A 72,089-nucleotide genomic window follows, 5' to 3' on the forward strand; every position below is an offset into this window, starting at 1 on the left:
CTTCCTCAAGGTTTATGATTTGAGGAGGAGGATGAGAGGTCTGCCCTTCTTCTCTTTGTTTTAAGGCTGCCTGTAGTGCTGTTTTTGCAGCCTCCGATTCTCCCAGTTTTTCCTGAGTTTGGATTAGCTGCTTATACAGAGATATCAACAAGGTTGTGGCCTGCTGATCATGTCTTTGCTGGGCAACATCATCTGTTTGAGGGTGAATTGTGGCTGGGAGTTTGATCTTTCTCCTCAAGGCTGCCATGTCTGCATCCCTCAATTTTAATATCTCTTGAATGCCCTTGATATCTTTGGGATCGTGCCCCATATCTATGATGATGTCCTCTAAGGACCTTATTCTGTTGTCCTTTGCCTGGGATGATGCTCTCTCCAACTCTAGCTGAGAGGCTGTATTGTTAAGGCTATTTTGTAGCCTGTAGTTGTCCAATGTTTGGTCTGCCAAGGAAGCATAGACCATCTCACCTGTTTGCTTATGCAGTTCTATCTTATCCATTGGGTGGATATCCTTGGCAAGGACTTCCAGGTTAGTCCTCAAGTAGTCAGAGGCAGATTGGGGCTGCACTGCTGTTGGCATAAAATGACTCATGATCATTTTGCCTTCCTGCACATCATATGCAGACATGAGTCTTTGTTGATTGGTGGGAGCCATGTTCAACAGATGGTTATATAGTTGTATCTTGATGGGCTCATTTCTCCTCTTAATGTCGATGAACTGCTGCTTAATGCTGGGTCCACCTTCCCTTTGTTGATTTGAGGAACTCACCTCTCCCCCCATTGCTCTATCCTGCTCTTGTTGAAAGGAGCTTGCTGATGCTTCCCTGCTGGGTGGGACCATACCAAAAGACTGTCCTATTGGCATTTCTTCCTCTGAGAAGGGATTAATTCTCTGTCTTTTCTCCCCATGAGATGCTGATGTTGTAATGGGAGTCTCTCTGTCCCTTTTCCTGCTTGTATCCTCCTTTTGTGGAGTTTGGAGGATTGATGCCTCAGCTGAAGTTTCTTGCCTTGGAGGCACAGTTTGTTCAGTGGATTTAGGGGCTTCCACTGTTTGCTCTTGCTGGACAGGCTGTTCCTGCCTTTGTTCTTCCCGTTGTTGCTGTTCTGCTTGCTGCTGCTCTTCTCCCTGCTGCTCCATCTCTTCTTGTTGCTGCACTAGTGTTTCCATTTGTTCTTCGGTCATAGGAGGTGGCTGTTCCACCTGCTTTTCTTTGCCTTTGCTGGTTGTCTGTGGAGTATTCATGGCAGTTTTCTGATGTGTTGTTGAAGCTGAGGAAGCTGCTCCAAGTTGTCTTTTGTATGAGAGGGGGACCTGTCCACAAGTTTCTAAGTCAGTTTCCTTTTGAATATTTCTGGCCTCTCTTTCTAGCAGCTCTTCACTAGTGATTTCCTCTTCTAGGGTGCCCTCTTCCCAGCTTAATGCATTGGCATACTGCTCAATCTCAGGTTGCCTTATATGTGAATAGGTACCCAATTTGTATCTTATCCTCCTGAGGGAAACAAAATGATTGGGGTCATAGGGTATCCACTCAAAGCTAGTTTGCAGTTTGAGGGCCTCTAGGATACTATTTGCCTCTTTCCATCCTTCCTCTTTTTTTATATAGGAAAGGGCCCAGCTGGCTCCTTACCTTCAACTGTGCCTTCTTGTTCTTACTTTGGAAGTGGAGGTAGTCGGCATTCCCAAATTGCCTGAAATATTCGAGGGCAAAAAGCCTCATGGGGACATACCGTGGCAGCCTAAAAGGCTTCAACTCACAGCCATATACTCTGATGACTGTGTGGTTTTGGTAAAGGTACCAATTACCAATGCTGTAGGTTTTTTTCAGATGGAGAATTCTCCTCATGTCATCAGTTAATCTTGGAGGAGGAACACCATACAATAATGTCATAGCTGGATGTATGAATAAGTCTATGAACTCACAGTATGTGTATGGTGACACGGAGGTGCAATGAAAAACAGAGGTCCAAAACACAACTGACCTTGGATTCCCCTGGGCATTAACTTGTTTCAGGGGAATGAGGAATCTGCCTGGTTGATTAAACAAGAATAGATGGTAAATGAAGGAAGTATATCTGAACAGTCTTTCCCTTTGCAGATTCATCAGCTGGTCATGGATCCTATCTGCAATATATGTGGCATAGTCATAATGTACAGCTGGAGGCTTTCCAGGAGAGAATATAGACAGCATTGCCATTATGATTTCATCCACATCTTCCATTCCTTTGAACCATAGGACATAGCTGATCAAATCCACTAACATTCTGCCCAATTCATTTAAGTATACATATCCAATATGAGGAGTTCTGATGGTTTCAGAGCCTGGTTGTACAAACAGCTGGTTGATTTTGATGATCTGGTCATTTGACAACTTATTCCCCTTCTTTATCAAGTTCTGCATGTAGAGGGGGGTCAATGGTTTTGCATTGTGGAAATGTAGCATCTCATTTATGCTCTCTGGGGTGGTATGGAACAGAATTGAGCCTGTAGGGCTGAGGACAGCTCTTTCGCATGGATTATAGCACTCCTGGCATCTGTGGATCAACTCTGGCATAGGATTTACCTGGGGGAGGTTGTAGATGGGCAAGTTTGAGTCCCAAATCCCTAGGATATCTGCTCCACTAAGGTGCTAGGCTTTCAACTCATTTAGCATCTGAATATTGTATTTGGACCCTAATGGAAACCAGTCTAACATTTGATAATCCATATCTTCCAGGGCTTTCCATTCTAACTCCCTGTGAGGGGCATTGAGAGGCTTGATGTTAAGTGCAATTGGAGTTTCCATGGTCTATTAAGCTTCTGTCTTGCAGGTGAACTAGTTGGAGTAGGCAGAACAACACAGAAGTAATTACTTGCAAAAAGTGTGAATTTCAGGGACCAGAGGGTGAAGAGGGCACATAGCAATTGAAATACTGTCTGAATTATGAATAAGACCAATGTCTGGTCTCACTTTGTCTTCTGTGGCAGGTTTTTTAATGGATTGGCCAACTATCTCACGATTGCGCGAGCAGTTTACAGTTTTTTATAAGAACTCGAGAAATCAAGGCTCAGCTGGTGGTTTTCGAGCTTGCAGTGGTAAATGGGGGCTAGGCATCAAGATTCACCGGTGAATTTTGAGAGTTTTACGTCGCTTAAGCTCTTTCGAGGGAAATCACAAACAGAGTAGGTATATGAAGGTTTTTAATGGAGAATACCTGGTAAAGAGCGAGCAATGGTCACGGATGACTGTGGAAATGGTGCGCTGGACGTCTCCAAGTTGGCTTCAACAAAGGTGGTGTAACTTGGACGTAACAATCATGCAGAGAAAACAACAGTTCTGGTAGCAAAAGTACGAAAAAACGCAAAAATTGGCCTAAATATGGACTTTTGGCATTTTGGCGCGTTTTCTCGGATCACGTCAGCGTGACGTCATAGGGTGGGGTCAAGCTCAGATGACGTCAGCATGACGTCATTGGGTGAGGTGGCGAGCTACTATTGGTCCATGGGGATGATGCGGTGGCAGACACGCTGGCACAGGGGCGGACAGGAGTATTGATGCGATGGCAGAGTGGCGATGACGTGGGTCTGACGCGGGACCAGCGAACCGGGCGGTGAGTGACACAGCGATTACGGTTAAGTGCCATAGCGGTTACGGTCTCCCGGAGCGGTTACGATACGGCCCTGGTTTTGTTAGAGGCCGCTCCGAGAGACCTGAGAGGGTGACGCGTGGCCGAGCCATGACGTATCCCTTCGTCATTTTCTCGGGCGCTAATTATCTGTCATGGGGGCCGCTCCGATATCAATGAGGGCCGTCAGATCCCATGGGTCCGATCCGACGATGGACGGGAGGACGATGTGATCGGTGGATACGGATGCGGGCGGGTATAATTTAATATTTGTTTTTGAAAGCAGCGCTCGGCGGAAAACCTTAGGGTATGGGTTTTTTGTAAGGTTTTCGAAGTATTTGGAAAATCACATATATGCGCCAACTTTGGTTAAGCGGTGAAAGTGGGTTTTTTGGGTTTTTTCATAATTCCAAAGGGTTTTAGGGGTAGGAAGGGGTTTTTACAGGGTTTTTCTTTGCAAATAGTGGTTTGATGAGTGGAATGACTTGAAACAAGGGGGTGAGAGGAGGTATAAGTTCATCAAAGTGACCAGATGTCATTTTGATTCCTTTTTTAGAGAACATATGGCTATAATGCCAAGGGGAGGGATATTTATACAAAACTTGGGGTTTATACACCATGGTGTTACTACTAGTAGGGGAAAGGTGATATAGGGGATTTACATAGTAAAGTTAGAGTTAATATGGATGAAAGAAGTGGATTAGGGGAGACAAAGCTAAGTTTATTTGAGAAACACTTAGCTTAGGGAGTAGATCAAAATGAAAAGATTTTTACACAAGAAATGTGGCTTTTGAAGGAACAAGAACCACCATGAAACCATAATCTTCTTCCATGAATCTCAGCTGATGAGGGAGTGTTAGTAATGAAATGGAAAGGGGAAGAAGGGAGGTTAGACATGCTTCCTGCTTGCTGCAACTTGATGAAGAAGAACACCTTCTCAATTGATTGACTGTGCTTTGGTAAACAAAGTTAACACACCTGCAATGGTAAAGATATCCTTTATGCAACCCTAATTACTTACCCAGCTACTTGCCTAGCATTTTTTATTTCTTCTTGGAGGGTGCACTTGGACTTGCAGACCCTTACCTGCCTTTTCTTTTCTTTGGCTTTTTCTCTTGTTTTTTCTATCTACTTCTACCCTTATTTCTTCCAAGGTCCCAGATTAAGCTGTTGGGAGCCTTTTCTTCTCTACCTGAACTACTTGTCTGCCAAGATTAAACAGTTTGGACAGACTCCTTTCTCTATTCTACAACTGAAAAATTTAAAATATGACATGATCCAGATTAGACTGTTGGACCATCCATCAAAATTTAAGTCCTTACCAAGCTATAAGCACATCTTGGGTTCTTTCGGAAATATGTGATCTTTGAATCATCAAAGCAGAGCATATTTGGACCTTTTCACAGCCAATCATGAAATATGAAACCTATTGGTATAGGTAGCTAACAGCATCAATAATATTTTCTAATGAAAGAATCAAATCATCTTGCAATACATGACCTGCCACATTCGCTTCATGATTGTTTTCTTATTATTCATCTCCTTCTTTTCCTTTTCGAGACTTAGAATCTTTCTTTAGGTGTCCTTTCTTCCGACATTTCTAGCACACTATCCCCTGTCTAGACTTGGATATTCCTTTCCTTGACTTACTCCAATATCCTAGGCTCTTTCCTCTTTGATTTTTTCTTCCCCTAGTCTCTGTAGTCAAAGAATTACCTGATGTCTCACAGGAACTTTTCCATCGCATTTCGTCGCTAAGGATTACACCGACAACGTCATCAAACTTTAAAGTACTAGATCTAGAGACAAAGTTACTAATGGACATAACTAAACCATTCCAACTTTTTGGCAATAAGCATAGAAATAACATAGCCCTAACTTCATCATCAAAATTTACCCTTACATAACTCAACTGAGTGGTAACTGTATTAAATAAATACTTCATAAGAAATACCTTGTTTGAGGTCGAGGGTTTTTCATATAGTTTGGCCAAGTGCCTTTCTGTCGATAATCTCCCATTCTATATCTATCATACTCGTCGGTTTCTTTGATTTTCTGCTTAATGGTAGGTACAGATCTTTCTGATACAAATCACCTTCCATCTGTATCTTCCACAACGGGTAGTTTTTGCTATTAACTTTCTTGACCCTAAACCTACCATCTTCCAAAATTTATCCCACTCAAACTAGGAACCCTTCTCTCTTGCAATTTTAACAATCAAATAAACCTTCAACTCTAATACTATTTGTTAGAAACGTATATATTAAATAGAAATGGAATAAATAAAATATTGTAGAAACACAAATAAAAAATGCATAAAATAAGAGACATTGAAATAAGTGGTTCACCGAATTTTGACTACAGGCACGAAGAAATAGCTAGTCCTTCTTTTATATTATCCAACAAATGAAGAGATACAACCTACAACAGATCCGCTATAATTTTCCCTTCACTCTCACACAGTCTCCACTCTCTTTCTCACTAGAATACACATATGCATAGCTGCAATGCAATTCCCTTATATATAGCAAGGGGTTGCCTTCTAGGGAAAAAAACCATAAATTAAACATAACTTCTATTGGCATATCACCCGCCTAATAAATGGCACATATTAACTACAAAGTTACAATATTTTACGAGGCGATTTTACATCTACTTTTAGCTTCAGGGGCACTACCCTAGAACCCTTGCCCGGGGGGGGGCTCATAAAATCATCATTGCCTCCCTCTGGACCCCCCTGATGGTGATAGAACGGGCACCATGGTCGTGCCATTATGAAACGGGGTCCAACACAGTGATACCTTTGAATAAAGAATATAATCAGGCTCTACAGTGAACAATCTCCCACTTGGAGACTGATTATGGAAACTCCACTGCTATTTAATTTGTTGGATAATGCATCCATGTTGGACCTGGTTGTTTCTCATCTTCATCATCATACTTTAAGACCAATTGAAATCAAGAAGAATCTTAGTTTCCCAATGGTTACAACTTTTGTTAACATATCTGCAGGATTTTGGCTAGTGTGTATCTTTTCTAGCTTCAACTATCCATCTTCCAACACTGACCATATGAAATGGTACTTGAGATGTATATGTTTAATCTTGGAATGAAATGTTAAGTTCTTTACAAGATGAATGGCACTCTAGTTGTCACTGTATTACCTTCCCATCTCTTGCTTCTTACCCAATTCACCGATAAACCTTTGCAACCAAATCATTTCTTTACTAGCCTCTATAGCAACAACATACTCTTATTTCCTCGTTGAAAGTGCAATAACACTTTCCATTTTTGAAATCCAACTGACTTTGTTCCACCCACAGTAAACACATACCATGTGGTTCTCCTCTCGTTATCTCTATCACCTGCCATATTTGCATCAACATATTTTGTTTTCTGAAAAGTCTTCGAAACATATAATGTCCTAAATAAAATATTCCAAGGGAGTATTGGGGTTCATAAAGATTTTGAAAGTTTTTAAAAAGGATTTCTCAAACTATAATGTCTCGATGCTCTAAAATGAGACCTTGGACAAATCAAACAGCATATTGATAGTCCATGGGACTTATGTATATCAGGTTTTTGCGTTTCAGAGAGTAAGATTTTAGAGAATTTTAAAACTAATGTTACGAAATATGTATGTTCCGAAATGGAGAGAGGTGTTGAGGCATGAATTAAGGCCCATGTAGAATGGTACCCTCACATGAAAATACAAACACTTTATTATTATAAGTCCTGAACTTATGAAAATTATAGCCACTTTATAATTTCAAGATTTTGGGGATGCATAAACTTTGGAATTTTAATTTGTTTCTTAAAGTCAGAAAACATATAATGTTAATTGTTTCACAATATCGGTTCTGGTGGTTTTGTAGGACTGTTAGTAAAAATCAATTAATTAGCAAAAATCAATTAAAAATTAATAAAAATCAATATTTATAATTAATAACTAATTTACTTACAAAGATTAAAATAATAAACATTTTGTACATTTTAGCCTAGGCGGTAAAAATCATTGAACTTGAGATCACCATTTCCAAATCTAAAATGAGTACCAATGGAAAGCTAGTGAAAAATCAAACGCAATGAAGCAATCAAAATAGAAATCCGAAGAAAACAAAAATCTTGCCAAATTATCATACACTTAACCAAAATAAAATACTAAAAGGTGATTTAGCCAAAATTTATGAAAAGGGTCCCCATTATTATTATGAAATAATAAGTTAAGAATATGGGTGTTTTGATTTCACCACAACAATGGTGAATCACGGGGAAAATCTAGTTATCTCTGGTTAAAAGATGATGAACTTCAGTTACCCAAAGGTTAAAAATTAGGAATTTATTAAGTTGTCAAATAGTAAAACATTTCTCATGGTTCCAACATTAATAAATTAACTAATATAAGCTCAAAATAATAATAACTCAAAGCAAACTGATCATAAAATTATGAATCCAAATTTTGGGAAGGATTTAATATTTAATATTATCTCATATGAGAAATAGAAGAAGGCATAAATATGAATTTTTTGATAAAGCATCTATCCATCGATATGAATGGCCTCTGTCATTGCTTTGCTACCATACAAGCATGGACCCACTTCCAGTGAGCACCCAAAGTCTCAACAAGTTTACTTGTATTTCCCATGCTTCCCCTTTTGATCACCCTTTTAATAAGCACATCTGCGAGCTTAGTTTATGATGTACCTGAGTGAAAGAGGTGGGATGGTAAAAGAGACTTATCCTAATGGATATAATACTTCCATAATGTTGAATCCATATATTTCCCCACAACTAACATTCAAAGGATTTTTAATATGCAATGGAGGGATAGGAGGGATCCATTGAGTTAAACTCAAGTTCAGTTCTTTCTTTGAAAGGATGGATTATATCACTTAGAAAATAAACATGTTCCTCCATGAAAAATATTTAAAGTAAGTAGGCTTTTGAAATTCCATAATGATAAACCTTTAAGGTAAATGAAACACATTAAAATGGACAGAGTAAAGATTTCCATGTCTTCCAATCAATGTTGGATGAGAAAAAATTATTCTACATCAATCTTGGCAAAATCACCCAAATCAAACAATAACCAATGACAAAAAGGAGAAAGAAATCCAAACTAAAGTGAAAGAAGTACTCATCACATCCCAAAAAATGTTAAAATGAGGAAAGAAAAAGCTAAAATAAAAGCCCAAATTTAAAAGACAAACCCCAAAAAGACTAACTATAAAGTGTTTCAACAAAAGAGTAAATAATAAAAGCATGGGTTTTTGTCTTATGTTGAGATTTTAGTAAATTCTATCTTGTAGAGTTATAAGAAAATAGGCTTCAAAAATGAAATAGCATTCATGAAGTAAAATGAAACCAAAAGAGAAGTTTTTTCTTCCACAAATCTTCTTGCTGTGAACACTAAACCTGCATGATAACATTTTGAAATTTTTTCTGATAAAACAATGCCTGTAAAAGGTTCAGGGACTCCCCAATTTATCTGATTTTATGAGCATCATTACTGCTCTTTCCGTAACTCAAAAGTAAACAATAGAAGAATGAGTTCCCAATTTGATCTAATGGGTGTGAAACAATTATTGGAGTCCTGCAAAACATAGATTAAGATCAGCAAGAACTAAAAGCAAAATTGAAACAAGAATGTAGAGAAATGGAAACGGATGAAAGTGGGCATATGAAACCTACCATTGAAGAATTTCGTTAAAATTTTACCTGAGAGATATCGAGTTTCTTCAACAAAAGATAACCTCTTATTTTAACTGGAATTAAAAAAAGGAAGAAGTTGTACTCTTTGAATTTTTCATTGGCCCAAAATCATAATATATTAAATGTAAATTAAAGCAAGCAGTAAAAATGATGTCTCATGTTCAAGGAATCAAAATTAAACCAAATCCATGAGAAATGAGAATGAAGATGCACTCTTTTATTAATTGAGGAAGTAATTATTATCTTTGTCTTTTCAGATTTCATATCAACTCCAACAATTCCATAAATTTCAAAAATCAAGACCAAGTCCCAATCTATGTGACACATATGTGTAGATAGAGAGGACTTGAATTTTTTGCATGATAAGTATGGAGCGATATATCAAAAATAAGAGGAACACGAGAATTTGAAATTTACCAAACTAGAAACATGAAGAAGTTGTACTCTTTGAATTTTTCATTGGTCCAAAATCATAATTTATTAAATGTAAATTAAAGCAAGCAGTAAAAATGATGTCTCATGTTCAAGGAATCAAAATTAAACCAAATCCATGAGCAATGAGAATGAAGATGTGCTCTTTTATTAATTGTGGCAGTAATTATTCTCTTTGTCCTTTCAGATTTCATATCAACTCCAACATTTCCATAAATTTCCAAAATCAAGACCAAGTCCCAATCTATGTGACGAATATGTGTAGATAGAGAGGACTTGAATTTTTTGCATGATAAGTATGGAGCGATATATCAAAAATAAGAGGAACACAAGAGAATTTGAAATTTACCACGATCCATTACCTTTGCATGTTCTAAATTTACTTACTTGTTGGTTGCATTGCCCTAGTGACTCCTCAAGAGTGTCATCCTCTTTGCCTTGTCACATTTCATCATTATTTGATATGCATGTGACCCAAACCTCCCTTAAATCACTTTAAGTGAAAATATGTCAAACCACATGAGACTTTCCACATTGGATTTCAAAGTAGAAATAACGGGAATGGATTTGAAATAAAGCTACGATATTCCAATGCCCCAACATAGAGAAGACCGATATAGATACTACGAGTTACAAAATCTCTGATATAAATATTTTATTATATAAGAGATTTTTCAGAAGCTCATTTCTCATATGTTTTTAAAAAAAAATAATTTTACGATAGACTAGACCCTCGATATAGTATGTTCTGATAGAAATATTTAAATATAAATATAAAATAAAAATATCTATCTAGAAACAAAATTTATGCATGGTAACTTCTCGTAACAATTGTAAAATAGATCATGATATGGAAGGCACCGATAAATGATGTGCTAAAGTTAAGAGCTTTGGTAAACAAGGTTTCCAAAATTCCTTTATGGAAAAAACTCCAATAAACAAAGCATTTTCATCATAAACATTTTCGACACAATTCCTTTCTAAAATTTTAATTGAATTTTACTTCTAATATGAGAAATCTTGATATATAGAAGTCTTGAATATTAAAGTAAAGTATCGGGAAGCAAGATTTTAGAACAAAAGAATTTCATATTATTCAAAAATAAAACTTATGATATTAAATATGCCCCATAGTATGTTTTTTAATGTATGACATGGGAATATTGTCTTTTAAATACATTAGACATTCAAATACTAGAGGTAAACAATTTCGTAAGAGTTTTATAAAATAACTCCGATAACTTTCGTTTTGATAAGAAAATAACTTAAAGTTTTGTGAAATTGATTTCAAGAGCACTTACATTTGTTTGTAAAAATAAGCTTCTGAGAAAAGGAGTCTAAGATGGAAAGAGGTGAAAAGAAAATATCGGGAAGAAAATTACATTGATTTATAATAACAACTCGATATGGAAAATATTTATCATAAATTCTTTAAATGAGAAAAAGGAAACCTGATCTTACTATTGGACAAAAACATGGTATCATAATCTCATATACAAAAACAAATTAATATGACTTTATCAGATTCGAAGACCAAGGAATTCAGGCAATGGAAAGTTAAATGAAAGAGAAGTTGAACAACCATTAGTGCTATGTACATAAGACAAACTACTAACGATCTTATATGAAAATAAAGCTTCCAAATAACTTTGAAATGGACCAGTGAAGTGTGGATGGAGGCTTAGTGCATATGTCAAAAGATCATCAATTGGGTTAGAGAGTTGGTCATATTGGATCAATGAACTCACAAGCATTGATTCATGTTGAAGATGCACTCTAGAAGGAAAATTAACCTGATAAGATATGACCATCAAATGGAACTAAAAGATCAAAAGGTATTGATGGTCATGATATAAATTTTGTGATTTACATTCTAGTAATGCACATTGTAGATTTTCAACATTTAATTATTAGATATGATAGCAAATGACATGTAAAAATTGAAAAAGGAAAATAGAAAACAAATATGAAATCAATCAAAATGAATGAAGCAAAAACAATGAAATCAACTCATAATTCACACTACTATTACAATTAATGTTATAACACAATTGGGACTTATTTGAAACAATTTCCTTCTCACAAGAATTAGCCAAAATAGTACTATTAGAATTATCATCAAAATCAATTTGTGAAAGAGGAAAAGTTTCAAGACTATGAATGGGAGTGAGAGATTGATCATCACAAGATTCATAAATTAGGATGGATTCTTGAATTCTTAAATCACGAAAATGATTAATTGTTTTAAAATGAGAATTAATTGGAATAATTTATGAATTAGAGTTCTCTTCATTCTCAACTATGATTTGACTTTGATCATGAGGATTTAATGAAGAGTAAGATAAATCAATATCTTCGATGTCAAAGTAATCATCATAAATGACTTCACGACATTCATTAGGATTCTCTTCATACCCATGCGATGCATCAAAACAAGAAGGAATATTAAGCACATTTTCACCAATGTCAGAAGAATGATCGTTGAATGATTCTATATCTTGATAAAAACTAACAGGGAATTCATTTATATCAGCCATTCTATTTTCTAAAACATCATTAACGCAAAGAGGAGATGAATTACTATCAACAAAAATATCAAGATAAAGAGATAAATGAGAGTTAGAGACAATGAACCCGGAAATATATCTATTTGGAGAATCTGGTGCACTTTCTTCATTACAAATTTCAAATTTCTGATCACTCATTTGTCTACTTATGCTTTCTTGAAGAATGTTGATTGGATGCCTTGAATTTTTTATTTGATCATCATGAAAACGTTTAGAAATTCATGCAATTGATTGTACATTATTGTAATCTTCAATTTTTTCTTATACTTGCTAGTTTTCTGATTTTATTTCAGGGTGATTTTTAGATTTTAAGGCAGTTGGTTTTTTAATTTCGTTGCTGGTATCTTCTTGTAGTTGATTACAAAAATTTTCCAAGCTTTGAAATTTTGATTCTTTAACATGTGGGAGTTCATCAAAGCGATTATCAATTTTGTGTGAAGTGTGCACTAAATGAAGGAATTTATCATACATGGCAGAAGCAACTTCATCGTGATTGTCATGCACCTCCATATTGGAATTTTCGATCATGTTAATAGAAGTTGAAGAAGATTCGTCAAAGCTTTCAATTGTTTCACATGGATTAGCAATGCAAGGAAGAGAGCAAACATATTCAAACCATTCCATAAATTCAATATTTGAAGGTTTATCCTCAAATTTGAATCTTTAGCAATGTAATCGAAATCTAACGGTAAAATCTATGAAGATTCATTTTAAAACCTTCATAAATCTTCAAGTTCATCACATACATGTTCATAATCATAACTGTCAAATTCATAAAAGAACTTTGTGATAAATTGATCCCAACTATGAATAGAGGCGACTGGAAGAGATTGACCCCATCTTCTAGATTTTCCCGAGAATGTAAGAGTAAAGTCATGCATAAAATACCTTCATCAATATTGTGAAAAGTAGAATTTGCAAAGTTTTGAATAAACTGTATGACATGATCAAATGCAGAAACATTATTCTTACCATTAAATTTTACCTTTGATAAGTGTCTTACTATTTTTGGTGGAGTATTGGCAGATGCATGTCCAGAGATACAACTCCAAATGGGAAGTTTGAGAGGAACCATTTTGATCAAATAAAAATTTTAAAATACAAAAACTTCAAAAGGCAACAAGTCATCAATCCCTCCTATTGCCAAAAATGTTGATGGTAAAAAATTCTCTTCATTAACATGTAAGGGAGGCCACCCGGTCATAGCCGCAATTAAGTTCTTATCCATTTGGTGTAGTGGTTATGACAGGTTCAATTGGGTCCATTACCCCTCTCTCTCTCTCTCTCTTGGCTTATAGTATGTTTATTACTTTCCAATAGAAAGAAAGGCATCCGATCTTCCCTCTTGCGGAGCTCTTGCAAGAAAGTGATCCTTAAGCTAAATTAATGGCTTAGCCAAGCAACTCTAAAGTCTGCGCCTATGTAATAGGACTCCTACAATGCAATAATTAAAACTAAATACAAGTCTACTCTCATATGAAAGTAACATAAAATAAATCCTAAATCTATCTCGATTGAAAGTAGGATTTGTCCCCTTCTCAACCAAGAGCAAGGTAAAAGGAGATTTGGACCAACATCGAATTTGGAATAAAAATTAAGTCATTAAGCTAAGGAAATAGTTTCAAGACTTATTACTAGTTCAAGCAAGTATATGTATTCAAATGTCTGATGAATAGTTATCAAATCAATGGTGCACATACATCTAAATTCACATAAAATGAATTCAAACTAGAAATATATGATTGCATTAAGAAAATAGTTCTCATAAAACAATCATTATTAAAACCATGATAAACTTGACATCAATTTGCTAAATAAATAACAAGTGTATCATGTTTATCTATTTGAATTCATTATTTAACTTGATAGCAACTATATCAATCATTAAAAGACAATTTTCAAATGCTTTAAACAAGCATTTAATAAAATGAATTTACAATAGTGCAAAACTTCAAAAAACTTATACTTATCTTGATCAAGAATTACATCAAATTTTATTAAATGCAGGCCATTAATGAGCCTCTATTTCTACCAACAATGTACAAGAATTAAATATCTGATCAAAGCCTTTGAGTTCATGAAATTATCAGAAAATCTCATGATAGCATGAAATTTTTAGAGATGAAATACATCTCTTTTAATCTCCATAAATTTGGTTCAAACTAGCTCATTCTCTACAAAAAAAATTCTTCTTGAAGTGGTGCAAAAAGACCTCTCTTTGCAGAGAATTTCCCTCCCAAGTTTCGTATCTGGAAACCCCCATTCTCATTCTCAGAACTGTTATTTAATTACAAAAATAAAAACTAAAAATGGAGAATTGTTGAAGTTGTTGCTACCAATCCTACATCTTATTCCTTGTTGTTCCATTTTCATTGCTCCAAATCTTATTTTGTTCATCTCTTCAACTGCTCTTCTTCTGCCAAAAACCAATAAAAATAAATTAAATTGCAAATCAAAATCAGAGTTACAAAATGGGAAAATAAACTTTTCTAATCAAAATTTAATTAAATGAATAAATAAAAATAAATCATAGCTTCCCATTAGTCCTTGTAAATATATTTTTGGTCAAAGTAGATAGAATCAAATGGATCTACAATCAACAAAATCTTGGGCAATTGCAAATGCATAAAACTAAACTCGGGAAATTAATTTGGATTGCAAATTCGGACCTTAATTTTTTGATAATTTTTAGGCTCGGTTATTAAACAAATCTGGTCATACTACCACTTATAAATATTCTTCGTGATTTTATATTTCTAACAAGTCGTACTGGTCCTCATTTGGCCAAGTAAAGCCTCCAAATTTGAAGTGTAAAAATTGCCAGAATTCCGAAAAAATATTTACCTAAACCAAAATTAAGAAATTTTAATTAAAAAATATAATCTAAATTAAATTAAACAATTATAATTAACGGTTAGTTAATTACCATTATTAAGCTAATTAAATATATCCCATTAATTAAAATTATTAATTTACAAATCATACAATATTAATTTATGGATTAATTAAAATTATTTACAAGTATATATAAATTTTTTTTAATATAATTTAATTATTTATTTATTTTTTATTTTATCTATTTATTTATTTTTTAACACTATATTATACTCCTTATTTTTTTTATTAATATTTTTATTTTCATTTTTTTCAACTAACTTAACCTCTCATTTATATATATATAATTTATAGTTTTAATTAGTTAGTTATTTCTTTATATATTTTTAGTTATACTATTTTTCCTAATATGTATAATTTCCTTTTATCTATAAAATAGTTAATACTTTTAACTATTTATTAATTCATCCATTAATTTTATTAAAATTAATTTATACTTATTAATTATATTTAGGTAAAGGTATGGTCCCTAGAGGCTCTGCTCATACTATTTAATAGGCAAAAATGGATCTGATTATTCAACTTGCCCGGACGATGAACCACACTCGTTGGTTCGAAACGCGTGGACAAATAATATATCTTGTAATTTATGTCAGAAAAATTTCTCTTAAACTATATTAAAATTAATTTATTAAACAATAATATAAAATACATTAATTATATTAAAATAATATTATATTTAATGCAATAAAATACAACTACTAAACGAATTTATGATGATGATGATGATGATGGTTAAAGTCCGTTGAGACCAAATAATGATCTATCAGACCTAAAAAGACAAATTATTTATTTTGATTTAAGATTTTATTCCTATGCTCAAAAAGCTTGGAGAGAAGCCTCCCGAGTTCACTATAATTTTGGCATTGTAAAAGGCTAGGAAGGTCAGTATTGTAACAAAGGTTGTGAAATTGAGATCTAATGTGGTTGTATGCAGGGCACTCTAAGAGGAAGTGGTTTTCATCCTCGATGCTCCTATTCTCACAAATATGGCAGATCCTTTCCATCCATGGCGTTTTAGGAACTGCCCAACGGCCAGTTTCACTATGGAGCTCATGAGAATTCGTTCTAATCTTTGCTATATTAATTTTCTTCTTTGAGCTAGTTAAAATAGAGAGATACTTTTGATCTTCAAGGGTGGGATTGATGACCTTCTTATAATAACTTAATTTTCTTTTAGATGCTAAATCTTTCTCACACCACAATTTTTCTTTGAACTTAGAAGTAACAATATCTTTAATGTTATTTATGTTTTGCAAAGCATCATTCTCATTGATCTCCCAATAGTTTAACCAGGCCCTTGTGTCCTTATTCCATCCTCGGTTAAGCCTTAGGTGGTTTTGGCTGGAATTTAAAGCTAGCTTAGGATGTCTATGATTGTCTATGTTATTGAGCTTGTGCTTGTACAACAGAAACCTGAGCATAGCCAGGCTCTCAATAGGAGAAAGACCTGCTTCTATAAGGAGAATAGGATAGGGTGTATTACTTTTAATTTTCAGGTTATAAGTTATAAAACGCTTCTGGATTTTCTCAATCTTTCTCCATGATTCTCTGGAGATGCTGCAGCCCCAAACTTCACAGCCATATAAGATAACAGGAGTGACTAAAGTTTCAAAGAGGAACTTCTTTTTATCCCACATTACGAGGTTTGCTGTTTTACAATTATTTTCAAGACCAAAATAAGCTTTCCATCCCCCATTGATCCCTTTCTCAATACTATGGTTCCAGTTGAGCTTGTGATGGATATCAATTCCTAGGTATTTGTAAGAGTACACTTCCTCCAAGTTATTATTGTCATACATAAAATTAGCGCAAGTGTCCTCCTTGGATTTGATAATCATAACTTTTGTTTTGTCAGTGTTAACAATCATACCCATGGTAGAGCAGAAATCCTTAAGAAGCTTGAGTTGCTTATCAAGATCAGAAGGGCAACTTGCCAAAAGAACAATATCGTCAGCATGGAGAAGAAGGATAATGACTATCCCAGCTAAGATTGTGCCACCACATCCTGCTTCTTCTAAATAACCTTCGAGCTTATCGATGTAAATGCCAAAACAAGCCTTATATGAAACCTACGTTTCACCAAACCGTTTATATGACCCAAACCTTATATGATAAGGTTTAAGTGAAACATTACATTTGACCGGCCATCGGAGTTGAATACCATCGGAGTTTCGAATTTCAGAGGTCTTTTTAAATAGACTCTAAAATATGAAATGCGTTGAAATGTCCAGACTTAACATATGGCATCCAAATTTTAAACATTGGGTTAATGACTCATCGGGGATGTGGAGTTTCGGAGGTTTTTTTAAAAAGGCCCCGAAACATATAATATTTGAGTCGTGGAATTATTTGAAAATTTTTGTAGAGATAGTGTTTGAATCATGTTTTTATGGTGAAATTAGATTTAGGACCATCAAAAACGTTTTAACAATTATAATTTAGATTTACAAAAATCTTTGTCAAATTTTCTCTAATCTGAACAATTCTTTATTTCAGATAATTAGACTAGATTAAAACTATAATATCTGATCTAAAATATGTCGAGGGAATAAAGATTTCAGAAGATTTAAAAAAAGGGTTTTGAAACTATTTATGTATATCGGATATTTGGATTTCAGAGAGTTATTTCAGAGCATTTTAAAATTTACGTAACGCATGTTTCGAAATGATGAGAGGCGCTGAGGTGTGAAATAAAGTCCACGTAGAGTGGGACCTTCCCATAAAATTACAGGCACTTTATTATTATAAGTCTTCACCTTATGAAAAGTACAACTACTTTATAATTTCAGGATTTTGAGGATTCATAAATTTTGGAATTTTGATTCGCTTTAAAATTCCAAAAACAAAAACATGTAAGGTTAATTTGTTTAGAATTTTTGGTGGTTTTATACGACGGTTAGTAAAAATGAATTAATTAATAAAAGCCAATAAAAAATAAATAAAAATGAATATGTGTAATTAATAACTAATTAATTTACAAAGATAAAAATAGTAAATATTTTGTACATTTTAGTGTAGGGATCATTAAACTTTGGATAAACTACATTTACAAATTGTTAGTTTAAATGAGATGAAAAGGTCATCGGAAAGCTAGTGAAAAATTAAACTCAATGAAACAATTAGAATAGAAATTTGAAGAAAACAAAATTCTCACCAAATTGTTAGACATTTAACCAAAATAAAATATTCAAAGGCGATTTAGCCAAAGTTTATGAAAAGGGGTCCCCATTATTATTATGAAATAATAAATTAAAAATAGGGGTGCTCTGATTTCACCACAACATAAACATAGCCCAAAATTAACCCAAGAACACTTTTCAATAACTTAGAAATGTGTACAGTGACCCAACCACTTGCCAGCCATATAATACCCCACCTACAGTACAACCACCATCCGACACTGGATACTATCCTAATCAGCCTGCACCCTCGCAGAACCATACTATGCCAAGTAACTGACACTCTTCCATGGAAAGTAGCCAATACCCTTCCATGCAGGGTGGTGAATACCATCCCACGCAATGTGTTGGCTTGAGAGGTCTAGACTGAGGTTCAGAGTTAGTTGCGCCAACTAACAAAACCCTACACTCTCGGCCCTTTCGGCAACAACCCGCCTAGCGCAAGCTACAGTCTCACCTAAGGAAGTATTGGGGATGACAGAACCAAGTTTCCGCATCGAGAGGTTTGTGTGATGCATTCCCGTTACCTCTAGGGATTTATTCAAACCATCGCAAACCCTAATCCTTAAAATGCAGGAATTACAATAATTTATAGATAATAGATTCTAACTCTGCACCGATTGATTTAAACATTCATAACATTAAGTGTTTTTTTATGATAATTGCAATAAAAAGAGCGAATTCATAGTAAATGTAAAATTAAACATAAACACACAAATACACAGATATTGCTCCAAAATTGTCTTTATTATGTCCAAATCTTCTATTACAAATTCTTTCTTCTTCACACACACAGCTGCAGGGGCCTGCGCACTCAGCTACGAACTTACCAAGGTCTCGATGCACAACTATAGGAGCCTTCCTCTTCACCTAAGTACAGAAAACAAACTCTTCTGAATTAGATCACTTGCCCATACATAGATATTCAATGGATAGTTGTCTCCTATGACTCTCTATGACTCATTTTTATAGCTTCTTCCATTACAATACCATGGTCTACGAACCATGGGTGGGTCACAAAACTAATTAGCTTCTAACAAACTAATTGTTGAAATGTGGCAACAAGAATATTCCAATTTTAATTTGTCCTTGAATTAAAATTGTGAATTAAAATTCGAATTTAGTCTCACCAGCTGCTTGGAAAATAATTATTTAATTCATCTTGAGTTAATTAGTTGGAGAAATTCAAGTTAGAAGTCTTTCTAAAGTCATGCAACAATTATCCCATAATTAAGGAGATAAGATTGAGTTATATTTGAGTCGTAATTAGTTAGCTCAGTTTACTGAGTTAAGTCCGGTTAAATTAGTTCCAAACTGTTTGAGGAACTAATTGTGAGTTATGAATCAGTTGATGCATGCATGCACTCAACTAGTGTACTCCAGATAACTGATGATTCTCTCATCACTAACTCATGCATGTCTATTCTGAGAAAGACCCAGTTGAGATTAATGGCAGGGACAATGTATTATCAGTTGCATGTGTTTTCCTATAAACAAAACTCATGCATGCAGAAGGAATTCATTCCTTGAGGAATGCAGATTTTTACAAAGTGTGAGATCAGTGTGAGTGATTAGTGTTCCACTTGGTAACAGGAGGATCACCCAGGAGAAATAGAGCAAGGAAATAGGAGCTTGGAGGGCAGAGGAGAAGGCTTATGAGAAGTCTATTTTTCCTGTGAGCATCAGTGAGGATTGTACTGAGAGCTCGCTAGCTATGATAGCTAAGGCTTTGTGTAATTCTGAGATATTTCCAACTTGTATGATAATACAAAAGTGGAGTTTTTAGTTGAGGCTTTCCCCTGAGTATTATTATATGTTTTATGTGCATTGATTCTTCTTTTGGTTATATGTGTTCATCTTAATCTTGCTCAAATTTTTTAAGCTTCCACAAATTGATTGTAGAAGTAGGTTAAAGTATTTTGCTTTGGTTATATTATATTAACAGGTTAATCTACAGTCAGAATTTATACACTAAGGGGCTTTGACCTTCCTAAATACCCTTTAACTCCTAATGACCTTCGTGCTCCACTCCTCAAAATGCGGAGACTTTACAAAAATACAAAACTTGCAAAATTCACCCTAGAGGATGATGTCCCAATAGGCCCCCAACACAAAGTCATGACTAGTCCTCGAGTTGCTCTGCTCGTGGTGCCTTGATCTTCGCTTACAACTTACTAAACTCTATCTTCAACATTTACAGGTTCGTTGTCCCTTACACAGCAACCTAACAGACTTCTTCAACCAATTTCTCTATGGTTGGACCTTCGACTGCAAGGGCCATGGTTCTCTGCATCTACTGCAGCTCAAATCTAACTTTGCCAATTTCCTCCTTGACTCATTGAATACGGAAACTAGCTTTTGAATATTCTCCACAGGGGTTGTTTCTGCTGGAATCCGGAGCTTAGAATGCTCACTGCAGGTCTACACAATTGTTGCTTCCATCTGCAGAATTCACCTCATTACTTCCTCCATTTCCTTAAGGGCTTGTGCCTTTTCCTCAAACATCTACTGATTATTGGTTTTGACCTCATTGATGATTAGTAGTGCGTGTTGTTCCTGAATTCTGAGCTCATATGACACCCCTCGATGTAGCTCATGAAGTGTATGAATAGGAAGTGTTGCTAGATTTAGACTCAAATCCTTCATGTGTAAGAGGTACGCCCTTCCTTCTAGTGTGTCGATGCGTAGGGACCCCTTCGATAACTCCATTGTGCGAAGGTCTGCGTCAAGTTCTACTGCTAAGGCCAACCTACTCGCATGTTGATGGCTCACTTGCTTCAGGCTCACCTATCCCACACTCACTTGAATGATACTTGTTTGGATTTTCAATTTCCGCAGGCCCTACTGCACTCTATCCAATGTTTCATGGTACTGTTCTTCGATGTGTCTCCAAATATTCACTGTTGAATCATGGACCACATCACCAATCTCATCTAGGTCCCCCTCTATTAGGACCAAACGTGTCACGCTTGCCGATTTTTCTGACTTCTTCTTGCATGACCCTATAGAACTCCTTTTTTTCCACTTCTTGATGACAAAGGGGAACTCCAAGCCTGATCTTCCTTCCTCTTCTCCCTCTGTCTCTTCCTCCACATTTGTGTGCTTCATGTCTGAATCGTTGAGGTGAATGGTAGCTTGCGACGTAGTGTAATTCTTCTCCTTGGCCACGTCGGTCTCTTTGGCAGAGACCTGTTGTTTCGTTGCTTCTTTTTCCCTCGCAACAACTTCTTTTTGTTGTGTAGCCTTTTCTTTTGTTGCTACCTTCTCTTTCACGGAATATTTTTGTGCTTCCTTATTCTTTTCTGTCACTGTTGTTGTCGTTGTTGTGGTCTATGTTGCTTCACCTTCAGCAACCTTACTATTTCCCCCGCTAGCGTCAAAGGGGGTCAGCCAGTTACTTGGCCATTTATTGATGACTCCTAGAATATCATCATCGATGACTAGTATGGAAAATTGTGCCATGTGCGCTTGGCATCTTTCTTCGCACATATGTGCATTTTATGGAAATCTACCTTGAAATCTACAAGATTATTGTATTGCGCATGCAAACTTGGTGATAACCTTGGCCACTGCTTAATCACCATCCTCAGCTCTCACTCAAATAAGACCCAAAATATCTTCGTCTCCATAATGTGCTCAGGGTCTTTTGTGGCCCACAATGAAGTGAACTTCGCGGCCTCAGGTAGGTCCGGATCGTGCCGAGGGAACTAACTTTCTTCGAGCGTCCTCCATGCCACCAATGCGATCAACAACAACAACTACGCATAGTGGAACACCTTGCCCTCATGCTAGGCCTCTCTACAGGCCTCCAAAAATTCATGACATAAGTACTGAGCCTAGTTATACTACACTCCTTTGGCGCACTGCAAAACCAAAGAGATTACTGATGCTAATAATTCATCTGCGCAGCACTTCCACATGATTTTTCCAGCCAATATTTGTGCAGCAAACTGCACCATGCCATCTGATATGGAAGTTATTGCATAGCCATGTGGCTTCTTTGTCATATTGAAGTCGCTCTTCATTTGATCTGCCAATTTCGTCTCCTGCGACTTTCCCACAAAAGCCTCTATAGGGTCCTCTCCTTGATATGAAAAAAAGGTTATTTTGTGGATTAGCATATCAGTGACTGGGATGGGCCCTCCCAGCCAGAGGCACCCATCATGCACCAACGTCAAAATTTGACGCACACAAACTGTGTTTATGGCACTACAGCTAAAGTGTGGCACCGACAACATATTCGGTAGACCCTGCACACCCAACTCTGGTTATCCATTTCATTGGTTCAAGCTGCATGAAATTCGATCCTTCATAGTATACCTTCTTCAGGTATTTTCTCAACTCCAATTATGGGAACTTTTCATGGTCCCCTAGGTCCTAATCCTCCATTTTCAAGTATGCTATCCGGGCCAGCAAATTGCCCTCAGACGACGCATTCTCTGGCAGAAAAGTTGTGGAGACCATCAACGTCATTGAATCCGGGTCTTTAGTCACGTTAGCCATGGATTTTCTTGGTGGTATATATGGAGGTAGCCAAGTTATCAGCTCAACCTCCTCTGCATCAGTCTCCTCAACACCCTCGGCTAGTTCTTCATCATCTATGTCTAGGAGCTCTGTCGGCTCCCTGGATCGGTCCATCTTTCCCTTCTTGGCAGATCTCCATTGGGTTTTTGTGTGGCAATTGCTGCACCGGTGCTTGTTGAGGCTTCTTCTGCTTCTTATCTCCTGCAGTGGAAGCATATGGCTTAGGCCTTGGAGACCTAGGTGATGTAGTAGGAAACCCTGTATGTACAGGTTGGGATGGCTTCGTCTCAGGTCGAGTTGCAGTCAATCTCTCAATGAATATCTCCAGCTGCCAGTCAGTTAAATTTGTGAATCCCAGCTGTGATATTCTCTCTTTAATTCTTTCCCAATCCTCAATAGACATACAACACTTCTCTTTACACAAATGAAATTCCAACATCTCAAGGGAATTTCTCAGGAAACAAAGTGTTCGAATGTGGAGCAACATGTGATATTTATAGCTCACTTTGAATTAAAATCCATCCGTTCCCTCCAAATCCCGATCATTAATACATTTTTGGCAGAATATGTCAAAATATATGCTTCATAAAGGCACTCCCACCACTACCTCTAATAGAAAAATTGCCATCCAATCAACTACAGTGCTTCTAATGGTCACTTTTTCGCCAGGCTCGGTAGCACCCACCATCTTAGCGTAGCTCCTTCGTCGCAGCTCTCCTTTGTGCTTTCCCTTGATTCATCGTGCAACCCAATCACTTCATGCAACCATCCTTCTAGAAGTGTATTTTATAGTCCCATACTCCCTTAGAACGACCTGGAGTACTAAGACTATCTCACATCCATATAGTCATTACGCAGGGGTGTTGGGACAGGGTCCCTTGGGGTCAATTTTGTAATAATTTTTGTTATTTATGTAAAGTCTCTACATTTTGAGGAGTATAGTGTGAAGGTCGTAAAAGTTAAAGGGGATTTAGGAAGGTCAAATCCCCTTAGCATGTCAAAATTAAGATGTTTTATGACCCACCCATGGTTTGCGAACCATGGTATTGTAATGAAAGAAGCTATATAAATAAGTCTTAGCGATTCATAGTAAGTCAGTGAATAATTGAAGATCTATGTATGGGAAAGTGATCTAAGGCAAAAGAGTATGTTTGCTATACTTAGGTGAAGGGGAAGGCTCCTATAGCTGTGTGCACGGAGACCTTGTTAAGTCCGCAGCTGAGTGCGTGGGCCCCTGCAACTGTGTGTGCAAGGAAGAAAGAGTCTGTAACAGAAGGATTGATCATAATAAAGACTATTTTGAAGCAATACCTGTGTATATGTTACCCTTTGCTTACTGCTGCATTTTCTATGTTTTCACTTTATTTTCTATTTTAAGGCAATTGGTGCAGAGTTAGATTTTTTTTTTTTTTTCTGTAAGTTACCGTAATTTTTTCATTTTAGGGGTTAGGGTTCGTGAAGGTCAAAATAAATCCCTAGAAGTGACAGAAACCCATCACACAGACCTTTGTATGTACAAACTTGGTTTTATCATCCCCCAATAATGCCTCGGGTGAGATTTCAACCTACGCTACACAGGTTGTTACCAAAATGGCAAACAATGTAGGGTTTTGTTGGTAGGTGTAGCTAATTCTGAACCTGGGTCCAGACCCCTTAAGCCAACAAATGATTCCATTTCTAGAACCAAGATCTATCTAAGGAATGTTTTATGTCGAATAAATGGTTTCCAACTAAGAAGGAAATAGAGAAGTTGATAGATTAGAAGCTGCATGAATTTTAGCTCAGGAAAACAGGAATCTATGCATGTCAAAAGAAGAGTGGTTGAACAGATACCTATATTTAGATGAGCACGAAATTTTCTTCTGCTCTTTTCCATGAAAATTACACCAGTGGTTGTCTAAATTGGTAGATATTTAGGGTATGTGGAAGTTGGACAACCCTATTGTGTGGACAACAGAATTTGTGAGTGTTGGCTTGACGGGGCCTGACCCAGGTTCAAAATTAATTAGCCAAACATATCCCTACACTACTAGCCTTTTTGGCATCATCTCGGGGAGCGTGGACCAAAGTCTCACTTGAAGCAGTATGCGGGGATGCTAGAACCAAGTTTCTACTCCTTGAGATGGTCGTAATGTCGTTTTGTTCCCTTTATTCCTGCCTTCATGTAGGTCACTTCGCTCTAGGTCTTGGTAGACGAGCCTTCTATTCCGTCCTTCAAAACCTCCGTGAAAGGGTATCGCTGACCTTCGTGTACCCCTAACCCTTAATCCAGACACTTTCGCGCTATTAAGGCAACGTACTGTGTAGATTCATAAACTATTCTAAGTGTCTTAATTATCTTAATAGATACTCACAGTTAGCACTACATAAACATATATTCTTATATGTGTTCAGTTATCCAACATAATCATACACATTCGCACATCACATAAGCATTATAAAGCAAATTACTACATAAAATGATAAGATGCATTAATCAAAACAAAGAAGAAATTGTAGAATAATTCTCTTTATTAATCTCTTCCAAGTGGTTATAGACTCTATCCACCCTACACACACAGCTGTAGGGGTCTACGCACTCAGTTATGAACTTCTACCCTAGGCCTCTGCGCACTCAGTTGTATAGCCTCTACCTATGCTACGACCTAAAACTTAAACTTCTTACTTCAGAGCTACCACTCTCTTATCTTATCCATTGATTGATTTCTCTAACTACATAGAGCTTAGCTTTTTTTATACAATACCATGGTCCGTGGACCATGGGTAGATCTCTTACAACTGAATTTACTTTACAAAACTAAGGGCGGATAACCCTTTATGACTTATAACACCTACGTGCTCCGTGACCACAAAATCCAGAGTCTTTACCATTTTATTACAAAATTTGACTCAAACATGGGCTTTTAGCCCCAAAACTACCCTCTGGGGGATCCCGTTCCCAACAGGCCCCCAACACAAACATTGTGACTCACCCTCAAGTCACTTGGTAGAAATGGAGTTCTTTGCGCGAAGTCCTTCTAGCTTGACCCGTATGGCTGCAACCTTGGTCATGCACTGAGCTGTCGCCTGCTTCGCATCTTCCACTGTCTTTTCGGTCACTGTTGTAGAGTCGCAATATTGCCTTCGATATTCCTTGTCACAGCATAAGCCTCATCCAGCGAGGGATTTAGTCTCACCTGGAGCAATGCTTCCTTGTGCAGCACTGCATCCAACTATTCCTTAAGCTGCTTGGCCTCTTGCAGCTTGGCTAGTCTCCGTGTCAGCGTGATGGTTCACGTTGTGCCCTTAACCTCATTGTAGCATTGTTGTAGCTTGCATGCTTCTATCTCTAGCCTTTGTACATTGGGGTCATCTTGCAGGCTTGTCAGGACCTCAATTAACTGCTCAAATAGCTACATGTAATCTGCTACTACACTGTCCACCACCGCTATCACTTCTATGATAGCGGTCGCCCATTGTTCCTTCACTTCTGGTGGAGTTGAAGGCTAGGCCCTCAACTGTAACTCTGTAATTTGCAGGTTCAACTCCAACTGAACCCGCGCCATCTCAGTCTGAGTGTCACGCACCCCTATGGCCAACTTGTGGATGCGTACCTCGACTGGCTCCTCCTCCGGAATGGCCAACTCTGGGACCATTTTGCATGCCTCCCTAATGACCTGCAAAATGTGTTTTCTTTGATTGGTCACCTTGGTCTCAACGAAAATGGTAGCATTTCTTTGTAGGGCCATCTACTCGTTATTGATATGTTTTTCACTAATCACCTGGAGGGCATGGTGCTCACGGGCCCTCAATTCTGCAATTACTCCATCCTGCAAGAGGTGGAGTGCTTCACGTGGGAGTGCTACCAGGTTCAACCCAACTCCCTTTAAGGCGCTGATAGTGGGCCTGTCAGCCTCATTCTCTGTGGTCAGTGCTCCATCCAGTAGCACTATTGCACTAGACATCTTCGTGTGCAGCGTATCGACAGTCTCTAAAGTGCCAATAGCCAGGTTAGTAGACACCATGCCAGCCTGCAACGCGCGGGTTTGCAACTCCTGCAACCATGTCTAGATAGCCCCCAAGATGATCTATTGCTGCTATTCAAACTATTCTAGGGCCTCCGTGGTGACATCCCTCACTGTGTCACCGATATCATGCAAGTCGCCCTCTATTAATGTGATGGGGTCTAGTGAGGTCTTTGTGGCCTTTGATTTCTTCCTGGGCCCTCATTTCTCCAGCTCTCTTGGGCGCTTGATGCGGGTAGATTTCTCCCGAGGGTCCATACCGTGATGTTCATCTGTTTCTTCCTCGGTCTCAAGTGAAGGCGACTTCATGCGTTTGTTAAAGCCCCACTCTGTCCCAGCTATCTGCTTCCCTGTTTGCTGCGTGGCCTCGCGCTCCATCTGAACCTTATCAATAGCCTCCTTTTTCCTCTTCTCAGCAAACTGTGTCATCTTAAGCTTGGCCTCCTCCTTTTTCTTCTACGTGGTTAACTTGCTTTCACCCACCACCAATTCTATTGTAGAGCGCCACTCTACTGGCCATTGATTAAGCACCACATCAATGGCGTCATCCGTTACTAAATACGACAAGTCATAACATTTCTGGGTAGGGTCCTTCCACACCCTAATGGATACTCGATGGAAGTCTACTTTGAATTTGGCATAGCCCTATAGGTTGGCGTACACCATAAGTGACAATCGCGGCTTGTCATTGATGGCCATCCGAATGTTCATTTCCATCAAGATCCAAAAGATCTTGTTGTCCGTGACTCGCTACAAATCCTTTGTCACCCACAACAAAGCATACTTTTTTTCTTCTCAGAGGTCTAGCACGACCAAAGGGAACTGGATGTCCTCTGGCAGCTCCCATGCTACCAGCACAATCGACAACAAGAGCCATGCATAGTGGAACATCTTGCTAAGCTCTTGTGCTTCGCGGCAGTTCGCCAGGAACTCTCCGCTAAGGTAGTCTGACCAGTTGAACTGGACTCCTTCAACACACTATGCTATGAGCGCGATGACAAGTGCTGACACCTCATAGGTGCGACACTTCCTCATCACCTTCCCCGCTAAGATTTGTGTGGCTACCTTCACAATAGGGTCGTAGATGCTGGATATAGCGTATCTACACCGCTTCTTCACTAGTTTAAATTTTTCTTTCATCAATTCTGCAAGAGCCTGCTCACCACCTTTTTCACCATAGATCATGGCCAAATTCTCACTTGTATATGGAAATCATGTTATTCGGTGAATCAACCTATCTGTGATGGGTATTGACTCCTCCAGCCACAGACACCCATCATGCACCAAGCATAGCAGCTGCTTGATGACCAAAACTATTACTGGCATGTGGTTGTAGTGCGGCACCTAGAGGAGGTTGAGCAACCCTCCCTTTTCTACTCCCTTGAGCCACCTCCATGGCTCCAATGCGGTCATTCCTGTATTCGTATCAATGATGCAGTGCATCAACTACTGAATCGCCAGGTGTGGGAACTTATCATGGTCTGCCAAGTCCCAGTCTTCAAGTTTCAGCAGTGGCACTCGTGCCAAGCACAGACCATCAAAAACAATGTTGTCCAGTAGTAGAGGGGTTTGCAAGGGAGTCTTACTCTCATCAATGTCCTTCAGCACCTTGGACTTAGGCTTGCATGGAGGGACATACTCCGACAACCAAGTAATAGGGTCTGCGCCCACTGCTTCTCCACTTCAGCTCTCACATCCTCATCATCCATCAGGACGTCCTCAATATCTTCCTCCTCCAATTCTAAGTTTATATCCTTGCCTTTCTCCTATGTAGTGGGTTTTGGTGGTTTTCTCCTTGGTGATGCGTGCACTGATATAGCAGGTTGCTTTCCCTTCTTATCTTTCATAGTTTATTCGGTGGGGGCCAGCTTCGGTCTCGGCATTCTCGGTGATATAGGGACCTCAGCGAGCAACTCAACAACCTCTAGAGCAACTACTTCTGCCTCCATCTCAACTTCTGACACCGATTCTTCTCCTTTGGCATCTACAGCTTCTGTGGGCGCTGGCATGATTTTCTGTATGAACTCTTATGTCTCCTTTGGCAATGTCTCAAATACTTTGCTAACTATATGAAGATCACAGTGCTAGCGATTCATGTGTGCCTGAGAGTTCCACAACTCAATTCTCATATTGCCAAGTGTTTTTCGCTGGACAACCACTTGTAATTTATAGGGCATTTTGAATTCAAACCTGACTATTCCCCCCAAATTCGATTCATTAATGTCGGATTGGTAGTATATTTTCAAAAATTTGATCCATAAATGTCATCTTAAATGCCTTCCACCCACTCCATTTGGCTGCGTTTCAACTATCAAATCATGAACAATGGCTTTAACGGTAACTTTCTAGCCAGCCTGATCGATTTCTCCCCGGGTAGCGCAGCTCCCTCCACGCTGCTGCGAACCTTGTGACACTTCCTTGCTATGCGAAATCCTCCAATCACGTAGCTCACTAACCCGGGCAGTGTAGTTTATAGTCTTGCACCTCCTTTTAGCTACCTAGAGTGCTAAGACTGTGCTACCTTCATCTAGTCACATGGCCGAACTGCCAGTGCATGGCTTCAGTCAACTGCCATTCACCTTTCTTGGGAAGGGATCTCCATTCAACTTGAATAGCTGTATCAATCCTCTATTGGTAATCTCTTTAATAACATAAGGCCCTAACCAGTGCATCCTGAACTTCTCTGGAAATTTATCAAACTTACTATCATATAAAAAGCCAGATCGTTTACCTTAAAGATGCGCAACTTAATATGTTGATCATGCCATGCCTTTTCGCGCTGTTTTTGGACCTGTTGGTGAAATCCAACTAGAAATATCTCTTCCTCAAGTTCATCTAGCTGTGAGAGCCTTTCCTCCATGACTCCGTGATGCATCATAGCTATGAATGCCGCTATGCGTAGGCTAGGCACAATATATTCCATAGGCATTACAGCTTCAACACCATAGACAAGCCTAAAAGGGGTTTGTCCAGTCAACTTCTTGCATATCATTTGATAAGCCCATAGTACTACAAGTATGCATAGGTCCCAATCACTTCGTTGAGAATTGCAAACCTTGGTCAGCACGTTCTCCAAAACTTTATTGAATGATTCCACTATTCTGTCAGCCTATTGGTGTGAAGGTGAGCTCTTCTGGTGGTATATCTGAAATTCCTCCATTAGTGCACTAATCATCTCATTTAGAAAGTGTGTATTGCAATCATTTGTCAAGACCTTTGGACAACCAAATCGCGTTAGTACATGCTCAAAGAGGAACGTCACAGTAGTCACACCTGTGAAATCCTTCACAGACTGTGCCTCCACCCAACATGTCAAATACTTCGTCGTAGTGATAATGTACCTTGCTCCTGTCTTTCCTTGGGGTTGAATGGATCTCAAAAAATATATTTCCCGTTTCTCAAAGGGTTGCAACATCATCTGAGGATTCAAAGGCATCTCATCCCTTTGCGATGGCCTTCCAGTCATTTGACACACATCACATGCCTTGCAATACATTTTTGAGTCTTGATGGAGGGTTGGCCACCACAACCCTGCGTGTAGAATCTTCTGCACAATTTCTCTCCCTACATAATGTCCTCCCACAGTGCCCCCATGAGTGTCCATGAGGATGCTGCTTCTTTTAAACTTAGGTACATATCATCACAATATCTCATCAGACCCCATTTTGTATAGATGCCTAGATATGACAGAGAAATTTGTTGCCCGCACCACTAGTTCCTTCTTCTGTTGGACGATGTATCCTTCTAGGGTAGTTCTTGTCGTTAGGAAGCGTATTATATCCTCAAAATGACCATCTGTGATGTGCACTGCAAATAACTGCGCATTAGGTAACCCTTCCTCCAAATTAGTGGGCTCTTCCCCTATTTTAATGCGCGACAGATGGTCTGGTCTCATGTTCAGTCATCCAAGCTTCACAATAACTTCAAAATCATACTCTTGGAACAATAAGAGCCACTTGCAAATTCTCCCCCCCAACACAGGCTTATTGACCAGGTACTTTAGTGGAGAATGATCTATGTAAATCTTAAAATGGCCTCCCAGCAAGTAGTGCCTAAACTTTTGGAGCGCATATACCATAGATAACCCTTCATGTTTGGTGGTGGAATTGTTATTCTCTGCCTTGGATAACCTTTTTCTTGCAAACATGATAAGTTGGTCTAGGTCTTCTCCACCAGCCTATGTCAGTACTGCTCCCATCATTATACATGATGTGTTGACATGTACATGAAACTCCTTCTTCTAGTTCGGGAAAACTAAGATCAACACAGTGACCATCTTTTCTTTCAATACAACCAGGCTCTTCTACAATCTTCGTTCCAGTAGAATGTGACATCCTTCTTCAACAATTTCTCCATAGGCGTGGTGATATAGGCATAGCCTTTGATAAACTTTCTGTAATATCCTGTATCTCCCAAGGTATCGCACAGCTGTTTCACACTCCTTAGCGATTCCAAGTTCAGTATCACTGCGATCTTCATGGGGTCTACCATCAGTCTTTGTCTACAAACCACATGTCCCAGCAGGTTCCCAAAAGGAACACTAAATAAGCACGTCTTTAGATTGAGTGCGATTTGATATCTTCGACAGGCATCCAACATTAGGAGCAAGCTTGCTACATGGCATTTTACTAGCCCAAACACAATCTAGTCATCAAAGTATACTTCCAGGATCTTATGAAAAAATTCCTTGAGTGCAACAATGACTACTTGCGAGAAGATCGCAAGTGCATTCTTCAATCCAAACGAAACTATATTGTACTGAAAACAACCCCACTCAGTTGCAAAGGTTGTCATGCTCCTATCCTCCAGTGCGATTTTGATTTGGTGGTACCCAGAGAACCCATCAGTGAAGGAATATGCTTCCTTGCCACCTACATTGTCCAACGCTTCATTAGTGAATGGAGTCGTGAAAGGATCATGTATGCAAGCGTCATTCAGATTTCTAAGATCCACGCATATCCTTATTTCATCCTTCTACTTCTTCTCCTGTACCACCATTGTGCTTACCCAGTCAGATTCTTCCACAGGCTCAATAATGCCTACCACAAGCATCTTATCTAGCTCTAAGCAAACACTTTCCTTATATTTTGGATTGCGATGGTAAGGTCTTTGCTTAACCACCTTCGCATTGGGTTTTAATGTGATCTTCATCATACGTAGGCCCCTGATTATCCCCTTCAGATTGTGAACTTGGTAGGGAGTAAATCATGGTATTCGTGGAGTAACTCAGCAACCTTATCCACCGTAGTGTCATCCCATTAATCTCCAATCCTCGTGAATTTGGGCTTTGCCTCCATACCAATGTCGCTTTCAGTGGCATGATTATATCTAGATTCTCAACCTGTGGTCCTTCAACCTCGCGGTGACCTTCTATTTCGGGGATGTTAATCTTTCATGCATCCTCATCCTCTTCTTCAGCAGTTACATTATAGCATTCTAGTGCGTGACTCAGCTGAGTAGCCCATTCAGGCTGAATTAGGTCTAGAGGATCCTGCAATATCCTAAAGATTGCTGCTTTCACCTCTTGTAGTGCTTCATCAATACTATCGAAACCGTCTTCAAAACTGAACGTCATCATGAATCCTCCGTGCAAAATATCCCATTCACCTAGCCCATGGTGAAGTTCTGTTTCTACATACCAGTTCATCGGGACAATATCCAGGGTATGACAGAACAAGTGCACCCATTCAGGTTGGGGCTTCTCTCCATAAGCCTAAGCCCATTTGGCTAAGTGTGCACGTGGACCATCATTCCCATCATACTTGAATGTGATTCGCATCTTCAACTTCCCAAATCGAGTTCTCATCATTCTCTTACATTCACGCCAATCATCAAAGCTTCCTTTGTGTGTACCCCACCATCTTGCGGGTGTAACACACAATGCCCAGTCCAATGCCTCGAAGCACTGCCTTTCTGGTACCTCCCTTTCAAGTGCATCCAGAAAAATATCTACATCATTCAGGCCATCATAAGTAGGTAGATTTCTTACCTCTAATGACATACAATGCAACAACCAGGTCATCATGTTACAGCTTGGTGTGGTTACCTCATGTAACCGATTCTACCAACACTCTAGTTCTTCATCAGAGTCCGAGGTGCATGAACTCTCGTGATCCCGTTTAATTCATACATTCACTATTAGATTCACCCAATCTTGAGATCATCATCGCCCTCATAATCGCGAACTGGTTCAATATAGCGTGATCCCTCAGCAGGATCTAGGGGTAATATCACGTGTAGCGATTTCTTTTCAAATATCATCTTGCACTTTTTTATATTGATTACCTTATCCATATTAGTAGCCCAATCAATTCCAAGGAGTGTGGGATAGGGGTTACTGTCATCCACAATTTCTATTACTTCAAAATCAGCCAGCGCACTTGCACCTTCAATATCCACAGTCACCACCTACAACCGCCCCATGGGGATGATCTTCTGCTGATTCACCATCCTTAGCTGAATCGGAGACCATTGTAACATGGGTCCCCCCATCCGTTCCCAAGTCAGTTTAGGTAAGACATTCGCGTCTGACTCCAGGTCCAAGATAGCTTGATCCATTTCATACTCTTCTATCTATGTGGTCAGTCTCATCTCTTGTATTGTCGTTGTTTTATGCTTACCAAGCTTTCGTACTACGCGTGGCTCAAGAGGAGTGTTTCCGACACATCTATTTATGAGCTCCTATTATATAGAAAAATGATCTCCTCATTAGTTCAAAGGGCAAAGACATGATGATTGAAGCAATGACCAAATTCACAAGACATGTTTCCAAGTTAAAGTTGTTTATACAGTAGCAATATGCTTTATAAAGCTTCTCAGAAAGCCTAAGGGAACGTTAGTGACCCAAGCAACTCTACTTGTTACCTCGAGAGCAATGTTAGTGAACCCTAAAGAAGATCTAGGGGTCAAAGGAGCGGATTGACTAAGAAATATCCCTATATTCTCTCCTAAATCAACTCAAAAAAGTAAGGAAACATCCAAGTTCAACCTATTTGGGGGATTTCTAATCCTAATGAAGTAGGAAAATGGGAAAGAGCTCAAAAGAATGGCAACATCATTGCTTTTACCTAAGGAAACTCATGGAGAAACTTGGAAACCCTAACTTCACATGCTACATAAGCAGATCTAGGGCTATTGTGATAGTGGTCAAATCATTTGAAAGGATAGCTTACTTGATTGTCGAGAAGAGTCTTAGATTTAAGCATAAGAAGTTGGTAAGAAGGTAGAGAGAGAGAGGAGCTGGAGGAGTAAGGGAAGGCTGATCCAACTGATGGTTTTAATCACTCTTTTGACATTAATATAGAACTACAGTTGTACTGTCTACTCTATGGTGTTGGTACTATAATTCATCTATATGTTAATTCAATGTCTTTTATCATGAGTAGCTTAGTTATGTGCAACTAGATGTCTTTTGTATATTCATACATCAATTGTCAAGGTTTTATTCTGTGATTAACCTTGTCTCTTCTATGTGCAGGACTTGATCTGGAGCTAGCTCAGGGAACTTCCACCTAGCTGCATTGTGCTCTCCAACAACTCTACACAGAGACTCAAGGTAATGAATCTGTCTTGCTTTGATAGTTATTTATTGAATATGGACATGCATGTATCTTTGTGACAATTACATATAATCTTACAGTCTACCAAGGGTCTTGGGAAGACCCTTGAGGGTTCCTTCATTCTCCATATACAGTGCATTAATCCCTATAGCAAAATTGGCAACTCCATTGGGGACTACACTTTAGTTCCTAGTTTTCCCAGAAATTTCCTAGTTTCCTCCTCCTTCCAGATCTTCTTGTAATTCTTCATTCCTTTTATGACCACTCAGGACCTTGCAACACTCTTCTTTCATTACCTAGCCCTGGATCTGATCCCCACAACCATTTTTTGAAGTGTTTTCCCTCACTAACATAGGTTAGCAGTGTAAATAGAGCTTTATAAAGCTCTGTGGCTACACAAATAGAGCGTTAGTGCCTCCAATAACTCTCAGTGGCCTCTAGCACAGAGTGTTAGTCACCCATTTTTTGATATACAGTTGTGTCTGTGACCTCAAAGGGTTGGGAAACTTATTCATCAAAATTGGAAATTTACAAGAATTGTCTTTGCATGATTTGAGTCAGAGTCCCATAAAATCTCATACGTCAACACCCCTACCGAAGAGTCTAACAAAGTACACTTAAAATCTACCTAATAAAATCAAGTAGTAACTCTTTACAGAGTAAACACACATTAGTGTAGGCTAGGATCTTGGGATAGGAAGTGTGAGTAAACTGCCCAATATCATACACCAAAACTAGTGTCATTAAAGAGATAAACCCTTCTGCACTCATACTATCGGGACCACTCCAGTAAAAGTAGAGCTAAATATGACACAACATTGGACTGTAACTGTAGGTAGCCTGCATTTTCTTACATCTTCTTTGGGTATTCTGTGTATCGGGGATCCCTTCAGGGATATTGTAGCTGAGTCGGGGACTCAGGTATCCCGCCCACAGAGCGTACTGTCTGTGACTATGTCCCCCCCGGTAGTGTCTATGATCTGAGGTATCCTTAGTGCCCATACTTTTCGGGACTAACACAATGTGATTAGGGTGGCCTGCCCTGGTACCTAACACAAAAAAACCTACTTTGTCTTTAGTTTTTGGGAGGGTTCTCATCTTCACGAGAGTACTTGGCCCCTCAATCTGAGGTTTGGTCGAAGCTCTATAGTAACCGTAACTGTACATTTGGCCAACTCTCTCTATTATTCATTTTGATACTGGGTTTCACCTCCAGTGGTCGGTGCTTATCAGACAGGGTCATTTCCCTCTGATTGCTGATTGATTTACTTAGTCTATTTTTTCATTTTTTTAGGTGCCAGACTATTATCATTGAGACTTTAATAAAAATCACAGTAAAATTTACTAATAAAAATTATCAGCGACCATTTCTACATTCGACCCTCATCGTCAATCTAGACAATTGTTAGGAATTCCCCTACTCACTGTGGAGGATCTGCCGAGCTCCAATGAATTGGATTCCTCATATTCGAGAAATCAGTCTTCGAGATCTCACACTGAATTAGTTCGGACATCCAATGATTCAAGCTTACCAAAGGATTTCTTTACTTAAGTATTTCTTCCCCCATACAGCCATCGGATCACGAATCTGTTGGTCCCGCACTTGGTTCCTGTTGCATCTGTACCTCCTTTGTCTTTAGCTAGAACACTTCCCACCCATCCCGTTGATGACTAATGAGTCGTGGGACTTTTTGGACACTTTTGGTCCCCCACCATTTCCCCAGTCGATAGTTAATACCACACCTTTGATGGCGAACCCTATTATCCCATTTGTCTCAAGTTCAACCCCTAACATGACACCCTCAATGAGTGGAAATTCTATGTTCTGCCCCTTTAGTGTCAAACCTTGCACGTTCGACAAGTTCTACATACAACGCTCCTTATAACGCTCAATATAGCATAGTTAGTGCGGGTCCCTTCAACCAACAATATGGTTGGCATCCATTGTATAGTTATAACCCCCATATTCAAATATCTGGGGCACTCCCAATATGCATATACCAACCGGGAACATAACAGTTACCCCTTTATTGCATGGTCACTAACTGATTGACATGAGGACTCCTTATGCTAGTCAAGGACTTATGGTTAGTTCTATGGCGAGTAGGAATCCTGAAGGAGGTCCCAATCAATCCATGGGGGAACCCTACTCACAACCTCAAATGAGTCAAGGGGGCACTGCTTGTCCTGGGGGCAATTCTATCCCCCCGCCTAACAATCCCTATTGACATCCACATTAAAATACCATACCCCAAGGCACCTACTATACCATGCAACCTGTGTATAATATTGGGAACCACATGATGGGAGGACCGCAAGGATACTCTAGTCATATGTCATCACCTTGGTCTGATTTAGGGGCATCACACACTCTGCCTTTATTGGCAACGCTTTATATCCCCGACTTGTACACAATTACAAATGACCCCATCTATCATAAATTACTTTGGCCGCCAATCCCGCATAAAATACCAACATAAATCCGTAAGTTCGAAGGGAAAAAGGGGAGGATCCGAGTACACACATCACCACCTATCATCTATGGTGTGTTTCTAACTCCATAGTGGATGATAATATCTGGTTACCTCTTTTTCCCCGCATCGTTAATGGCAACGCAGCTAAGTGGTACATTGAGTTACCACATGCATCAATCAATACCATTGATGCTCTAGCGATGAAATTCTTAAAGCACTTCCAACTACCCATTCACTATGAAATTGGGATGGAACTCCTCACTTCATTATGTCAGGATATCGCCACCCATATCTTTGATCATATACATGAATGGAGACATAGGCAGAGGTTAGTCAAAGCTCCCCTCCTAAACTATCTCTTAGCGGATTAGTTATGGAAGTCTCTACTCCCCCAAATTGCTAAGGATGTTGCCTTAGGTGGTGCAGTCATAGAATACCAATCCATGTGTAGTGCCCAACACTTAGATCTGATATATTTGTAGTCTGGCACTCTATACAACGTAATGGCCAATGCCCCTCACAACTCCAATGCTCCTGCAACTCAGCAACCTGGAGCGCATGCCGATGGGATTATTGGTGCATTCTTCGGGGTTGCTATAAAACAACTCAACGATCACATTTCCCAAATGTCAGTGGACCCCTCTACCAAATCGACTGCTCTTCCTACCACTGCGATCAACTATGTGCAGTCTACACAAAAACCTGGTGGTAAGAAGAAGAAGAATAAGAAAAAGACCACTCCTTCTGAAGAGCAGTCAACAAAGCAACAAAACCCAAAGCAAAAGGTTGTTGTGCGCCATACGATGGAAAGGATAAACCCGCCAGATTCCCTTGAAAAATCTGTGCTGAAGACCACATGACCTATTTATACCTATGTCTGTAGGAATGCATAGATTTCATTGCTAAAAAGGATATTGGTAGGACCCCTGCTATCCTAAATAATCCTTTCCCCGCTTAGCAGCAGCAACACCTTATTGCAAGCCAACCCCAAACCCTGCAAGGGGGCAGTGGTTGTTCAGAACATCCTTTAGCTAGTGAAGGACCCTCTACCATTTACACCTTTGAAATGGTAGATCTATAGATGAGAGCCAAACCTTATGGAGATCCTATCACTCATGTAGAGGAGCCCTCCTCAAGTCAAAACCCACCGCCGCCTAACAATATTCATATCGAAAGGCCAGTTGCTGACCTTGTGATTCGCCCTACTAAAAGGGCACTTCCACCACAATGAACAATACATCTGCACATGCCGCCCAAAACTACAACATTGTAGAAGACTTGGCACAAGCGTTGTCAGCTATTTTAGTGCTCAAAGTATTACAAACATGTCCAGTACAAAGGAAAGCTTTGCTTTCAGCCATTGGTGGTATTGATCCATAAGATTCCATGCTTGCAATTGTCAACATGGAAAAGTGTAAACCTCCCCTTTCTCACAAACTTGCATTTCAGGTGCAAATCTTTTTGAAAGGTAAAGGTATACATAGAACTATCATTGACGAAGGTGCTTCTACTTGCGTAATGTCAGCTTCATGTTGGCTATCTTTGGGTTCTCTAACCCTATCCCTACCATCAAATTCCCTTGAAGCTTTCAACAGCCACACTTCCATCCCAAAATGTTACCTAGCTAGCTACCCCATCACCTTGTATGGGAAAACGGTAATGGTGGACATCAAAGTCGTAGATAAAAAGATCCACTATAATCTCTTGTTGGGTCGCAGTTGGACTTACGCCATGACTTCCATTATGTCTACTGTCTTTCACATCTTGCTATTTCCATTGGATGGTGTTATCACCCAGGTTGTTCCCTATGACTCCCAAGGGAATACGGCCGGGGTAACCACTAACCAGTCTTTGGATTGCAGCCTCTAGCCCAGCTGTAATCAGAGAGGGCTCTCTCTTTAAATTTTAGCTCTGTTTTGATAGTATTTTAGGCTAGCTATGATGTTCAAGGTTTTGTTTTTGAAATGTGTTTGGTGATGATTCCAGTTAATATATATAGGTACTTACTAGCATGTCTTAGTCCATTGGGCATGGGGTCAGTGGTCCTTTAGTTTGTCTGATACTGTGGGATACCTTAGTGATGCTGCAGAGCCAGATTTGTGTCTGAGGAAAAACGTTCATAATAGTTATTAAGTGGGTGTATCCAGTTTATGTGAGGCAATTAAGAATGTCACAGAAAACTGCTAAAGAAGAGATGGTAGGAATATCAATCTAGAAGCAATGAAGAATTTCTAGTTAACATTGACACATATAGAATTAATAGATACATGAGCAGCTAAGAATTCATGTATATTGTTAATTCTGAAAACTAACATTCACAGCAGTAAAAATTGAGCACAAGGTGTAATAAAACAAATCCTGTACTATTCTTTTTCTTCACTGCTAGCTTAGTACAACATAAGTATGGTTTGATAAACACAAGAAGACAAGAAACAGAGATTGAGGAAAACTTGTTATTTCATCAGACAACACAGGAATTCTGCATCAGCACATCTAGCATCATCCATACATCAAATACTTCAGGAAATTACTGAGCTGGTCCAGCCCTCTGTATTAGATAAAACTGAAAGTATACAATAGATTCTCCTTGGAGTCAAAAATAACCAACCCCTTATGCATTACTAAGGGGAGTATTTATACAAAATTTACATGTAAAAATATCAAGAAAAGGAGTTAATGGCTCATAAATGTTATGCCAACTCCTAGAGCTTGGTAGCTGAGAAAGTAAAAGCTGTAGTAACTTTTTATTGCTTTAGCTGTCAAAAATAATCATAAATTGATGACTTGGTGGGTGTCGAAGTCTGCTGAGGCTAAGCTGTCCAAATATGCGCATTTGCTTATCCTTTAGGTTAGCTGTCATTGTCCTTATGCTAAGTCACCCTTTCAGCTGCCTTTATTTCTCACTTTGTCATGTTGTTTGTCTTGTAGTGACCTGGAGCTGGCAGTGGCCGAACAACAGAGGCTACCGTGGCAAAATCTGAAGCATCGCTTGCCACCAATCCTCCTTAGGCATTTGATGCCTCCGAATTTTTATCAAGGTCTCATCGGCCTCTGTATACCTATAAAAGTTAGAAGGAGTTTCAAACAGATGATTTACCTCATTTTCAATGAAGAACAAGCCTTCAAGTTTTTGATACAAGCTCTGTCCTGTTGGGGGCCCTGTTTGCTCAGATGTACTGCCAGATGCAATAATCTGATTTTCAATAGTGGTTGCCATTCTATTGGCAAATTGATCTCGAGAGATCAGTCTTCCTGCACCACTTAGGAGGCTGGGTAGTCCCTTTGATTGCAGCATTGCCATCTTGACTTTATATTCCTCCACCTCAGCTTGTATCTCATAGCACTTCCTCTCCACAGTTTGTACATAGTTCCTGAGAGTTAGTACCTTCTTAGCAGTGAGGATAGCCTCGGTTCTGTTGGCAATGCCTATGGATGCCAGTTCCTCCTTTTCTTGTCTGTTCAGGAAGTCTATCATCCTATTGGCCTGTTCTGGCTTGTCTCCCAGTGTTGTCTTGGCCTTATGGATTTCTGCTTGTGCTTGGCCCATTAAGTCCATCTGTTCATGTATTGTTTTGATTGACCTCCATTTTTGATTGATGGAATGGCCAATTTTGGCCCATAGAATCCTCTTTATGTCGGCCATGGCAGTCTCTAGATTCAGTTCCTTCTCTAAGGCCTTGATCGTGTCTTTTAGGGCCTTTATTTCTCTGCCCTACTCTGCTACAGTTACTTTTGACTTGTCATATTTGGCATCCAATTCTACCAATTTTTCCTTGGCCTTCTTTATTTCATTGGCCTGGAGCTCCATTTCCTTGATGGCCTTAGTCAATTCTTCTATACTTGCACTGGCATCTGGAGCTGCTGTTGTTCCTGCTGCTTATGTTGTGGGGGCCATTGCTGCCCCTGAAGTTGTTGCTGTTGTTGAAGTAGTTGGAGGAGCTTGGGAAGTGGATTCTCCCTGTTTATCTTGTAATGCTCCTTCCAGCTCTTTCTCCAAATCCATGATCCTCTGGTCTAGCTGCATTATGAGGTCTAATTGGTTATCAACCTATTTTTGCTTTTGAAGCTCTGCGGTTTGAGGGTGCTCTGTGGGCTGCAGCTTCAACCTCTTCTTTAATGCATTCAGGTCATCATATTTCTTCTTCATAAGGGCCTTCACACCCTTTGGATCACTAGGATCATGTCCTAGATCAATGATGATGTCCTCAAGAGACTTTATTCTATTGTCTTTGGCCAAGGAGGACATTCTCTCAAAATCCAACTGTGTGTTGGTGCTTTTCAGGGATTCTTTTAGCTCATGGGCCATGGTTGCCCTCTCCACCAAGGTTGCATAAACCATTTCTCCAGCTTGCTTGTGGAGTTCTATTTGGTCCATGGGATGGATGTCTTTGGCCATGACCTCCACCCTTGTCTTCACAAAATCTGCAGCTGACTTAGGCTGCGGTATGGTAGGCTTAAAGTGACTGAGGATTATTTTCTCCTCTTTAATGTCATATACAGACATTAGCCTTTCTTGCTGGGCTGGTGTTGCATCTATAAATTGCTTGTAGACCTCAGCCCTCAGCAGATCATTCTGAGCTTTTATTTGTTTGAAATAAGCCTTAGTGCTCTTGGGCTTCTTGCTCTGCTGGGAGGAGGGAGACACCTCCAAACCAAGTTGCAATCCTTGCTCCTGCTGAAAGGAGCTTGTCCCTGTGTGCTGGCTGCCCTCCCTATGTTTCCTTGAGCTGTCAAGGAATTCTTCCATGATGTCTTCTACCTCTGGGGAGTCTAGCCTTTGCCTTTTGGATCCTGGTTGTTGGGAGGATCCACTAATTGGAGTGGACTCTTCTCTATCTCTTTTCATACCCCTTTCTTCATGTGCTGGGGTCTGCAAACTTGGAGCACTTAATGGCTCAGTCTGTGGAGGTGGAGTTTGCATTACTAGAGCTGTTGGTAGCTCCGTTTGTTGAGGGGCAGTCTGCTCTTGCTGCTATTCTGTTTGCTGCCCTTGTTGGGGCTCTTGATGCTGCTCATTTGCAGGGGCAGGCTTTTCTTTCACTGTTTCCTCCTCTGCACCCATTATCCCTTTGCCTTTGTCTGCAGCTGGTGCTGCTGTGGAAGGTGCTTGTGTGACTGGTGCAGTCCTTGAGGCCGAGGTCCCTTCTCCTGTTGAATAAGGCCGCTTGAAAGGTACCTGCTGCACAGAGTCTAGGTCAATGGTTTTTTCAAGCTCCTTCATATTCTTTAGCATTATCTCTTCTTCAGTTAGCTTTTCAACTACAGTGCCCAGCTGCCATTCTTGTTGGTTGGCATATCTTTCAATGTGTGGGTATTGACAATGCCTATAACCTAGAAGCCTGTATTTATTCCTTCTGGTAGTAATGAAGCCCTCAGGGTCATAAGGGACCCACCGAAAACTATGTGATAGTTTATATTTGTCCTTGAGGATGAGGTCAGCTTCTTCCCACCCTTCTTTCTGATTCATGATGAAGGGGCCTAACTGGTGTTTGAACTTGAGGTGGGCCTTCTTTTTGGCACTGTGGAAGTGGGTGAGGTCGGATTGAATCAGATGCCTGTAATACTCCAAGGCAAACATCCTCATAGGCACATATTTTGGGAGCCTGTATGGACAGAGCTCACAGCCATAGACTCTGATGACTGTATGATCCTCATATAGGTACCAATCACCTATTTTACATTTTTTGGAAAGCTGCAGAGCCTTCTACATTTCAGTTGATATTCTGGGAGGAGGCAACGTCATCAACAGGCAAGAGACTGGATACACAAATTGGTCAACAAACTCACAATAGGAATAGGGTGAGTTAGTGACTTTGTGATAGACAGAGGTCCAGAAGATCACAGATCTTCTTTCCCCTCTATAATCCAGCTTTTAAATATAGCATGGAAAAGCCTCAGACTGATAGTACATAAAGAGGTGATAGATATAGGCCGAGTACTTGAAGACCCCCTGTCTATCCACTGCACCCAACTGATCATGGCTTTTGTTCTCTATAAACTTGGCAAAGTTATATTTGCGGGCAGGGGGTTGGCCTGGGCTATAAACAGCTACTAATACTAGCATTGTCTCATCCACATGTTCTCTGGTTCTGTATCCCAGCACATAAGCAATCATGTCCAGGAGTAATATGCCTACTTCAGTGAAGTGGACATCTAAATAAGGAGGTGGCCCTGCAGGCTGGCACTCAGGTTTCATGAATGTCCTGGTGACCTTTTGAATCTCCTCACTGGTCATCTTGGCACCAGTGTCCAGCAGATAGTTCATGGAGAATGGGATTAGCAGCTCTGTCTGATCAAAATGTAGCATTTTGTTGATGGACTCAGGATTAATGTAGAAGAGGATCCTCCCAGATGGGGTGCTAATGGCTCTGTGCTGCACATCATAGTTTTCAGCACATAGGCGAATGATTTCAAGAAACACATTTACAGAGGGGAGACAATAGTATGGCAGGTTAGACTCCCATATGCCATATGTATCATGACCATTCAGGTAGTCCTCTCTCAACTGCCTGAAGGTTTGCAGAAAGTCCCTGTTTCCCACATAGTCTTCAATAAGGTAGTCCTTGTCAGCAAGAGGCAAGGACTGCAGGTCTTTATTGGGTGGATTTAATGGAGCAACACTGAGAGTTGTGGGTGCAGGGGTAGCCATTGTATGATTTGATTTTGAGTAAGATGAGTGCAATGGTTTGCAAACCTCTTAAGAGCTAAAATGATAGGCCAATTGTAGACAATGTCTGAAATGTTTTTTAAAGTGGGAAAAGCAGGCTTGCTTCTGCAGTTTTCGGTAAATTCACAGGGGTTGTGAATTGCTAGGGTTATGCGAGGTTATGTGAGGTCTACTTAGGAAAGCAGCTGCAGCTGGTCTACACCCGGCAAAAGGGAACATTGCCGGGCCCCTCGAGGATAAATTTAGAATTTTGGTCCGCGTTTTAACTATTTTAGTGTTGAATTATGGTTCTGGGGTAATGCAGGTTACCTTAGCCCACTTTTAGGTAGTAGATAGAGCTTGTATGGAATTTGACAAGTGCTTTAATGGTGAATTTACAGAGAAATGGTATGCATGGGCCAAATGGATGAATTACGGTGAATACCTGGATAAAAACGCTTGAAAAGCCTGCGGGCCGAACTGTGGAGGCACAAGGTAGCTGAGTTGATAAGCTCGGGTGGCACAATTCGAATTTTGGAGGTTCAGGAACAATTTGGCGCGGAAGCAGCAACAAGAGATCTGTGTATTTTCGCTCGAAAATGACACAAAACGGCTATTTCGGGCGTTAATAACGGCAATTTTGGCAAAAATGGGTTATTGGCGCTTTTCCGCCGATGACGTCAGCATGACGTCACGGCGGGCCCGGGTACGGAGGTGACGTGGACGGTGAGGTGGCGGCCAGAGTGGAAGACGCGGTGGCAGGGGAATGCGGTGGCCGAACACGTTGAGAGCCGCGGGCGCGGGGGCGGGAGATGGTCCGACGTCATGATGACGTGTAGGTGACGTAGGAGGGAAGGCGGTAACGGGGATGGTGGTAAGCGGTTTCTCGGCACCACCTTTGGGCAAAGGTGGTATCGGGGAGGGGGGCTCCGAACAACCCCGCCGCCTGCCACGCGTCCCTTGTACGGGGCGGAAAACCACCGTTCCCCGGACGCTAAAGGTCGGCAGATCCGAAACTGAAAATGCCCGCCCATCGTTGGATCGGGGGTGGCAGATGATGGACGGCTGGCGGGCCTTCCGACGAATCGTGCATGTTGGGGAGGGACCCGCCAACATATTAAAATATTTGATTTAATATTTGGGCAGAGAACTTTAGGTTTAGTGTTTTTTGTGGGTTTTTCGGGGCAAGGGTTAATCCAAGGGGGAAAAAAGGTTAAAAGGTGGGTTTTAAGCAGAGGGAAGGGGTTCTTGTGGAATTTATTGAACAGAGGTGAGGTGACGTCTTAGGGGGAGGCTATTACTCCAACCTAAGGTCAGAGCAATCCCATGACAGGGTTAACCCTAGTCCCTGGTGGACTAATGTCTCCCTTAACAAACTTATTTAGCTATAGTGCTAAAGGGGGAGGATATTTATACAATGCTGGGATTTATACACCATAGTGTTATTATAGTAGGGAAAGGGGGACATAGGGGATTTAGATAATAAAGTTAAGGGTTAATATGGATGGAAGAAGTGAATGAGGAGTGAAATCACTAAGTTTATGTGAAGATAACTTAGCTTAGGGAGTAGATCAAAATGAAAAGAATTTTAGACAGGAAATGTGGCTTATAAAGGAATAAGCACCAGCATAAAACCTCAAATTCTCTCATGAACAGAACTGAAGAAGGGATGTTAGTTATGAATGGGAAAAGGGAAAATGGAATGTTAGACATGCTCCTTTGCTTTGCTGCCACCTGATGGAGAAGAAGAGCTCCTCAATCCATTGATGCTCCTTTGTGAATAGGTTAGCACATTTTCAATTGTAAGGAATGACATTTCTGCAACCCCATCTGCCTACCCATGTACTTGCCTAGCATTTTTTGTTTCTTCTTGGAGGGTGCACTTAGACTTGTAGACTCTTATTTGCCTTTTCTTTTCTCTTGGCTTTTTCTTTTGATTTTCTATCTAGAACTACCCTTATTGCTTCCAAGGTCCCAGATTAAGCAATTGGTAACCTTAATTCTCTACCTAAGCTACTGGTCTGCCAAGATTAAACAGTTTGGACAGACTTCTTTCTCTATTCTACAACAAAAAATTGAAACATGGCATGGTCCAGATTAGGCTGTTGGACCATCCATAAAAATTTATTCAACCTCAAGCTATGTACACACATTGTTTTCTCTTGGAAATATGGGATCTTTGCATCACCAAAGCAGAGCATATTTGGACCTTTCTTTGTCAATCATGAAATATGAAGCCTATTGGTATAGGTAGCTAACAGTGGCTCCACTTGGGGATGGTTTTTCTTCTTGAAAGACCAAGAACAGCAGGTCAGAATGCCTTAGCCCTTGACTGCTTTTACCAAAACTTGAAGTATGCTGCTTTGGAATGCCAAAATTGTGCTCTTCCCATCATGGTAAATGTCTGAACTTATTTGCCTTTTGCTGATACCTTATAACACTTGAGAAACTACATTTTTACATATTTTTTAAAGACAGCAATATATACACCTGGATATGTACAATGGAAACACAACTGCCTTCATGGATAGTAGTCAAAATAGTGCTTCAACATCCTGCCATTTACAGGACCTTCATTCAAATCAGTTTCATCAAGACTTTTGAGGAAATAAGTATTGTTTCCTTGCACTGCTTGAACAGCAAATGGTCCTGTCCAAAGGGAATCGAATTTTCCATGTTTTCCCTTATCCTCTCTTCTTGAGTCCCACTTGAGGACTTTGTCTCCAACATTAAAGTCTTCTGCCTTAGTTCTTCTGTGAAAAGCTTTCTTTAGCTTTTCGTGTAAAACTTGAACTCTGCTGTACACTTGATCTCTAGTTTGCTACAAACATATTATTTGATTTATCCTTCTCTGCATATCATTTGGTTCAGCTTGACTTTCTTGAAGAAGTTTCATGACAGGAATCCCTAGTGATGAAGGGAATTTAGCTTCTAATCCATAGACTAACTCATATGGGCTGGTCCCAATTGATCTCTTGGTTGTTAGTCTATCTGCCCATAAGGCATTCACAAGCTTCTTATGCCAATTCTTTTTGTTTTCTTCTAGCACTTTCTTTATGATGTTTACCAGGCTTTTATTTAATGATTCAGCAAGGGCATTTCCTTGGGGATAGTATGCAGTAGAATGGCCCAAGGTAATGTGAAACTTGTGGCAGAAATTTACCATATTCTTAGATCTGAAGCAGCAGCATTATCTGTTATTATTTTATCAGGACAACCAAATCTAGAAAGGATATTGGTCTCAAGGAACTGAATGATAGTGGAATCATTTGCTTGTCTGCATGGAACCGCTTCAATCCATTTAGTAAAGTAGTCCGTAGCTGTCAGAATCCATCTATGTTGTCCTGAAGATGAGGGATGAATTTCCCCAATGAAATCCAAGCCCCATTGTTAAAAAGGTCTCTCTGTTGCAATAGGCCTCAAGGGAAGTGGCAGTAACTGTCTCTTTCCCTCAAACACTTGACATTTATGACATGAGGTGGTGAATTTCTTGACATCAGAGAACATGGTGGGCCAGTAGTAACCAGCCCTTAGTATTTTATCCACAGTGGACTTCCAGTACAAGTGTCCACCACAGTCACCTGCATGAAATTCTTTTATGATATTGTTAGTTTCATTCTCAATTAAGCAGTTTAACAATATCCCTTCATGGTTTTTCCAAAGTAAATTTCCATCCATAACACAGAATTTAGAAGCTTTCATTTTTAGGAACCTACACTTAGTTCTGGACAATCCTGGTGGAGCACACAGGTTTTGTAATACATAACATATATCAGAATACCAATGGGATTGTTCAAAGGCTACATTGATCTTTGGAGTCGCCAGCTCCGGTTCACTGTCCAGCTGGTTGATGTCCAAGGCTTGGAAATTTGTTTCAGACATTAATTTAGCCAGACCTTGTCCTTTTATCAGTTTTGTAGGTTTTATTTCAATGTCAAATTCTAGAATATTTGCAATCCATTTTCCCCTTCTGCCCTCTAAGTTCTCTTGAGTAAGTATGTCTTTGACAATTGGGCTTGGTACATAGGCTATAACATGGGAGTATAGGATATAGATCCTAAAGTCTTTGATAGCTTTGACCAAGGCATATGCTTGCTTTTCCATAATCTGGTATTTCAGGGGTGCGTCTCTAAGAGCTTTACTAAAGAAAGTAATGAGTTTCTCATTTCCTTGGTCATGTTTCTGTAATAAGACAGTAGCAATTGTGTGTTGGGAAGCAAAGGAAAATATGATAAATTCCCTATCAAATTGTGGATTTGTTAGGACTGGAGTTTGGGTGAGGGCCAATTTTATTCCTTCAAAGGCTTGACTTGCCTCTGTCGTCCATTTTACCTTTGAATCCTTTTTTAACATGTTATTCAGTAACCTGCTTAATTCGGCCAGATTTGGGATAAATCTCCTCAGGAAATTGATTTTACCCAAAAAGGCTTGTAATTCCTTTATATTTCTTGGGTGAGGCATTTGTAAGATGGCCTGGATTCTGTCTGGATCAACCCTACTGCCATCTTTAGAAATGATGTGGCCCAACAGTTTTCCTTCCTCTAAACCAAATAGGGATTTCTTAGGATTTAAGGAAATTCCATATTTCCTACATGTTAGGAAGATCTGTCTCAAATGTTTCAAATGTTCTTGGTCTGATTTTGAGAAAGGTGTGAGGTCATCCAAATAAATGACAAGGAAGTCATGAATCTCTTTGGCAAAAGCAATATCCATTGCTCTCTGAAATGTTGACCCTGCATTCTTCAACCCAAAAGGCATTTTTACATATTTGAAGGTTCCCCATGGGGTTGTAAATGTTGTTTTGTCCTGATCATCAGGATGAACTAAGATCTGGTTGAAACCTGAGAATCCATCAAGTAGGGAAATTCTTGAGCCCCCCACTACTCTTTGCAAGATGTGATCCATCTTGGGTAAGGGGTAATTGTCTTTCAAGGACACTTGATTCAAGTTCCTTAGGTCATCACATAGCCTTATTTCACCGGTTTTCTTTCTTGTAGGGACTAAGTTTGAAATCCAATCAGAGAATCTGATTGGTGCTATGATGCCTGCCTTGAACATTTTCTGTACCTCTTGTTCCATCGCTGGGAGAAGCATAGGATTGATTCTCCTCAATTTTTGTTTAAAGGGTTTTTGATCTAGCTTGAGAGGGATAGTGTGTTGAATTACAGAGGTGTCATAGGATTTTAAATCCTCATAACTCCATGCAAAGACATCATGGAACTCTTTAAAGAGGTCAATGTATTTGGGCTTTTGGTCAGGAGGTAAGGAAGCAGACAATTTTATTATTTTGGGTTGTTCAGCAGTCCCAATGTTACATTCTTCTATGGAAGTGTTGAGGGGCTGCATTTTTGGTTTGTTGGGAACATCATTGGAGTCGAAAATGTCTTCTAAAGGAGCTAAGCCCGTTGGAAGAAAATTGTCCTTCAATTTTATCACTTCAGCCTAATCTTCGACTGTCTCCTCATAACTGATTTGTTGAATTTCTTGTATGTTATCTTTGTTGAAAATTGTAGGATTTAGTATTTGTTTAGCTGTTTTGGGTGATATTGCTTTGTTATTCTGTCTACTCTGTATTTGTGATTGAATTGCTCTTTCAGGTATTTGTGATTGACTTGCTCTTTCAGTGTCAATGTTTAGTCCTGAAAATTCTTGTTGTAAAGTCAAGAAATTGTTTATTTGAGTATTATCATCAAACCCTTGCCAATCCTTGACATTGTTTGGGACAGATGGTTTGTGTTTTACCTCAGCTGTAAAACAGTGGTGGGGCTCAAAAGGTAGCTTGCAGGTACTTGCAAATGTGGCCAAGCTATGGGCATGCAGGTTATGGGTTCTAGGAATTTTGGTAATTTGAAATTCAGTGAAGGACTGTAGTATTTCAGCAGCAACAGATCTATAAGATCCCAGTCTTTTGTCATTGGTGACAAAATTTCCCTTTACTTGTTGGATAACTAGGTCTGAGTCCCCTAGAATTGACACTTTTATGGCTTGTAGGGACTTTACTAGTTTAAGGCCTAGTAAAAGAGCTTCATATTCTGCCATGTTATTGGTGCATCTGAAATTTAGTCTGTAGGCTCGGCCTTCTGCATGACTGTTTTGTTTATTGTGTATCCAAACTCCAGCTCCTGCCCCTAATTTGTTGACTGACCCATCAAATTCAAGAAACCATAGGTTCTCTCTTTCTAGGGGAGGTTTAATAACCCTTCTATGATCTGGGATCATAAGTTGAAGTTCTGATTTTTCACCTGGTTTGTCTTCTATGACAGTCTGATCACTTGATTGAATTAGCTTGACTTCTAGAAGAGCAGCTTTGCTTAGTGATGGTTTAACCATTATTTCTTGTGTAGTAGTTTGTTCATCAATATCCTGGTCTTGCTCAAGTGTTTTGGTTTCAACATCATTATTTGTAAGACCTGTATTATCATTGAAAAGAATATATGAGTCTATATCAGAATGAACAACATATATGGGAAAATTTTGAGGTTTTTCTTCACTGCTGACCATGTATTTCATAAGTGTTTCTCTGTATAGTCTTTTTGGTTGCCCAAAGACAGAGATGGTTGCATATGACATGTCTAGTTGTAGGGAACCTTGGAGTTTAGCCCCCCATGATCTTGATAACATCATTCCATATTTGGGTGGGATGTCAGCAACTACAACATCCATCAGGATTGTTTTATTGGGATATTGGACGAGTGAGACACAGAGATCTTTTATGAGACCTAGACACTTAACTTGGCTGGAGTCAAATGAGAATAGGTCCTTATATGGTCTTGTAATATCTAGATTAAGTCTTTCCATGACTGCTTTTGGCATGAGGTTGTGAGAGGCACCTGAGTCAAACATTGCATTGTGTAATATCTTATCATGAACATGTAAACTGACATAAAAAGGTAAGATCCCTGTGACTACTGTTTTTCCATCTACTTCTGGGCCGAACAAGAATTCTGGGGTATCATCCAACACATTGACATCATCTTTGTTGTTAGTAAGTTGAAGGGACTTCTTGATTTGTTGTTTATAAATTTCATGCTTGGCTAGTTCTGAAAGAGGAATTGCTACCTTCAATTTACCAATTTCAGTTTCTAGGTCAAAAGGTTTTTCAGATTGGGTCTTTTGGTTGTGGATGAAAGTTCTTTCCTTGTTCATTAACTCTTCTTCTTGACTCTTATCTTGATCTTGAGGCTTGCCCTTCTTGCTCATCTCTTGAGGAGTGACACTTGGGTTAGGGTGCAAGGATGACGTAGCCATAGGCTGCTGTTTTGAAGAGAATGGTTCAGTGACTTCTTCGATGGTTACTTCCTTTGCAAGTGATTCCATTGTGTCATTTGAATCTGTAACTATGGCTTTTTTGGGCTGCTGGCTATCCTTTATCTTTTCAGGTTGTGTTACATTTACAGTTCTACTCCTTAGCTTGTATTGTTTATGGACTTCATAAACAGCTGTGTCATAACCTTGCTTAAAGTCAAATGACTCACCTGATTTGGTTTGGAACAGCTTGATTTCATCATTCTCATGATCTTCTTGTGTTAAAAAGACTTGACTTTCACCATCCAAACCCATTAAATTAATGTGGGGATCTTCATTGGGCTCACTTGATGTGGAGGTCTCAGCATAATTTTCTTGGAAAGGGGGTCTTATGTCTGGGTCAGGACTGGTCTTGCCAACGTTTGGATTTAGAGTTCTCGTAAAATTTGGATTCCTAGGGGGGTTGTTTTGCGGTGCTTCCCATGATGACTTTCTCTCAACTGATTCCACTCTATCTCCCAATCTCTTCATACCAGTGAGTATTGCATCCAATTTTTGATCAAAGGCTGAGGGTTCTTCTTTGAAGGTGGTTCTTTTTTCCAACCTAGCTCTATTTCTTTTGGCAATCAGGTTAGCTTCCACTGTGACAACAACCTTTTGGGCATCTGCAAGGGTTTCAGGAGCTCTCTCCTTCAACTGGTAGGCCATATCAGGATCAAAACCATCAGGAAATTTGTATAAGGCCAAATCAGGGGGAGGTCTTAAATTTTGTGGGATTGCGTTATATACATTGTTGAATCTTGCACAATACTCCAAAACAGTCTCTTGGGGACCTCTTTTGATAGTGTCATATTCGCCAAGTATGTGCAGAGGATCTTTCTTTTTCTCCCATATGTTAGTAAAGGCTTGATACAGCTCATCAGGAGTTGTGATGGAATTTGCATTCAGGGATCTGAACCAAGTTCTTACATCCCCAGTCAGACTTTGAACAAACATCCTCATTCTCACACTGTCATCATCTATTTCATAGGTCTCAAAATGGTCTTGCATCCTTTTGGCATGCTGAATAGCTGTAAAAGGGCCAGTGGAGTCAAAATATGAGATTTTAGTTTGGTAGTCTTGGGGTAGAGCTGCAGCATTAGCTGGTAACTGCAAGGGTGCATATCTGTTAGCCATATTCACAAGGTTTGGGGGATTTACAGGAGCAACTGGGATAAAAGGAACGATGTGTACCACAGGGGTAACAGGTGTACCAACACCTAGAGTGTTGGTCAAGGGGATTTGTGCAGTGGGTGAAGATGTGAAAGGAGGGCTTTGAGATGTAGATGGTGAACTGGGGGAGACAGGAGTTGACCGAAACAAAACCTTGATAGGAGTTGGAACTGGTTCAGGGTGAGCTGTCTCAGGAATCAAATCACTAGGATTTTCCTGCCTTTGTTGTTTCCTAATTATTTTGGGAATTGTATTTGGATTTTCAAAAGCTTCTGGTGGATTTGGGTTAGGGTTTGACCTAGTGTCCCTAGTTTCCCTTTTAGGAGCCAGCTTCTGAACTTCTTTTTGGTATTTTTAAGATATTTTTTAGGACTGTTTTAAGGGACTGCTCAAGCTTTTAAAACCACTGTCTTGGCAGACAACAGTTAAAAAACAATATGCTCAGTTCCCCAGTGGAGTCGCCGTTTATGTTATCAACCAGGTTGTTCCCTATGACTCCCAAGGGAATACGGCCGGGGTAACCACTAACCAGTCTTTGGATTGCAGCCTCTAGCCCAGCTGTAATCAGAGAGGGGTCTCTCTTTAAAGTTTAGCTCTGTTTTGATAGTATTTTAGGCTAGCTATGATGTTCAAGGTTTTGTTTTTGAAATGTGTTTGGTGATGATTCCAGTTAATATATATAGGTACTTACTAGCATGTCTTAGTCCATTGGGCATGGGGTCAGTGGTCCTTTAGTTTGTCTGATACTGTGGGATACCTTAGTGATGCTGCAGAGCCAGATTTGTGTCTGAGGAAAAACGTTCATAATAGTTATTAAGTGGGCGTATCCAGTTTATGTGAGGCAATTAAGAATCTCACAGAAAACTGCTAAAGAAGAGACAGTAGGAATATCAATCTAGAAGCAATGAAGAATTTCTAGTTAACATTGACACATATAGAATTAATAGATACATGAGCAGCTAAGAATTCATGTATATCGTTAATTCTGAAAACTAACATTCACATCAGTAAAAATTGAGCACAAGGTGTAATAAAACAAATCCTGTACTATTCTTTTTCTTCACTGCTAGCTTAGTACAACATAAGTATGGTTTGATAAACACAAGAAGACAAGAAACAGAGATTGAGGAAAACTTGTTATTTCATCAGACAACACAGGAATTCTGCATCAGCACATCTAGCATCATCCATACATCAAATACTTCAAGAAATTACTGAGCTGGTCCAGCCCTCTGTATTAGATAAAACTGAAAGTATACAATAGATTCTCCTTGGAGTCAAAAATCACCAACCCCTTATGCGTTACTAAGGGGAGTATTTATACAAAATTTACATGTAAAAATATCAAGAAAAGGAGTTAATGGCTCATAAATGTTATGCCAACTCCTGGAGCTTGGTAGCTGAGAAAGTAAAAGCTGTAGTAACTTTTTATTGCTTTAGCTGTCAAAAATAGTCAGAAATTGATGACTTGGTGGGTGTCGAAGTCAGCTGAGGCTAAGCTGTCCAAATATGCACATTTGCTTATCCTTTAGGCTAGCTGTCATTGTCCTTATGCTGAGTCACCCTTTCAGCTACCTTTATTTCTGACTTTGTCATGCTGTTTGTCTTGTAGTGACCTGGAGCTGGCAGTGGCCGAACAACAGAGGCTACCGTGGCAAAATCTGAAGCATCGCTTGCCACCAATCCTCCTTAGGCATTTGATGCCTCCAAATTTTTATCAAGGTCTCATCGGCCTCTGTATACCTATAAAAGTTAGGAGGAGTTTCAAACAGATGATTTACCTCATTTTCAATGAAGAACAGGTCTTCAAGTTTTTCATACAAGCTCTGTCCTGTTGGAGGCCCTGTTGCTAAGATGTACTGCCAGATGCAATAATCTGATTTTCAATAGTGGTTGCCATTCTGTTGGAAAATTGATCTCGAGAGATCAGTCTTCCTGCGCCACTTAGGAGGCTGGGCAGTCCCTTTGATTGAAGCACTGCCATCTTGACTTTATATTCCTCCACCTAAGCTTGTATCTCATAGCACTTCCTCTACACAGTTTGTACATAGTTCCTGAGAGTTAGTACCTTCTTAGCAGTGAAGACAGCCTCGGTTCTGTTGGCAATGCCTATGGCTGCCAGTTCCTCCTTTTCTTGTCTGTTCAGGAAGTCTATCATCCTATTGGCCTGTTCTAGCTTGTCTCCCAGTGTTGTCTTGGCCTTATGGATTTCTGCTTGTGCTTGGCCCATTAATTCCATCTGTTCATGTATTGTTTTGATTGACCTCCATTGTTGATTGATGGAATGGCCAATTTTGGCCCATAGAATCCTCTTTATGTCGGCCATGGCAGTCTCTAGATTCAGTTCCTTCTCTAAGGCCTTGATCTTGTCTTTTGGGGCCTTTATTTCTTTGCCCTACTCTACTACAGTTACTTTTGACTTGTCATATTTGGCATCCAGTTCTGCCAATTTTTCCTTTGCCTTCTTTATTTCATTGGCCTGGAGCTCCATTTCCTTGATGGCCTTAGTCAATTCTTCTATACTTGCACTGGCATCTGGAGCTACTGTTGTTCCTGCTGCTTCTGTTGTGGGGGCCACTGCTGCCCCTGAAGTTGTTGTTGTTGTTGAAGTAGTTGGAGGAGCTTGGGAAGTGGATTCTCCCTGTTTATCTTGTAATGCTCCTTCCTGCTCTTTCTCCAAATCCATGATCCTCTGGTCTAGCTGCATTATGAGGTCTAATTGGTTATCAACTTGTTTTTGCTTTTGAAGCTCTGCGGTTTGAGGGTGCTCTGTGGGCTGCAGCTTCAACCTCTTCTTTAATGCATTCAGGTCATCATATTTCTTCTTCATAAGGGCCTTCACACCCTTTGGATCACTAGGATCATGTCCTAGATCAATGATGATGTCCTCAAGAGACTTTATTCTATTGTCTTTGGCCAAGGAGGACATTCTCTCAAAATCCAACTGTGTGTTGGTGTTTTTCAGGGATTCTTTTAGCTCATGGGCCATGGTTGCCCTCTCCACCAAGGTTGCATAAACCATTTCTCCAGCTTGCTTGTGGAGTTCTATTTGGTCCATGGGATGGATGTCTTTGGCCATGACCTCCACCCTTGTCTTCACAAAATCTGCAGCTGACTTAGGCTGCGGTATGGTAGGCTTAAAGTGACTGAGGATTATTTTCTCCTCTTTAATGTCATATACAGACATTAGCCTTTCTTGCTGGGCTGGTGTTGCATCTATAAATTGCTTGTAGACCTCAGCCCTCAGCAGATCATTTTGAGCTTTTATTTGTTTGAAAGAAGCCTTAGTGCTCTTGGGTTTCTTGCTCTGCTGGGAGGAGGAAGACACCTCCAAACCAAGTTGCAATCCTTGCTCCTGCTGAAAGAAGCTTGTCCCTGTGTGCTGGCTGCCCTCCCTATTTTTCCTTGAGCTGTCAAGGAATTCTTCCGTGATGTCTTCTACCTCTGGGGAGTCTAGCCTTTGCCTTTTGGCTCCTGGTTGTTGGGAGGATCCACTAATTGGAGTGGACTCTTCTCTATCTCTTTTCATACCCCTTTCTTCATGTGCTGGGGTCTGCAAACTTGGAGCAATTAATGGCTCAGTCTGTGGAGGTGGAGTTTGCATTACTGGAGCTGCTGGTAGCTCCGTTTGTTGAGGGGCAGTCTGCTCTTCCTGCTGTTCTGTTTGCTGCCCTTGTTGGGGCTCTTGATGTTGCTCGTTTGCAGGGGCAGGATTTTCTTTCACTGTTTCCTCCTCTGCACCTATTATCCCTTTTCCTTTGTCTGCAGCTGGTGCTGCTGTGGAAGGTGCTTGTGTGACTGGTGCAGTCCTTGAGGCCGAGGTCCCTTCTCCTGTTGAATAAGGCCGCTTGAAAGGTACCTGCTGCACAGAGTCTAGGTCAATGGTTTTTTCAAGCTCCTTCATATTCTTTAGCATTATCTCTTCTTCAGTTAGCTTTTCAACTAGAGTACCCAGCTGCCATTCTTGCTGGTTGGCATATCTTTCAATGTGTGGGTATTGACAATGCCTATAACCTAGAAGCCTGTATTTATTCCTTCTGGCAGTAATGAAGCCCTCAGGGTCATAAGGGACCCACCGAAAACTATATGATAGTTTATATTTGTCCTTGAGGATGAGGTCAGCATCTTCCCACCCTTCTTTCTGATTCATGATGAAGGGGCCCAACTGGTGTTTGAACTTGAGGTGGGCCTTCTTTTTGGCGCTGTGGAAGTGGGTGAGGTCAGATTGAATCAGCTGCCTGTAATACTCCAAGGCAAACACCCTCATAAGCACATATTTTGGGAGCCTGTATGGACAGAGCTCACAGCCATAGACTCTGATGACTGTATGATCCTCATATAGGTACCAATCACCTATTTTACATTTTTTGGAAAGCTGCAGAGCCTTCTGCATTTTAGTTGATATTCTGGGAGGAGGGGACCTCATCAACAGGCAAGAGACTGGATACACAAATTGGTCAACAAACTCACAATAGGAATAGGGTGAGTTAGTGGCTTTGTGATAGACAGAGGTCCAGAAGATCACAGATCTTCTTTCCCCTCTATAATCCAGCTTTTTAATATAGCATGGAAAAGCCTCAGACTGATAGTACATAAAGAGGTGATAGATATAGGCCGAGTAATTGAAGACCCCCTGTCTATCCACTGCACCCAACTGATCATGGATTTTGTTCGCTATAAACTTGGCAAAGTTATATTTGCGGGCAGGGGGTTGGCCTGGTCTATAAACAACTACTAATACTAGCATTGTCTCACCCACATGTTTGCTGGTTCTGTATCCCAGCACATAAGCAATCATGTCCAGGAGTAATATGCCTACTTCAGTGAAGTGGACATCTAAATAAGGAGGTGGCCCTGCAGGCTGGCACTCAGGTTTCATGAATGTCCTGGTGACCTTTTGAATCTCCTCACTGGTCATCTTGGCACCAGTGTCCAACAGATAGTTCATGGAGAATGGGATTAGCAGCTCTGTCTGATCAAAATGTATCATTTTGTTGATGGACTCAGGATTAATGTAGAAGAGGATCCTCCCAGATGGGGTGCTGATGGCTCTGTGCTGCACATCATAGTTTTCAGCACATAGGCGAATGATTTTAGGATACACATTTACAGAGGGGAGACAATAGTATGGCAGGTTGGACTCCCATATGCCATATGTATCATGACGATTCAGGTAGTCCTCTCTCAACTGCCTGAAGGTCTGCAGAAAGTCCCTGTTTCCCACATAGTCTTCAATAAGGTAGTCCTTGTCAGCAAGAGGCAAGGACTGCAGGTCTTTATTGGGTGGATTTAATGGAGCAACACTAAGAGCTGTGGGTGCAGGGGCAGCCATTGTATGATTTGATTTTGAGTAAGATGAGTGCAATGGTTTGCAAACCTATTAAGAGCTCAAATGATAGGTCAACTGTAGACAATGTCTGAAATGTTTTTTAAAGTGGGAAAAGCAGGCTTGCTTCTGCAGTTTTTAGTAAATTCACAGGGGTTGTGAATTGCTAGGGGTATGCGAGGTTATGTGAGGTCTACTTAGGAAAGCAGTTGCAGCTGGTCTACACCCGGCAAAAGGGAACAATGTCGGGCCCCTCGAGGATAAATTTAGAATTTTGGTCCACGTTTTAACTGTTTTAGTGTTGAATTATGGTTCTGGGGTAATGCAAGTTACTTTAGCTCACTTTTAGGTAGTAGATAGAGCTTGTATGGAATTTGACAAGTGCTTTAATGGTGAATTTACAAAGAAATGGTATGCATGGGCCAAATGGAAGAATTACGGTGAATACCTGGATAAAAACGCTTGAAAAGCCTGCGGGCCGAACTGTGGAGGCACAAGGTAGCTGAGTTGATAAGCTCGGGCGGCACAAATTCGAATTTTGGAGGTTCAGGAACAATCTGGCGCGGAAGCAGCAATAAGAGCTCCGTGTATTTTCGCTTGAAAATGACACAAAACAGCTATTTCGGGCGTTAATAACGACAATTTTGGCAAAAATGGGTTAATGGCACTTTTCCGCCGATGACGTCAGCATGACGTCACGGCGAGCCTGGGTACGGAGGTGATGTGGACGGTGAGGTGGCGGCCAGAGTGGCAGACGCGGTGGCAGGGGAATGCGGTGGTAGACGGATGCGGTGGCCGAACACATGGAGGGCCGCGGGCGCGGGGGCGGGAGATGGTCTGACGTCATGATGACGTGTAGGTGACGTAGGAGGGAAGGCGGTAACGGGGATGGTGGTAAGCAGTTTCCCCGCACCACCTTTGGGAAAAGGCGGTATCGGGGAGGGGGGCTCCGAACAACCCCGCCGCCTGCCACGCGTCCCTTGTATGGGGCGGAAAACCACCGTTCCCCGGACGCTAAAGGTCGGCAGATCCGAAACTGAAAATTCCCGCCCATCGTTGGATCGGGGGTGGCAGATGATGGACGGCTGGCGGGCCTTCGGACGGATCGTGCATGTTGGGGAGGGACCCGCCAGCATATTAAAATATTTGATTTAATATTTGGGCGGAGAACTTTAGGTTTAGTGCTTTTTGTGGGTTTTTCGGGGCAAGGGTTAATCCAAGGGGGAAAAAAGGTTAAAAGATGGGTTTTAAGCAGAGGGAAGGGGTTCTTGTGGAATTTATTGAACAGAGGTGAGGTGATGGCTTAGGGGGAGGCTGTTACTCCAACCTGAGGTCAGAGCAATCCCATGATAGGGTTAACCCTAGTCCCTGGTGGACTAATGTCTCCCTTAACAAACTTATTTAGCTATAGTGCTAAAGGGGGAGGATATTTATACAATGCTGGGATTTATACACCATAATGTTATTATAGTAGGGAAAGGGGGACATAGGGGATTTAGATAATAAATTTAAGGGTTATTATGGATGGAAGAAGTGAATGAGGAGCGAAATCACTAAGTTTATGTGAAGATAACTTAGCTTAGGGAGTAGATCAAAATGAAAAGAATTTTAGACAGGAAATGTGGTTTATAAAGGAATAAGCACCAACATAAAACCTCAAATTCTCTCATGAACAGAACTGATGAAGGGATGTTAGTTATGAATGGGAAAAGGGAAAATGGAATGTTAGACATGCTCCTTTGCTTTGCTGCCACTTGATGGAGAAGAAGAGCTCCTCAATCCATTGATGCTCCTTTGTGAATAGGTTAGCACATTTTCAATTGTAAGGAATGACATTTCTGCAACCCCATCTGCCTACCCATGTACTTGCCTAGCATTTTTTGTTTCTTCTTGGAGGGTGCACTTAGACTTGCAGACCCTTATTTTCCTTTTCTTTTCTCTTGGCTTTTTCTTTTGATTTTCTATCTAGAACTACCCTTATTGCTTTCAAGGTCCCAGATTAAGCAATTGGTAACCTTAATTCTCTACCTAAGCTACTGGTCTGCCAAGATTAAACAGTTTGGACAGACTTCTTTCTCTATTCTACAACAAAAAATTGAAACATGGCATGGTCTAGATTAGGCTGTTGGACCATCCATAAAAATTTAGTCAACCTCAAGCTATGTACACACATTGTTTTCTCTTGGAAATATGGGATCTTTGCATCACCAAAGCAGAGCATATTTGGACCTTTCTTTGTCAATCATGAAATATGAAGCCTATTGGTATATGTAGCTAATAGATGGAAAGGTAGTCACAGTGGACCAGCTGTCCTTTTGCACCATTAATTACTCCCTATTACCAAGTGGCTCTGTACCCTTAATGGGTGGTGTACCTGACTCTTACATCAGTATCGGTACCGGTCTACTGAAGGCCACTTCCCTGATGGGTTTTTTCCCTCTTCTGCCACCAGTAGTTCCACAGAGGGTCAATATGGTTTCATCCATTCCTCATGAATTAGCTGACCCTTGGATCCTACCGGCCCCTTCAGACATTAACACTTATGGAGAACAAATGCTAGTGTCACCATCTGAATTGGCCTATCAAGCTGTTTGATCACTGCATCTGAATCTCTGGTCATTTTGGTCACGGCCAACGGTACCACTACCCCTCCCATAGCTTCTCCTTCTTCAATCCCCTCAATCAAGTCTTGCTTATAGGTGAATCTATTAGAGAAATCATGAGTTTAGAAGAGCGACCTCGGGAGGACTCGCACCATCATGTTTTGATATCTGATTCAGACATGATGCCTCTTCACATCCTGTCACCTGACACACCTGAAATGGTTTCCTCACCATATACTGTTATCCAAACCTTGGACGCAAAAGGAAACATGGTAAATATTTCAAAGACATTGCTCATCGATATTTCGATCATGATAGACATCATGGAAAATATCCAGATTGGAGCATAATACAATCCTGAGGAAATTGCAAGCTTCAACTACCTTTTTAAGGAATTCTGCGATGTATTCGCTTGGTCTTACAAGGAAATGCCCAACATAGATCCGTCTATTGTTGACCATGAGATCAAGATCTATGACAATGCTAAAATTGTTCGCTAAAGGCTTCAACCAGTCCACCCCAACAAAATGATAGCCATTAAAATTGAGGTGGAAAAGTTGTTATGTGCTAGTTTTGTCTATCCAATTCCCTTAGCAGAATGGGTTTCCAATTTGGTTCTTGTCGATAAGAAACAAGGAACCATATGTGCTTGTGTCATCTATCGAGACTTGAACATAGCGTGTCCCAAGGATAATTATCGGACACCATTCATCGACCAGATCATGGACGACTACGCCGATTGTGAATCATTTTCATTCATGGATGGATTCTCAGATTACAACTAGATTGCTATAAAACCCAAATACCAGCACAAAACCGCCTCCTATCAAAAACTCCCATTCGGTTTAAAGAATGTTAGAGCAACATTTCAAAGGGCCATGGACTACGCATTTCATGATATCAGGCATATTGTTCAAGCTTACTTGGATGACCTTCCAACCCATTCCAAGCAGCAAACGCAACACCCAGATCATTTAAGAGCCATATTTCTTAGGTGTCGATTTTATAACATACGTTTGAATCCACATAAATGTGTTTTCTTTGTCAATTGTAGACACTTACTTGGATTCATTGTCTCCAAGTATGGGATTAGGGTTGATCCCAATAAGGTAAAGGAAATTAATCAATTTCCTAAACCAAAATCCATACGGCAGCTCCAACATTTGCAAGGGAAAGAAAACGTTTTATGGCGGTACATCGTAAACTATGCTGAGTTGACGAAAGGATTTATGCACCTACTTAAGAAGGGAGTGTCGTATCTATGAGATGATCAAGGTCAATGATCATTTTATGCCTTGAAAAATTCTCTTATCGCTCCCAATTATGGACGTGACTTTCTTCTATACCTGGCAGCCTTGCCATATGCTCTAGGAATGGTCTTGGTTCAAATTCATGATGACTAGAGTGAACATGTGATATATTATCTGTCAAAAGGTCTAACTGGGCCTAAACTTAGATATTCACATGTGGAAAAGTTGTCATTGGCAGTCGTCTTTGCTATCAACTGGTTCCGACATTACATACTATTGCGACAGACTACTTTCATCGCCTTGGAGAATCCCATGAGACACATTTTGTCTCGTCAAGTAATTGGAGGGAAATATTAAAAATGGATCGTGATCCTCCAACAATTCGATTTGGTTTTCATTGCTGCTAAGGCAAAAAATTCCTTAATCATCACTGAACGTTTTTCGGATCTTCCCATTGTCAATCCTAATGAGGTAGCCCATGATCCTCTTCTGAATGAAGCTGGCTATCTTATCGACACTACTAACCCTTGGTATGGTGAAATTATTGTCTACCTCCAAGCACAACGGTTTCGACCCAAGCTATCGTCGAGTGATCGTCGTCACATCCACCACAAAGCGCGACACTATTTAGTGCTTAATGATACGCTATATCTTCGTGAAGTAGATATAGTCCTTTGATGTTGCCTCACTCATGAAGTGGCGAAACAAGTTTTAAATCACTGCCATGTTGGGGCATGTGGTGTTCATCTTTCTAGCATATCTACTGCACAGAAACTTTTGCACGCAGGCTACTACTGGTTGACCTTGTTCAAGGATTGTATCAAGGCAATCCGAAAATGCCATCCTTGTTAAGTGTTTACAAAGAAAATGTGTGCTCCTCCGACCCTACTACACTCGGTTATCTCTTTCGGTCCCTTTTCCAAATGGGGGATAGACTTCGTAACTTGCAATCCCGTTTTCTCTGCTAGACACACTATATTATTGTAGATGTGGACTATTTCAAAAAATGGGTCGAAGCCCTTCCCACCTTTCAGGCCGATGGCGAAACCACAACACTATTCCTATTGAATCAGGTCATTTGTCGCTTCGGTGTACCTCGCACAATCATTACAGACCATGGGTCTTGTTGTAGCTTATATTGTGTTTAAGCTTATTATTTGTTTTCATCACAATGTGTGGTCTAAAAATCATTGTAGGGGTTCAACCTTAATGAGGCTCTCTTATAATCAAAGTCTAAAAGAAATGAAGGATTTTATTTATTATATATTAGAATCACAAAGGAAACAATTTTTAAAGAAGCAGCCCATGTGATCAAGTCAAATCGCAACATAAATAATTATATGGAGCCATAATTAATATGTATATATATGTGTGTTAGCCATGAGATTAGATCGCAATTGCAAAACACAACGATCATTCATATGAAGTACTACCATGGGAATCATCGGTCGCTGATTGCGATAAAGGCATATCTTGAAAACTATGCAAAGGATTTGGAAAAGGTGGAATTACACATTTTTATATGTATTTCTATTATAAAGGATTATAATAGAAATAAGCATTGAACAGGCCGGTATCGAAACATATATATACTATGTTGTAAAGTTTCGGCGGGTCCGTTGTATAGTAAAGTCCCTCATATACATGCATATGGGTTCCACCGATCGCGATTTGCGATGATGGACCCAAAAAGATATATATTACATTTATAATTCCGGTGGGTCCGCAATAACATAGAGTGCCTATATATATATATATATGGGTTTTGCCAATTGCGATATGCGATGGCCAAACCCCATATTACATATATTATGTTTAATTCTCCCGTAGGTTCCACGATCATCGCATAACATTAATATATGTATGTGACTTATGCCGATTGTGATTTGCGACATTGATCTGGACCCGAAAACTATATATTGTGTTTTATAATTCTGGCAGGTCCGCAAGGCATACAAAAGGGTGGATTTAATGTTACAAGTGGGCTTTCAGGTGGAGCAAAAATGGTAAGTGGTTTTTATTGGAGCTCACCCGATCCCACTTAACATTCGACACGTAGCAGCCGGGTGGAGAGAGAAAATTGGCCACTTCAGGCAGGTATTCTCTGGACTTATGTCCCACTCGAAATATTTATAGACCATCTGATCCAAAAAGCACAGATCTACGGTGGGGATATATTAGTGGAAAAGGTATGCCTCGATAGTTGTGAGGAGCCCGTATTAAAAGCAAAAAAAAACATGTTTTATGGCATATTTCTATTATAAAAGGTATAAAATGGAAAAAGTGAAAATATGAAGGATTTATGCATAAGTCCAATATTACCATCGTTTTGCGGCTTAAGGGTGTGTAAAGTTAAGTTTTGCAGTGATATATTGGGCTGGTTGCGATTTGCGATGGAAGTCAACGAAGTGATGAATGAATGGATTTGACAGATTTATAAAGCAAGATTAAGTTTTTGAGTTCCGTATTAATCAAAGGTTCACATTAATTTCGTTGTGTAAAGTGGAAAATCAGGGTTAGAGCCGAATCTGAAGAGGAAGAAAATCGAGTATGTTTTCTTTGTATTTTGGCAAATCAAAATGCCCATGTAAGCCCAAGATTACACAAGATAAATGCATTTCATTATGGCTAAAACGAATTAAGCATCATTAGGGCATTTACAAAGGAATTCGACAGTGGATTAGTAGATCAAGCCAATAGTTATCATCCCCTTCTAAATTCAGTTATGTCCGTGTTATTTCATGTTCTTTGAGGTGTTTTTTACCCTTCGTAAAATTCTGTAATAGTTTTTGCTTCATATAGTTAGAGAAGCGGTTAAATAATTTGGGCAATTTCAGAAATAAATAATTGTTCCAAAATGTATAAAAAGAGGAAAATTTACAAAGAAAGGGTTGGAATTTTGGAGAACCCAGAGACTAGGCCACTGTATTACTGATATCATCATTGATTAATGAAAGAATCAGAAGTTTCCATGGGTTGTTGGGTATAATTTTATAACCTTCTCTGTCATGTGTCATGTTATGTTTTCTTCTTTCAAATATAGTAATGAAGCTGCAGGCCTTTATTTGCTTATGTAGATAAAGTTAAAATTCCTTAAAAGAGTGCTCCTATACTTGAAGTTCCCACCTTCCTTTCTAAGTTATAGATAATAGTTTCTATGAAAGCCCAGCATATTATCTTTAACTTCTCCAAGAGTCACAGATAGTAGTTTCTGTGTTAAGTAGCATATTGTATATGATTCATTTCTCATTTTCATAATTCTTCTAAGTTACAGATATGCCTCATTTTACTAGGATCACTAACTATCCTCATGATATGCTTGCATTTTATGTGTGGAATGAGTATCTTCCAAAATTAAGTAGATAGGAATTTGAAGATCTGGCTCAGCATCTCCAAGAGTTTCATGAATGCATGGAGCAGCATGACATCATTCATGAATATGTAAAGATGAAGTTGTTTTTGTTTTCTTTGGACCAAGAAGGCAGGGTTTGGTTCAGGTCTCTGTCTCCTTCAAGCATTTCATCTTTGAAAGATTTCCATTCAGTATTCAATTCTTCTTGTAGAATTTATTATCCACACAAGTTTCTTTCTTAAGGTTGTTGTGAATATTATGATTTTAAAGAAACTTTAAAGGCTCAAGATAATCTTGTTGATGAAACTAATGATATTGTTGATAATATATCAAGCATCTAGAGAAGTTATAGCCAGATTAACTGTGAGCAAGTCTCTGAAAGCGAGGAACTATCATTTTCTCAAAATGATGTTGAGAAGTTTATAAAACATTTCTCTCTAATAATATCCCAAGCAGATAATTGGTTGACACTATTCCAAGCAAATCCGGTGGTTGCAGGAAAAGCACCAGAGACATAGCCTATCCAAGACAAGGGAAAGGCAAAGATGGAATCCTCTCAAAGTCAAACATTGGAGGATATGTGTAATATAATTAAAACTTTGCCAAATAAATTGAATAAGTTAGAGTTAGAAAATAAGAATTCTCAGAGATCTATGTTATATGAAGTAGATGAAGATGAAATTGGTATCGAAGGAGAAGAGTATGAATATGATGAAACAAATGCCATTCATGATGAAAATAAAATTGATGAATATTGGAAACAATTCTCTGAATTCATGTAGGCTAAACTACATAAGAAATGTGACTTGATATTGAGGAAAAGATCAAGAAGTCAAGAAAATAAAAGTGAGTAGCAAGTTTCAACTTCCTCACAAAAGGCAACTCCACAAGAATCTCAGCCTGCAAAACAAGTGAATAAAGTAGATCGAGGGAGTATTCAGATGGAAGAAAGTTCAAACATGCATCAAGAATTTCTACTCAGCAGTCAAGAAGAGGAAGATATAATTAAGTTGCAAATAAATCCCTAGATTTCCTATTTTGTTAAATTTGATGATCCTCCTATCTATAATGAAAATTGTTTAAATGGGGAACATGATGAAGCTCTTCAAGTTCATCAGTTGTGTGTTGAACATACAGGAAGAAACGAACAAGAGGGATATGTTGGACAACAATATATTGAGCCATCTATCATAGTAAAATACGTTATCTCATGTAAAAAGGAAGTTGATAAAGAGGTTGTATATCATTGCATTGAAGAACACCATGATGCCCATGAATTAGAGGTAAACAATCCATTTAAAGCTGATCGTATGCATATATTGATGTGAAAAAATTTATTTTTCTTCCTAAGGTTATAATTACAAATTATTTTCAATCAAATCTTAAGGATGAAAAGTGGAGAAATGAAAGTGACATAGATCATTTTCTTAAAGATATTGCTGATTGTTTTGTTGAACATATTATCCCGACAGAAGGTTTAATCGAGTAGGAACCTTGATACATAGAGAATTTCTTTTTTGGAGCTGACCAAGAACATATTTTTTCTTATGCTTTTGAAGATCCTGTGGAAGATTACATGGAAGAATTTATCAGTAGTCTACACATATCATTTTGTGGATATACTCCTAATTTTTTTTGCGAGCTACCTTTAATCATAGCTTATTTTTCATTAAAGATGAATTGTATTTTAAAAATTCATTAGCAAAATTGTTCGAGATTAAGCACTCAAATCCTCACCTAGTACCATTGGAAGATTGACTTCACCTGATGGAGATCAATCATGTACATATGTAGGAACTTGTACATAAATAAGCTCAGGTGTTGAACATTTGGTTTTCTAGTTGTAGTTCTTCAGTTTAATCATTACTTGATGAATAAGGGTGACTTTCCCAGTTGGAAACTGGTTTGCAACGGCTTCAGTCTTCAAGGTTGTCAGGTTCCAGTTTGTCAAATTTCAGGGTTTTCATAGTTTTGGACTCCATGCCCAACTAAGGCTACTGATCTACGATTCTCAACGAGCATCTTATCACCGCAGATATTGGAGTGGGTTCACTATACAAAATTTTCACACAGTTAAGTTTGGTGAAGTAATATATGACTCCATGCCCAATGGATAAGGCACTAATCTGTGGTTCTTAGTGCTTCTGTGGCAGAAGCACTATCCCTAGTTGGAGCAAGATGTTGTAGCTTATATTGTGTTTAAGCTTATTATTCTTTTTTATCACAATGTGTGGTCTAAAAATCATTGCAGGGGTTCAACCTTAATTATGCTTTCTTATCCGGAAAGTCTAAAAGAAGTGAAGCATTTTATTTATTATATATTAGAATCACAAAGGAAACAATTGTTATAGAATCGACCCATGTGATCAAGTCAAATCATAATATAAATAATTATATGGAGCCATAACCAATATGTATATATATGTGTGTTAGCAATGCGATTAGATCGCAATCGCAAAACACAGCGGACATTCATATGAAGTACTACCATGGGAATCACTGGTCACCGATTGCGATAAAGGTGTATCTTGAAAACTGTGCAAAGGCTTTGGAAAAGGTGGAATTACGGATTTTTATATGTATTTCTATTATAAAGGATTATAATAGAAATAAGCGCTGAATAGGCTAGACTCGAAACATATATATACTATGTTGTAAAGTTCCTGTGGGTCCGTTGTATAGTAAAGTCCCTGATATACATGCATATGGGTTCTGTCGATTGCGATTTGCGATGACAGACCTGAAAAGATATATATTACATTTATAATGTCGGCAGGTCCACAATAACATAGAGCACCTTTATATATATATATATATATATATATATATATATATATATATATATATATATATATAAAATAGAAATAAGCACTGAATAGGCCAGACTCGAAACATATATATACTATGTTGTAAAGTTCCGGTGGGTCCGTTGTATAGTAAAGTCCCTCATATACATGCATATGGGTTCTGTCGATCACGATTTGCGATGACAGACCCGAAAAGATATATATTACATTTATAATGTCGGCAGGTCTGCAATAACATAGAGCACCTTTATATATATATATATATATATATATATATATATATATATATATATATATATATATATATATATATATATATATATATATATATATATATCTGGGTTCTGCCGATTGCGATTTGTGACGGTGATCCGGACCTGAAAACTATATATCGTGTTTTATAATTCGATGGGTCCACGAAGCATACAAAAAGGCAGATTTAAAGTTACAAGTGGGATTTCAGGCGGAGCAAAAATGGTAAGTGGATTTTATTGGAGCTCACCCAATCTCGCTTATCATTCGACACGTAGCAGCTGGGTGGAGAGAGAAAATTGCCCATTTAGGGTGGGTATTCTCCAAGCTTATGTCCCACCCAAAATATTTATAGACCGTCTGATCTAAAAAGCGCAGATCTATGGTGGGGATATATTGGCGGAAAAGGTATGCCTCGATAGTTGTGCAAAGCTCGTATTAAAAGCAAAAAAAGCATGTTTTATGGCATATTTCTATTGTAAAAGGTATATAATGGAAAAAGTGCAAATATGAAGGATTTATGCATAAGTCCAATATTACCTTAGTTATGTGGCTTAAGGGTGCGTAAAGTTAAGTTTTGTAGTGGTATATCGGGCCAGTTGAGATTTGCGATGGAAGTCAACGGAGCACTGAACGAGCGGATTTGACAAATTTATAAAGCAAGATTAACTCTTTTGAGTTCTGTATTAATCAAAGGATCACGTTAATTTTGCTATGTAAAGTGGAAAATCAGGGTTAGAGCTGAATCTGAATAGGAAGATAATAGAGTATGTTTTCTTTGTATTTTGGCCAATCAAAATGCTCATGTAAGCCCTGGATTACACAAGCTAAACGCATTTCATTATGGCTAAAACGAATTAAACATCATTAGCGTATTTACAGGGGAATTCAACAGTGGATTAACAGAGCAAGCCAACAGTTATCGTCCCCTTCTGAATTCAGTTATGTTCCTGTTATTTCATGTTCTTCGAGGTGTCTTTTACCCTTTGTAAAATTCTGTAATAGTTTTTACTTCATATAGTTGGAGAAGCAATTAAATAATTTGGGCAGTTTCAGAAATCAATAACTATTCCACAATGTATAAAAAGTGGGAAATTTACAAAGAAAGGGTTGGAATTTTGGAGAACCTGGAGACTAGGCCACTGTATTCTTGATATCATCATTGATTAATGAAAGAATCAAAAGTTTCCATGAGTTGTTGGGTATAATTTTGTAACCTTCTCTGTCATGTGTCATGTTATGTTTTCTTCTTTCAGGTATAGTAATGAAGCTGCAGGTCTTTATTTGCTTATGTAGATAAAGTTAAAATTCCTTAAAAGAGCGCTCCTATACTTGAAGTTCCCAAATTCCTTTCTAAGTTATAGATAATAGTTTCGGGGAAAGACTAGCATATTATCTTTAACTTCTCCAAGAGTCACAAATAGTAGTTAATGTGTTAAGAAGCATATTGCGTATGATTCAGTTCTCATTTCATAATTATTCTAAGTTATAGATAGTAGTTTATGTGAAAAACCATCATATTATCTTTAACGTCTCCTTCAAACTTTCTTCACTCATCCTTTATATCTAGCAACAAATGGCATTATGAAATGTTTCAGTCATACATGTATTAAGGGTTAAAGACCAAGTTTTCGAGGTCTTTCATTTGAGAACACAACAAATAATAAGTGACAGTAAATAATATTTATTAATGTCTTAAGAACAATTTCTCTACAGCCAAGAAATTGGTTTCTTAAGGTACAACAGATCTCATTTTCAGAATCACGTGATGTCTGACTTAACATCACTGCTAGGTTTTCTCCAGGATCAATCATCCTCATACTACCTCCAAGCTAATGGTTAGGTAGAGGCCGTCAATGGTGTCTTAAAAACCATGATCTGTAGGTTAGTAGGGAATCATAAAACTCACTGGCATCGAATTTTATATTCGGCGCTATGGGCATACCAAACTTCAGTTAAGACTGCTACGGGTTTCACACATTTTCAACAGGCTTACGGCCTGAAAGTAGTTTTAACAATTGAGTGTCAGATTCCTTCCCTACAAATCAATGTTGAACTCTTGCTCGACACTACTGCCGAAGAAGAGCACCTGCTATAGCTAAATCAAATGGATGAAACCCATTGAGATGTTGAATTGGCACATGGGGCTCATAAGCGTCGAGTGAAAGCCCAGTAAGAAAAAAAGGTCAAGACTCGTTCTTATGAAGAGGGAGATATTTTTTTTCTCTACGATAAAAAACATGACCTCTTGGGGGCAGGAACACTTCAACCCTTATGGCTCGGTCCATATGTCGTCAAGAAATCCCTCTCAAAAGGGGCATATTAATTTCAAGACTAAGAAGGAGTCCCGCTCGCTGAGCCCCAAAATGGGCTCTATCTGAAAAAGTATTATGCCTAGTATTGCACTACGCATGTGCTTTGTAATTTTATGTATTTATAAGTTTTTTTTTTTTTTTTTTATGTGATTGGGTTTTTTTGATATTTATTGAAGTATTTGTCTCATACATCTTTCTCATAATGCAGATGCCTTTATTACCCTTAGCATACGTAGGATACACAGATGGTGCCAATCGTCACACACGACACATTGCATCAGCCACTTGGGTCATTTACACACCTGAGTCGAAACTATTTTGTTCTGGGGGAGTCTTTCTTGGTACTGCCACCAAAAATATTGCTGAGTACATGTCTGTAATTTCACTTCTCACTGAGGCGTCATCAAGAGACATCTCCAATCTGGTGGTCAGGTTAGACTCTTAGCTTGTTGTTATGCAATTGAGAAATCATTTTCACATTCATAATCCAACCTTGTTACATCATTATTTAAGGGTATGACTCTTGGAATGTCATTTTGAAGTTATCAAATATGAGCACATTCCTAGAGAATTTAATACAATTGTTGATTCATTGGAAAACTGTGTTAGATTGGCATCTATCTCATTCACTATAGATACATGTATGAAAAGTAAAAATTTATAGAGTTAAAAATTTACAATAAACACTTAAAAAAAAATTACATCATCAAATACAAAAATATCTATAGATATATATAGATCGAATCAAGTCTTTTACATCAAAATATTCCAAAACTTGGGTGTTTTAAGTACAAAATGGCTATTAAGCCTAGCTATAAACACGCGTTGGCTATGCCGAAGCACCTGCTAAATAGAGCCTACTACTCTTGAAATGATAACACTACTTCAACTATCCTCCGAAGAGGAAATAAAAACTGCTCAGGCACATTGATTGTGTGCCACTGCATATGAGCAAGGATCTCCCTCATAGGAAGGGGGGGCACACCCATGCTCAAGCCCTAGAGGTTCCTCAGAACCTCGCGAAGAATGTCAACATCACCCCCCAGCAGGTAGTTGGCCTCCCCACCTCATGTGGTGAGGTTCACGTGTAGGCCGTAATGGTACCACATCTGTGTCAAGCAAAAAGCTTCATGTTAGTACTTTTTCACCCATAAAATCAACAAAAACATAACATAAATATTCAAAATCTCAAAAATACTTTAAGTACTCTAAAAATCATTCTTACCTTGACGACCGCAGTTGGTCTTGGGAGGCAGCATCAAGTCAGGGTCACTAGTGAGGTCCATGCCCTCATAGGCATAGTCATCAATCATCACAATCTGGCCATGAAGCCACTCAAAGAACTCTTCCTCGAAGAAGTGTTAGATAGGTCCTCCTCCTGTGCAGGGATCAAGTGATGACCATCACCCCTGTCTCGGCTCCTTCGGATCAAAGGGACCTAAGCTCATCCTTGGGCGCATAACAGTTACCCTCTCAAGTATGAATGAGACAATGAGAGTGCCATACCCAAAACTATGTTGGGTTCAAGTCTTGCATGCAGTCAACTCTGCCTTTAACTGGCGAAGCACTGCTTCACACCAGTTGAAAATCTGAGGTTGGACATGGTCAACTGCAAGCAATAGTTGGGCCTTTGTTACAACGTGGGGACTCTTTGACCCCTCCAAACACAAAATCAACCATAAAATGGCCCTCATAGATCTGGACCTAATCCTATCTATGCGGAATTTGTTGCTGACGAGTCCATTCTCATTGATATAGTAAGATTGAACCAGCTATAGGGTGGATCGAGGATCAAGCCTACTCTCGATTAGGTTTCATGTGCCCCTCGACACCACAAACCAGTCAAAAAGTAAATATCATCATGGTCAATGGCCAACTCATGATCTACAATCCTGAACACCTGCTCATGTTCATCCCAACGCTGGATAATCCATCTCAACAAGTCCTCCTGCCCTTTCATCAAGTCCAACTTTGCATACTTTAGGAAACCATAGTGGTGCAATGCAAGTATGCATGTTGGATCATTTCACATCAACAATTCTTGGCTGTCATGGGCCTATTCTCTCCAGAGGCTAGTCATAATGGCCCAAAACCTGTGCAAAACAACACAAAAATCAGTCAAAATGGGG

This window comes from Pinus tabuliformis, chromosome 7 (genome assembly GCF_031772625.1).
Source record: "Pinus tabuliformis cultivar Carrire ecotype Pingquan chromosome 7, CPIR1, whole genome shotgun sequence".
NCBI lineage: Eukaryota > Viridiplantae > Streptophyta > Pinopsida > Pinales > Pinaceae > Pinus > Pinus tabuliformis.